Source organism: Papaver somniferum, chromosome 11, assembly GCF_003573695.1.
Source record: "Papaver somniferum cultivar HN1 chromosome 11, ASM357369v1, whole genome shotgun sequence".
In the NCBI taxonomy this organism is placed as follows: domain Eukaryota; kingdom Viridiplantae; phylum Streptophyta; class Magnoliopsida; order Ranunculales; family Papaveraceae; genus Papaver; species Papaver somniferum.
The window spans coordinates 21,055,867-21,127,955 of record NC_039368.1 but is presented as its reverse complement, the minus strand read 5'-3'; the positions used below and the strand labels follow the sequence as shown (position 1 = coordinate 21,127,955).

The 72,089-nt window shown below is 37.9% G+C and overlaps 1 protein-coding gene across 1 annotated transcript; it reads right to left on the bottom strand.

Annotated features, from left to right (window-relative positions):
* Positions 1-47,187: 47,187 nt before the first annotated feature.
* LOC113324211 lies at positions 47,188-48,921 on the bottom strand. The gene is made up of 3 exons (XM_026572531.1): positions 47,733-48,921; positions 47,520-47,629; positions 47,188-47,266 (listed from the first exon to the last, which is right to left on the bottom strand). Exons 1-3 carry the CDS (start codon positions 48,213-48,215, stop codon positions 47,188-47,190), a joined length of 672 nt encoding a protein of 223 aa, XP_026428316.1. The 5' UTR covers positions 48,216-48,921.
* Between the last annotated feature and the right edge of the window lie 23,168 nt (positions 48,922-72,089).

Sequence of the window (72,089 nt, the reverse complement as noted above, 5' to 3'; positions counted from 1 at the left end):
TCAATCATCTTGGAGTGGTTCCTGCTAAAATCTGTGACTTCTTGAAATTTGTGAATGCAGAATCAAAATTGATACGTGATGAAATATCTCAGAGAAAAAAAGCTAAAAATGAAAAGCTCGCAATTTATTGGCAGAAACGGCGTCGAGTTCGGCACACAAGGTTAGCAGCAGAAGATGAATTTCGATCCCATGCTGATGGTGTAGCTCCTGATTCAGATGCAGACGAGGTTGAATCTGTCTGGAAACTTCTTGAGCGCAAGATCAAACCATATGAACCTGGTATGAAAGCTGAACGGTTGGCCTAGGATGATCTCGGGGTCGAGTATGAAGAAGATGAATACTTAGATGCGAAGTATGATGATCCTAAAGAACAATTGGAAGAAGTTCCCAGTAAAGATTCTGACAATGACTCTAAGGAAGAACTTGAAAAAGATTCCATGGAGGATGATGATCGTGAAGTCGATGATGAAGCCGATGAATCTGATGACTAGTCTTGCTTGCAATCTTCCTGAGTAGTTGATCATTTTATTTCTTGTAGAAGTAGATTTTATCTTGATCGTTTGAGAAATTTTGTAGATATTGAATTAGGATTTTTGAATGACAATCCTTTCATTATACATATTGCTCATTTCTTTTATGCTTCCGTTTTGAATGGAGTGGACGAACGTCCATATTCATAAAAGATTGATCATAACTCCTTCTTCTATCCGTTTGTTCATATGTTGAAGATGCTAGACCGGGTAGACATTGTTTGAGTTGAAGAAATGTATGATATGCACGAACGGTCGACTTGAATTAGGATGCCGACCCTTGACCTTGTCCAGTCATGGTCATAGGCTATTAGTCCCCGGTATGATTACTTTTCTTTGCGCCATGACCTTTTCTTTTCCGTGTAATTAGTATCACAAAACAAATATTTTTTACCTTGTTTCAGAGTTTTGTTCCATCGACATTCTTCCGACTTGCTCCTGCTGGGCGAGCAAAGCATCAATCGATCACTATGGATGAAGACGAACCTGATGTAAGTATCTCCTTGCATAATCAATTGTGGTACTTATTTGATTTTTTTTTATGGATAAACAAGATGTTAATGATGCCCATTCATCCTTGGAAAATGGTGAGACAAAGAATTTCCAAGACTCGAGACCGAATGAAAGTAATAATGCTCATAATGGTGACTCCAGCAACATTGCTCCTTCGAACGGTTTAAAGACCACTCAAGTAAGTATTCATCCTGTATTTTCTTCATAGAAGTATAAGACTTCTGATTTGTGGATGAATGAATGACAACCACATGAATGAATGCAAAGTCTTGCCGAAATACGTCACCAGAAAATTCAGAATTTCAATGAAAACGCTGTAGAATCTTCATCCAACGTAAGATTTTTGTGGTCCGCCCCTGTTTTCTATGCCCAGGAAATTTCCTATATTTATGATATAAGCTTTTAGTATTTTGAGCACTTTTAGGATTCGAAATCGACGAAACAGTGAACTTCTAGGAGACTTTCGGAAAATTTTCAGCTGTCATGTAGTCCAATGTTTTGGTCACATCTCTTTGCTCATTTATTCAATTGATATGAATTTCGGATATGTTGTAGAGAACATCCATACAAGGAGAATTCCAAATGACTCAACCTTAGATTCCTTACCAATTTCTCCCAGCTCGTCGTATTGTACATGGAAGTATAAAATCACCTCAGACATGCTTGTTGTAAAACGTCCCTTTTTGTGATTATTGCTATTTGCTTGTGTCTTGGATGTATAATGAAGGATATTGATGATTTTGATTCACTTATATCCTGGATTTCACCAATTTCATTTGAATTCCATACATGAATCATCATATTATTTACGAAACGAAGGAGTTGAAGACTATGAAGCTAATTTTGATAAGACGAGCAATGCGAACCAAGATGGTGAAACGATCACCCTTACACCTCAGGGTCGCGAGAATGCTTCTGCTAAAACCATTGAAGCAACGGAAACTCAGGTTGCCATCACTTCAGTGATAGAAGAAACTGTTTCAGGAATAGAAGAAATTGCTCCCGAGACTCGCATGGTAGTGCGTGAATACGCTAATGCAAGGATTTCTTTCGATCCTACATTCAGTGATCCACTCCCATATCATGAGAAAAATTCTGAGTGTGCTTATTTCTTGATAATGCGAGTAGAAGCTATCTTGCGCGTTATAGATGATATAGAATCCAGAGCTAGAAATGTTGTTACTCAAGATGTACTCTTTGATTGGGAGTACAACTTGGAAAATTCCGAGAGACTTGGATTCAATGTGAAGTGGTTCCATCAGAGAGTAAATATTATCAAGGATTCTTGTGAGCAGAATATACCCTTTCCCAACGATAATGTGATGAAGAAAGAGACTGAAGTTGCTAGATTGACCAAAGAGCTGGAGTTGGCGAAAGCGTCTTTGGAAGTATTGAAAATTGAAGAGGAGCATAAATCTTGTTTTGATGATTTCCCTTAGTTTACCTTACATGATTTCTTGAAAGCTGACTTCTGAGAAATGTGAGATTTTATTTGGTTTTGATTTTTTGATTGACTCTGAATGATTGAGGATTATCTTTGGATTTGATAGATATTTTCTTTAAGTAAATGAACTTTGATAATATTGTTGAATTCGAATACTGAATGCAATATGTTTTGGAAGAATTGATCAAAACACAAATAAATTAAGAAATCCTAAATGCTTCAAACTTCAAATGCGTGAGCATCAAAGCATCAAATTCCCTAAGCGGACGTCTTAGGTATGATCGTCTTGGCCCTAGATATCTTTTGTTTGGCTTTTACTTCCTACAACGTGTGAGACATCATGCTCATACAGGCGTCAACGCTTTTCCATAATTCTGCGGTATATGTGGACATTCCTGAATGCGGAACAGGAACACATCCAAGATGTTCCTCGTCATGATTGCATATATTTTATAGAATGAACATTCCAGTGAGATGCTCGATTCATAGAGGTTCCATATTAGACCACTTGGTAAAATATTTTCGAGGTGAGGTTGCCCACTCAGAGCGTCTTGCAATAAATAAGTTGTTAATGGAGTAGAGTCCCCAGACTAGGAGGGCATGTTTGAAAGTAGATAACATGGACGTATGAGGTGGAATGAGACTTGCCTGAGCGTGGAACCTCTTGACGTATGCCAGTGCGTCTTCCCCTGGTTCTTGTTTCAAATCCATCAGAGTTTTGAATTCCGCTAGGTGATATGATGGAGTGTCCGTCATGTCTTCTGAGTCAGACCCTTCCACATCAGAGATGTGCCACCGAAGGCACTTCGTCAGTAATCATCTTTTCATCATGGATCCACGTTCTTCCAAAGACCATGCCATATCCTAGGTCCTCCTTAATTATGTGAAACTTGGTTTCTGCTCAGGTTTAACCAATTTTCATTTTGATAATGATGTAGCCATATGTATCTTTGGGTATTCCTTCGTGATCTCTGACCGAGATAGGAGCATGAGTGGTTTCCTGTCGAGTGATGCATGCCGCTCTGATAGTCTTCAAAGGAATAATATTGACGGTCGTGCCAACATCGGTCAACGCTCTCTTGAATTCGTTTCCATTGATATGGACTGTGGTAAGAAGTCCCAAGTCATACATCTCTTTATTTGTGGATGAGGCTCAGGAAGTACTTCCTAAATGGACAAACATCTTCCTGACATGATGTGATTCAGTGATGTGAATATGTCTTTATTTTGAGCCTTTGACAGATAAATCAATTCGCATATATGCTCGATCAAGGATTGAACTGCTTCTTTGACATGTTGCTCAGAGAAGGTGAAGGTCCTGACTGGGAGGGGATTCTTGTGTACTCCTTCAGTTTCCAGTTCTCCTGAATCAACCTTTCCCTTACAGATGCGCTTCAGGACTCTGCAATCGCTTGTTGGGTGATTGAAAAATCTATGGAAATGGCAGTACCGAGGATTCTCCATTTCTTTCTCAGTTGTCTCTTTCCTAACATATGGAAATTTGATCGCACTGTCTTGAATCCAGACTTCTAATAATTCGATCACCTCTTCAATGGGAAAAAGAAGATCTGGGTCCTCCTCCTCGTCTTGCTGACGCTGAGTCGGTGCTTGTGCATTTTGAGTTTGATTATCCTTCCTTTGTGGAGAAGCCTGGGATACTGGGGAAGCATGCTTGTGTTGTTGTGCCTCGGTTATCTTTTTACTTCCTTTAGCAACAACATTCATGGAAGGATGGAGGTTGAGTTTCGTATCAGAAGAATACCCATTTTTCCTCATATCCTTGCAAAATTATTTATTCTGGAATGGCTCGGATTGGATGAGTAGAGCAGCAGTCCATCATTCAGTTGTTTCTGCTACGATCCGAGAATGTAAATCCTCCGAGAGGGATCTATAAAATGGCATTATCCTTTCATCGTAAGAGTCTTGATTGAAGCATGCAAAAATAGACGAGTCTTCTTTATGAGTTTGTGGGAACTGTTCTGAGCTTTCACGAGCGTCCAAGCTAAATTGGTGAAGCCTTTTACGCTTAGCATGAGTGTAGACTTTGTCTTCGTCGTCACTGGTGGAGGCATGGATCTTAGAAAACAAATCAACAATAGTGGTAACATAGGAAGGATTGCCAGCAACATTCTTTTTAGAGAGATCATATGTTGGTTCCCTTGATAACTGATCTGTAAAAACTTTCAAAAAGGCGAACACCTCATTCTGTATCTTCACAATTTCCTCTTGATTTTTTACCACATCATTTAGGATTTTCATCAAATCAGCAATAGTGGTTGAGCTTGTTAGAGATCTGCTCGGTCGAACTCGCAGGCGTTGCTATATCAAGCATGTTTGTCAACGTTAGTGATCAAAACTATAAGTCTTGACTTCTAGTCTACTTATAGCTAAGTCTCGGACTAGGACAGATAGTGTAGTTTAGCTCAAGACTCCATGGCGATCATCATACAAAGACGAAGAACTACTCAAGGAACTGGTAGAACTTCATCGACTAAAAGGTACGTGGAGACTTGAACTTATCTATCACTCAAAAGTATATCTACTCTATCTCCTATCTTGAGACAAAAGTCGTTTTGCTATATATAATTTGATTATACACATTTGCTATTTCGAGCCGAGTTTATCTCGCTTATCTATTTCTCGAAATCAGTGTTTGTAAGATTTCTCTTTGGACAAGTTCATTTTACTAGTGTGAGATTGATTGGGGTTCAACTACAGTCCAGACCGAATTTAGTTTGTAGTAGGCTAGTGTCTGTAGCGGCTTAATACAGTGTGTGTTCAATCTGGACTAGGTCCCGGAGTTTTTCTGCATTTGCGGTCTCCTCGTTAACAAAACTTCTGGTGTCTGTGTTATTTCTTTTCCGCATTATATTTTTAATATAATAGAAATATCACAGGTTGTGTGTTGAATCAATCAATTGGGAAATCCAACCTTTGGTTGTTGATTGATACTTGAATATTGGTCTTTGGTACCGTTTAAGTGATTTGTCTTGTATTCAATTAGACTCGCAAATTTCTATTTTCTTGAGTAAGTATTGAATCGAGAAAGAGAGATATAACTCTTTGATATACTTTTATTACGATTGAGTACGACTGTCTAGTTGATTCTCTTAAAAGTATATTGGAGTTAGTCGATACAGATTGATAATCAAAATATTGGGTGTGGTTGTTAGACCCCCGCTTTTTCAATTGGTATCAGAGCAGGCAAACACGTGTAAAGACCTTACAAGTCTGTGTTTGTAGCGATCTGACTCTATGGACAGGAATTCTATCTCCATAAACGTATCAACAGTCTTCGATGGCTCAAACTACCTATGGTGGAAAATTGTTATGCGTGCTTTTCTTGAAGATCGTGATTTTCAAACATGGGTACGTGTTGTTAATGGATATGATCTTCCGGTTAATACATAAGGCGGTGTATCTATACCTAAGGATATTGGTAGATATAGTGCGGAATAAATCTTTGCTGCAAAGCAAAATTCTGACGGCTTAAATGTTATCATACATGCCATTACCCCAGATCTTCAGCACCATGTGACTACGTGCACTAAGTCTAAAGAAGCCTGAGATATCTTAGAAACCGTATTTGAAGGAAATACTAGTGAGAAAGAAGCTAGGCTTCAAAACCTAAATTCTGATTGGGAAAACCTTCTTGTGGCAGATGAAGAAACATTTGATGAGTTTAATCACAAAGTGTCTGAAATTGTTAATGCATCTTTTGCATTGGGTAAGACCATTCCTGAAAAGCACATTGTGATGAAAATTCTCAGATCGCTACCATCTAAATACTATTCTAAGAAGCATGCCATCGTTGAAGGAAATAATCTCGCAACACTGTCCAGAAATACTCTGGTTGGGAAGCTAAAGATCTTTGATCATGAGCACACGTCCAAGTCCAGCAAGGATGTTGCTTTCAAAGCACTAAAGAACACTAAATTACTTGACAAAATTAAAAGTGTTTGCATCTCTGAAGATGATATTTCTGAGGCTGATTCATCAGATGAAGATCTTGACAAGACAGTCTCGTTGATCACAAGACAGTTTAGGGATCTTCTTTTGAAGAGAAGTAAACGGTTCTCCAGAGATAAATCCAAGTCATCAGATAAACCACACAATCGTGTTCCTCCTAAAAATAGGGATAATTATGAAACTGATGACGAGGATATGGCTCAGTGCTTTAAGTGTAAAGGCTTTGGTCATTTTTCTAATGAGTGTCCAAATCGAAAGATACACACTTGGAACAAAGGTCTTGCTGCAACTCTTGATGAAATGTCTGACAACTATGATTCTAATGAAGAAGAAAAATCAAGTGTTGCACTTCTTTGTAAAAATATTGATTTTGATAATTGTATCAATACATACATAAATCTTGATATTCTTTCAGAAGAAAACTCAACCAATCTGGAAGATGAAACTGACCTTTCTATTGGAAACTCTGTGAATAATATTTCAGGTTCAACTATGTGTCTAGCAGCTTGCACATCTCAGATGCCTGAGTTATATTCAAGGTTGACGTGCTCTATTGTTCACTCAAAGGCCATGAACTATCAAAGTGTTACAAGTACAAACACAAATTGAGACATGTCAACAAACTTCAACGAAGAGAAAATCGATTAGCAAGCAAGCTTAAACTTGCTCAAAATACCGCTGAGGTATGTAAGATTTTATATTCGTCTAACAAGTTAGTTTCCAAGGATAAAACAAGACCATTAGAGAATAAAGTATGGTCCAATCGTTTTGATAGACAGAGGTGTATGGATTCCTCTCAAGAGGAACTTGGTGGACAAATTGTTGTTTACCGCAGCATAACTTGATTGTGTTATTTTGTAGATCTTGTCGCATGTGCCTGATCAAAAGAGACAAGGTTGTGCACCTCTCAGGCTTTAGGAAAAGTTTAGTTTAATCTTTTCTCAGTTTTGTTTTTGGAATTCCCTGTATATCAATAAAAGAGGGTTATTCTCGACAATTTTACTCTCTCTAGGGTTCAAAATTATGCGTGCACGAACTTATTAAAGGTTGCGTAACCCTACATTCCTTTTTCCTTCTCTGAAACTTCTTTTTTATCTTAAGACTATTTGTTGATTTGAATTGTGATTTCCTCTCACAAACCCATACACTTATGGATACTCCAAGCATTATGTCTTCTGGTGGAAAAGATGTGAATATGATTGTCAAGCCATCAATCATGAAGGAAAAACAGAAATCTCCGTTGCCTCCAACTTTGAAAAGAAAAAGAAGGAATGTGAGGAAGCCAAGCGTTGTTCCTTCAAATTCTCAGAAGTTTTCTGATGATCTTGAAGTATTGAAGGAGACACGAAAGGAGATTCAACAGATAAAGGCTGTTGTGATCAAGACTCTTGAGATTCAGAAGGCCCTGGTTCGACATCAGTCAAGAAGATTATTTATATTAACTCCTATATTCATGAACCTTATGTCCCAATGACTGTTGACGACAAGGAGTTCGGGGACGATAAAAAATTCTTCAAAGGTCTTAATATCTAGTAAATCTTCTTATGAGAATTTTATTCTTGTGTTTTTAGGAAGAATAACTAGAGTTTGGAATATCCATTATTGTAATTACACATAGCTATGTCCAACGTTTTCATCTTCATGTTTTTTATATTTATTTACTTAAATTCTAAAAGGTTGTTTGGAAGATGATTTTTGCAGTACTAATCTTTATGGTTTTATATACTGCAAATTTGTTATAGGATATGTGTGTTTGCGTCCGTGAACTATGATTGTCCCATACCTTGTCAAAAGTTAAGTCTTTCATATGTCGATATGCATGTATTGATAAGAAAATGAATGGAATTTTGACACTAAAAGTTTTAAGCCTATTATATGTCATTATGCAAATATTGATGTAAGATAGGATGAAATTTTGTTTACGAGGATTATGTCTATTGTATGTCAATGTGCAAATAGTGATGGAAAATAGAATGAATCCTTGTATATTCCGCAGTATTGATCTTCCATGATCCATATTTTATGTATATATTGTTCGGCTCCGTAAGTTCTCTTATGTTGAGCATTTCCGATTAAATTAATCATGGGTTTTCTTGTGGTTAACTTAATTGAGTATTCTTGGATTCAAATTCATATTCTTATGTGATTCGTTATGTCCAAAGAAATCCTTCTTTTCTTGTGAAAGTAAGGTCGCTCTTGTTGTTCTTTCAGGAATGACGTTTTATGGGGGAGAGTTCTTAATTGAACTTGTGCTTAATTGCCAAATCTTTGTGGGGAGTGGAGATGTGGAATATTGTAGGGGTTATGTTGTATCTTTATAAACTCCTTGATGAATGCATTTAGTTTCGGCTATATGATGGCATCTAAAAATTTGATATGTGCTTTCTTTTAGTCATGAAATGTCTCTATGGAAATTTCATTAGGATCCCACTAGTTTTCGTACCTTTGCCAATTTTATTGACAAAAAGGTGGAGAATTAATGTGTAGTTCACACTACAAATACATATGTTTTTCAGATCATATGTAAGGGGGAGTGGTTTCCATGTGAGATAGAGTATTGACTAAGGGGGGGTGATACATATTACCATAGTATTGTTTCCCAGGTTGTGATACAATTGAACTTTGATGTTGTGTAATAATACTACGACACTGTATAACAATGATTGAGAATTCTTGTTTTCTCGTTGTTATAGCTACGGATTTTCAACAACGGTGATACTAAACTTACAAAATTTGGGATCATTGGAGTGCTTGGAAGTGACGAATATTTCGAGTAATGTTGAAGAACCAAGAAGATCAGGTATGTGGAAGAGAAGCTACAAAAGTTTATTTATCTATTTTTGTATTCCATATGTATTGATAGTTTTGTCACTAAAATTGACAAAGGGGGAGATTGTTAGAGCACTGCTCGGTAGAACTCGCATGCGTTTCTATAGAATGTTTGTCAATGTTAGTGATCAAAACTATAAGTCTTGGTTTCTAGTCTATTTATAGATAAGTCTCGGACTAGGACAGAAAGTGCAGTTGACCTCAATACTCTATGGCGATCATCATACAAAGAGGAAGAACTACTCAAGGAACTGGTGGAACTTCATCGACTAAAAGGTATGTGGAGACTTGAACTTATATATCACCCAAAAGTCTATCTACTCTATCTCATATCTTGAGATAAAAGTCGTTTTACTATATAGACTTTGATTATACACATTTGTTATTTCGAACCGAGTTTATATCGCTTATCTATTTCTCAAAATATGTGTTGGTAAGCTTTCGCTTTGTCCAAGTTCATCTTTACTAGTGACGAAAGTCATGTTAAGTTTCAATCACTTGAAATTTGCTTTGACGAAAAATAGTGTGTGAACAACAACTATATAACGTCCTCTAAGAATGTTTCAATGATTGAAATAAGAGTTTAGATTATATAACCATGGTTGGATATAAACATTGTGTGGTAACACATACATGTATAAGTCCTTATTCCTTGAACCAAAGTATGTGTACTTTTGCTGCTCAGGAAAACCGGAACTAGAGTCCGTGTACTGTCGGAGGTTCTCTTCCTGAGAATTTCTGCTGGAGTTTGAGAATTGAAAACAAACTTATTCCGGATACTTAAGTCCGCGTACTTAAGTTGGTTATTTTCTAAAAACGATTATTCATGAAATTAAATTTATATAAACTAAGGAATGCAAGTTTGCAAACCGTGGTTATAAAGTTCATGAATAGATTCGAGTGAATCAAATAGTTTTTGCTTCGATCGTGTCTTGTATACTTCTATAAGATCTAAGCAATTGAACAACTCTCTAACTAGTTGATTTGAGACATTTGAACTAGTTATGGTAAAGAAGAATATGGTTGATATGAAAGTGCTCATATGGCTAACCATTTGGTTAACTACTGTTGAACCAACTAGATGTACATGTTTGGGTACGGTTACACAAACCTAAATAAACGTGCATTTCATTTGTGTGTAACAAGCTAAGTTTCGATCTAACGATTGAAGGATATTATCTTGAATCTAATAAGGTTTTCATCTAACGGTGAATATTAAATGCTTTGTTACTAAGCTAACATTGATTCAAACCCTGATTTGAGAGACTATATAAGGAAGAACTCTAGCAACTGGGAAACCTAATACCCACACCTCATGTGTGATACTAGTTGTGTAAGCTAAAGTCGATTCTCCTTTAACCTTATGTTTCTACCGAGACCCTGTAGATTAACGACTTAAAGACTTCATTGGGATTGTGAAGGCCGATACTACTTTTCTTGTAGTTGTGTGATCTGATCTTGCTGTTTCTATCGTACTAAGTACAATCATAAGGATTGGATTGAGATTAATTTCTCCAATAGGAAAGATATAAAAGTAGTCACAAACATCTTCGTCTCATCGTTTGTGATTCCATAATATCTAGTTTCGCCATCATACGATTTAGATTATTGTGAGGTGATTGATAATATTGAGCTGTTCTTCGGGAATATAAGTCTGGTTTATCAATTGGTTCATGTTCACCTTGATTTATCAAAAGACGGAACAAAAACTCGTAGGTATTTATGTGGGAGAAAGATTTATCTGTTACCGTAGACTTTTCAGTGTGATACAAATTTGTTTATTAAAGTCTTCGACTTTGGTTCGTAGCAACTCTTAGTTGTGAGTGAGATCAGCTAAGGGAATCAAGTGCGTAGTATCCTGCTGGGATCAGAGACGTAAGTGAAAAAGCGGGGGTACAACAACCACACCCAATATTTCTCTTAGAAATCTGTATGGACTAACTCCAATATACTTTCTAGAGAATCAACTAGACAGTCAGACTCAATCTAGATAAAAGTATATCAAAGAGTTATATCTCTCTTTCTCGATTCAATTCTTACTCAAGCAAATATAAATCTGCGAGTCTAATTGAATACAAGAGAAAACACTTGAACAGTACCAAAGACCAATGTTCAAGTATCAATCAACAACCAAAGGTCAGATTTCCAATTGATTGATTCAATCGCACAACCTGTGATATTTCAACTATATAACAAAATATAATGCAGAATAGAAATAACACAGACACCAGAATTTTGTTAACGAGGAAAACACAAATGCAGAAAAACCCCGGGACCTAGTCCAGATTGAACACACACTGTATTAAGCCACTACAGACACTATCCTACTACAAACTAACTTCGGTCTGGACTGTAGTTGAACCCCAATCAATCTCACACTGATCCAAGGTATAGTTGCGATACTTACGTCTGTGATCCCAGCAGGATGCTGCGCACTTGATTCCCTTAGCTGATCTCACCTACAACTAAGAGTTGCTACGACCCAAAGTCGAAGACTTTAATAAACAAATCTATATCACACAGAAAGTATACGATAATAGATAAATCCATCTCCCACAGAAATACCTACGAGTTTTTGTTACGTCTTTTCATAAATCAAGGAGAACATGAACCAATTGATAACCTGGACTTATATTGCCGAAGAACAGCCTAGTATTATCAATCACCTCATAATAATCTTAATCGACGCGGCGAAAGAAGATATTATGGAATCACAAACGTTGAGACGAAGATGTTAGTGACTACTTTTATATCTTGCCTATCAGAGATATTAATCTCAAGCCAATCTTTGAGATTGTACTCGTACGATAGAAACAGCAAGATCAGATCACACAACTACGAGAAAGTAGTATCGATCTGGCTTCACAATCCCAATGAAGTCCTTAAGTCGTTAACCTGGTTTTAGAGAAGAAACCAAAGGTTAAAGGAGAATCAACTCTAGATAATACAACTAGTATCACACAGGAGGTGTGGGGATTAGGTTTCCCAGTTGCTAGATTTCTCCCTTATATAGTCTTTCAAATCAGGGGTTGCAATCAATGTTAGCTTGGTAACAAAGCATTCAATATTCATCGTTAGATGAAAAACCTGATTAGATTCAAGCTAATATATTTCAACCGTGTGTAACCGTACCCAAACATGTACATTTGTTGGTTCAACAACAGTTAACCAAATGGTTAGCCATATGAGCACTTTCATATCAACCATATTCTTTTTCACCATAACTAGTTCGAATGACTCAAATGAACTAGTTAGAGAGTTGTTCAATTGCAAGGAAATCTTATGTAACTACACAAGACACAATGAAAGTAAAAACGATTTGATTCACTCGAATCGGTTCATGAACTTTATAGCCACGGTTTGCAATTAGCAGTCCTTAGTTTATATAAACATGAGTTCACAAACAATTGTCTTTAGATATAACCTAACACAAGTTCGCAGACTAAAGTTCCCGGAAGGAGTTCTCAAACTCCAGTATATTTTCTCGGATCGAGAACTTCCTCCAGTTCGCGGACTGAGTTCACGGCTCTTGTTCCGGTTCTCTTGATCAACAAAGTTCGCAAACTTCGGTTCAAGGTATAAAGACTTATACATATATGTATTTCCACAAAAATGCTTATATCCAACATGGTTATATAATCTAAACTCTCATTTCAATCATTGAAACATTCTTAGAGGATGTTATATAGTTGTTATTCACAAACCATTTTTCGTCAACGCCATTTTCAAAGTGATTGAAACATAACATGACTTTCGTCACTAGGTAAAGATGAACTTGGACAAAGCGAAAGCTTACCAACATATATTTCAAGAAATAGATAGGCGAGATAAACTCGGCTCGAAATACCAAATGTGTATAATCAAAGTCTATACAGCAAAATGACTTTTGTCTCAAGATAGGAGATAGAGTAGATATACTTTTGAGTGATAGATAAGTTCAAGTCTCCGCATACCTTTTTTTCGATGAAGTTCCACCAGTTCCTTGAGTAGTTCTTCGTCTTGTATGATGATCCGCCATGGAGTTCTTGATCTCAACTACACTTTCTATCCTAGTCCGAGACTTAGCTATAGTAGACTAGAAATCAAGACTTATAGTTTTGATCACTAACATTGACAAACATGCTTGAGATAGCAACGTATACGAGTTCGACCGAGAAATTCTCTAACAGTAAGGAGCGCAACTGTACCTTGGATTAGTGTGAGATTGATTGGGGTTCAATTACAGTCCAGACCGAAGTTAGTTTGTAGTAGGCTAGTGTCTGTAGCAGCTTAATACAGTGTGTGTTCAATCTGGACTAGGTCCCGGGGTTTTTCTGCATTTGCGGTTTCCTCGTTAACAAAACTTCTGGTGTCTGTGTTATTTCTTTTCCGCATTATATTTTTTTATATAATAGAAATATCACAGGTTGTGCGTTGAATAAATCAATTGGGAAATCCAACCTTTGGTTGTTGATTGAAATTGATTGATACTTGAACATTGGTCTGTGGTACCGTTCAAGTTATTTTTCTTGTATTCAATTAGACTGGCAGATTTCTATTTGCTTGAGTAAGTATTGAATCGAGAAAGAGGGATATAACTCTTTGATATACTTTTATTAAGATTGAGTCTGATTGTTTAGTTGATTCTCTTAAAATTATATCGGAGTTAGTCCATACAGATTTCTAATCAAAATATTGGGTGTGGTTGTTAGACCCCCGCTTTTTCAGAGCTTTAAACGTTCATAGCCTCTAAGGGAGCTTGACCAGGCCAGCCAAGTTTAGTAGTAATTGGAAGGAATTCGTCAGTACTGGGAGATAATAAATTGAGATTGAATGTTTCTGAGACATCCCCATAATCGACCATCTTTGATGAAATTGTGAGTTGCAACCGAGAGATTAATCTCACATTGTGGCCGCCAATTGTAGATGGGGAAAACAATTTACTGGTTTTTTAGGAAAGTGAAGAGATGACCGTACGGATGAGACTCCTCAACCGAGAAAACTGCTTAACCTCAAGCAGATGCACTGCACGGGAGTGCTTTGAGTTCGAGAGATAAATCTGTACGACTCTGGCCTAAACTAAGAAATGGCCGTTCCAGAGTCGATTCGGTTACAAAGAGGGAAGAGGGTCGATTTGTAGAATGAAAGCTGAGAAGTGTGTGAGATCAATGGTGATCAGGGATTAGGAATGTGTTGTAGGTTTCTGAAAATGAACTGCAGGTTTCGAATAAGTTTGAATTCTGCTATGTTGAGAGTGATTCTTCAGAAGAGAATTGTTGTGATAATTCCCGTATCTCTTCTTGTTTTAATCATGAATTTAGAGAAATTATTTATATTGCTAGAACGTGGAAAAATTGATCTCCAGTAAGTGTGCCGGTTGCTCAAGTGAAAGAGTGGGAAAGTGGAAATCGTGGTTAAACCAGTTCCAGGTCGTGCAGAGACTTAGTTAACTGTCCACCCACTACTTTTCTAAGTTCCTCAATTGGATGCACGACTTACTCACATTTCTCACAGCGGATGAACACACGTGTTGTAAGCCGCCACACCAAAACCCTAAATAATATCCCCCATGTGACATGATGATGTCTCATGATATGTGGAGTCTACAAGGCAGATGTGTATTTAATTAGTCAGTTGTTGACTTGATTAGACGATGAGTCTAAGTATTGTTGAGTCGAGCATGATGGACGAATGCTCTTATGACTCATGAATAAACCATGCCTATTGGGATATATATGTAGTTCTCGAATGAACATTGATAATTGAATCAACGTGATGAATATTGAAAATATGATCAAATAGTGCTCGCCTGAGCAAATATTGCTTGTATGATGAATTATTGAATATTGATAGTTGAATCTGAAAAAGCGGGGGGTCTAACAACACCACCCAATATTTCGCTTAGCAATCTGTATGGACTAACTCCGAAAAACTTTCTAGAGAATCAACTGGATAGTGAGACTCAATCTAGGTAAAAGTATCTCAAGGAGATAATATCTCAATCTCTCGATTTAATCTTACTCAAGCAAACTGCGAGTCTCAATTAAAGAGAGATAACTTGGATGGTACCGAAGACCAATATCCAAGGATCAATCAATCAATCAACAATCATTAGGTGAGACTCTCCTATTGATTGATCTAACGCACAACCTGTATTATTTCAAATATATAACAAATATAATGCGGAAAAGAAATAACACAGACACCAGAAATTTTGTTAACGAGGAACCCGCAAATGCAGAAAAATCCCGGGACCTAGTCCAGATTGAACACATACTGTACTAAGCCGCTACAGACACTAGCGTACTCCAATCTAACTTAAGACTGGACTATAGTTGAACCCCAATCAGTCTCCCATCTGATCCAAGGTACAGTTATGCTCCTACGCCTCTGATCCCAGCATGATACTGCGCACTTGATTCCCTTAGCTGATCTCACCCACAACTAAGAGTTGCTACGACCCAAAATCGCAGGTTTTAACAATAAACAAATATGTCTCACACATACAAGTCTATCAAAGGATCAATCTGTCTCCCACAGAAAAACCCTAAAGGTTTTATTCCATCTTTTGATAATAATCAAGGTGAACATGAACCAATTGATAATCCGGTCTTATATTCCCGAAGAACAGCCTAGACTAATCAATCACCTCACAAAAATCTTAATCGTATGGTAGCGAAACAAGATTTTGCGGAATCACAAACGATGAGACGAAGTGTTTGTGATTACTTTTTATATCTTGCCTATCGGAGATATAAAATCTCAAGCCAAGCAATATGATTGTATTCGTACGATAGAAGATGCAAGATCAGATCACACAACTACGATAAAAGTAGTATCGGTCTGGCTTCACAATCCCAATGAAGTTTTTAAGTCGTTTAACCCGGTTTGAGAAAAGAAAACCAGGGGGTTAAAGGAGAATCGACTATAGTATGCAAACTAGTATCACACGTAAGGTGTGGGGATTAGTTTTGCGCAATACTAGATGTCTCCTATATATAGTCTTTCAAATAAGGGTTTTGCCTTGGTAGAAAATCAACCAATATCCACCGTTAGATGAAAACCTGATTTAGATTCAAGCTAATATTTCTCAACCGTTAGATCGAAAACTTAGCTTGTTATACACACTTGAACTGCACGCTTCTAGGTTTGTTAATCGTACCCAAACGTGTGCATTGTTGGTTCAATGATAGCCAACCAAAAGGTTATCCATATGAGCATTTCATATCAACCATGTTCTTTCATCACCATAACTAGTTCAAAGGACTCAGATGAACTAGTTAAGAGAGTTGTTCAATTGCAAGGAAATCTCATGTACTACACAAGACACAATTGAAGCAAAGATGATTTGATTTAATCGAATCGGTTCATAAACTTTATATCCACGGTCTGCAAACTACATTCCTTAGTCTTTATAAGTTTAAGTTCAGAAATCATTTTCAGATACATAACCTTCTCAAGTTCGCAGACTAGGTTCGCGGACTTAAGCAATCAGATAGAGTTCACACACTCCAGCAGAAATTCTCGGGATGAGAACTACGCCTGTTCAGGGACTGGGTTCGCGAACTTGGCTCACGCAAGTAGTTTGTCAACTCCATCAGAAATTCTCGGGTTTGAGAACTTCGGTAGTTCGCGGACTTGGCAATATCCGTACTTCTGATTTCTCTTGATCAACAAAGTTAGCAAACTTTGGTTCAAGGAATATGACTTATACATAAATGTGTTTCCACAACAATGTTTATGTCCACCATTGGTTATGTAATCTAAACTCTCTTTTCAATCATTGAAACATTCTTAGAGGACGTTATATAGTTGTTACACCATTTCTCGTCAAAGCAATTTTCAAGATGATTGAAACACATCATGACTTCCGTCACTAGGTAAAGATAAACTTGATCGAAGCGAAAAGCTTACCAACACATATTTCGAGATATAGATAGGCGAGGTATACTCGGCTCGAAATACCATATGTGTATAATCCAAGTATATATATAGCATACGACTTCTTGTCTCAAGAGTAGGAGATAGAGTAGATAGACTTTTGAGTGACAGATAAGTTCAAGTCTTCACATACCTTTTTGTCGAGAAGCTCCACCGGCTCCTTGAGTAGTTCTTCTTCTTGTATGATGAATCGCCATGAAGTCCTTGAGCTCAACTGCACTTTCTATCCTAGTCCGAGACTTAGCTATAATAGACTAGAAATCAAGACTTATAGTTTTGATCACTAGCATTGAAAAACATGCTTGAGATAGCAACGTATGCGAGGTCGACCGAGCAATGCTCTAACAATCTCCCCCTTTGTCAATTTTAGTGACAAAACTATCAATACATATGGAATACAAAAATAGATAAATAAACTTTTGTAGCTTCTCTTCTACATGCCTGATCTTCTTGGTTCTTCAACATTACTCGAAATCTTCGTCACTTCCAAGAACTCCAATGATCCCAAAGGTTATAAGTTTAGTATCACCGTTTTTGAAAATCCGTAGCTATAACAATGAGAAAACAAGAATTCTCAATCATTGTTATACAGTGTCGTAGTATTATTACACAACATAAAAGTTCAATTGTATTACAACTTAGGCAACAATACTATGGTAATATGTATCACCCTCCCTTAGTCAATACACCATCTCACATGGAAACCACTCCCCCTTACATAATGATCCGAAAACCATATGTATTTGTAGTATGAACTACATATTAATTCTCCCCCTTTTTGTCAATAAAATTGGCAAAGGTACAAGAACGGGATCATAATGAAATTTCCGAAAGAGACATTTCATGACAAAAGAAAAGAATACATACCAACTAATTTAGATCCAATCATAAAGCCGAAGCTAAATGCATTCATCAAGGAGTTTAAAGATACAAGATAACCCCTCTAATATTCCACAACCGCACTCCCCTCAAGATATTACCATTAAGCACAAGTTCAAAAGAACTCTCGCCCATTTGATGTAGTTCCCGAAAGAACAACAATGAGCGACCTTAATTTCAAAAGAAAAGAAGGATTTTATTGGACACCAAAAACCATGAGAATGATTTTCTATATACAAAAAACTCAATCAAATTAATCGCAAGCAAACCCATGATTAATTTAATCAGAAAATGCAATCAAATTAAACACACAAAGTGGTCAACTTAATTGATTATGCTCAACATAAGAAAATTTACGGAACATATGACTAACATAACCATTAGAAAATGATTAGGATAGCAGTTCATATACTCAACACAAAAAACTTATGGAATATATGAATACTCAACTAGACTAATTACAAGAGAACCCATAATTAATCTAATTGGAATACACAATCAAACTAATCACAAAAGTAATCAATTTAATTTTCAATTGTTTTGCTCGACATGAGAGAACTTATGGAGCAATAACTAAATAACCAAACGAGATGATTAACTTAGTTCAAAATGCTCAACATAAAATACCTTACGGAACAACCAACAAAGCTAATCATAATAATCAACTTAGTTGTATCTTGCTCAACATAAGACACATTACGAAGCCTCACAGTAATACATAAAGATATGGATCAGGGATGATCAATACTTCGGAATACACAAGGATTCATTCTATCTTCCATCATTATATTCATAACAACATTAATAGACATAATCTTTGAAAACAAAAGATTTTAACCTATCTTCCATCAAGATTTTGACATAATAGGCTTAACTTTTGTAATTGTCAAAAGTCCATTCATCCTTAAATCAATATGTGAATACCAATTCGTGAACGACTTTACTTTTGACAAGATATGGGACCTTCAAGTTCACGGACGCAAACATACATATCCCATAAAACATTGCAATATATCAAATCAAAAATATTAATACTGCAAAAACATCATCCTCCAAATATTTTTAGAATTTAAACCGATAAACCTAAAAAAGAAACAAGAAGATGAAAAATAATAGCTATGTGTAGTTACAATCATTGCTATTCAAGCACTAGTTATTCTTCCAACTAAACCAATAAAGAAGACATACTAGGCAACAATGTCTTTGAGAAATTCCTTATCATTCCCTAACTCCTTGTCGTCAACATCCATTGGAATATAAGGTTCGTGGAGGAAGGAGTCAACACCAACGAACCGTCTTGGCTGATGATGTCGAACCAGGGCCTTCTGAATTTCCAAAGATCTTAAAACGCAAGCCTTTATTTCTCTAATATCCTTTCTTACATCCTTCAACTCATCAAGAACATCGGAAAATTTCTGAGAGTTAGAAGGGACAACCCTTGGCTTTCTTGTATTCCTCCTCTTTTTCTTCAAGGAAGGAGTTACTGGAGATTTCTCTTAGCTGATCTCACGCACAACTAAGAGTTGCTACGACCCAAAATCACAGGCTTTAACAATAAACAAATCTGTCTCACACAGACAAGTCTATCAAAGGATCAATCTGTCTCCCATAGATAAAACCTAAAGGTTTTACTCTGTCTTTTGATAATAATCGAGGTGAACAAGAACCAATTGATAATCCGGTCTTATATTCCCGAAGAACAGCCTAGATTAATTAATCACCTCACAACAATCTTAATCGTATGGTAGCGAAACAAGATGTTGCGGAATCACAAACGATGAGACGAAGTGTTTGTGATTACTTTTTATATCTTGCCTATCGGAGATATTAAATCTCAAGCCAATCAATATGATTGTACTCGTACGATAGAAGATGCAAGATCAGATCACACAACTAAGATAAAAGTAGTATCGGTCTGGCTTCATAATCCCAATGAAGTCTTTAAGTCATTTAACCCTGTTTGAGAAAAGAAAACCAGAGGGTTAAAGGAGAATCGACTCTAGTATGTAAACTAGTATCACACGTAAGGTGTGGGGATTAGTTTTGCATAATACTATATGTCTCCTATATATAGTCTTTCAAATCATGGTTTTGCCTTGGTAGCAAAGCAAAAAATATCCACCATTAGATGAAAACCTGATTTAGATTCAAGCTAATATTTCTCAACCGTTAGATCGAAAACTTAGCTTGTTATACACACTTGAACTGCACGCTTCTAGGTTTGTTAACCGTACCCAAAACGTGTGCATTGTTGGTTCAATGATAGTCAACCAAAAGGTTAGCCATATTAGAATTTCATATCAACCATGTTCTTCTTCTTCACCATAACTAGTTCAAATGACTCAGATGAACTAGTTAAGAGAGTTGTTCAATTGCAAGGAAATCTCATGTACTACACAAGACACAATTGAAGCAAAGATGATTTGATTCACTCGAATCGATTCATGAACTTTATATCCACGGTTTGCAAACTGCATTCCTTAGTCTTTATAAGTTTAAGTTCAGAAATCCTTTTCAGATATATAACCTTCTCAAGTTCGCAGACTAGGTTCGCGGACTTAAGCAATTGGATAGAGTTCACAAACTCCAGTAGAAATTCTCGGGATGAGAACTATGCCGGTTCGCGGACTGGGTTCGAGAACTTGGCTCACGCAAGTAGTTTGTCAACTCCAGCAGAAATTCTCGGGTTTGAGAACTTCGGCAGTTCGCGGACTGAGTTCGCGTACTTGGCACTTGCCATACTTCTGATTTCTCTTGATCAACAAAGTTCGCAAACTTTGTTTCAAGGAATAGGACTTATACATAAATGTGTTTCCACAATAATGTTTATGTTCACCATTGATTATGTAATCTAAACTACCATTTCAATCATTGAAACATTTGTAGAGGACGTTATACAGTTGTCACACCATTTCTCGTCAAAGAAATTTTCAAGATGATTGAAACACATCATGAATTTCGTCACTAGGTAAAGATAAACTTGATCGAAGCGAAAAGCTTACCAACACATATTTCGAGATATAGATAGGCGAGGTATACTCGGCTCGAAATACCAAATGTGTATAATCCAAGTCTATATATATAGCATATGACTTCTTGTCTCAAGAGTAGGAGATAAAGTAGATAGACTTTTGAGTGACAGATAAGTTCAAGTCTTCACATACCTTTTTGTATAGAAGCTCCACCGGTTCCTAGAGTAGTTCTTATTCTTGTATGATGAATCGCCATGAATTCCTTGAGCTCAACTACACTTTCTATCCTAGTCCGAGACTTAGCTATAATAGACTAGAAATCAAGACTTATAGTTTTGATCACTATCATTGACAAACATGCTTGAGATAGCAACCCATGCGAGGTCGACCGAGCAATGCTCTAACAAAATTACTATTACTAATCTCGTCTGAGCAAATATTGCTCGTTCGACGGATTTCCGAATATTGATAGTTGAATCAATATTGATAGTGTGAAAAAATATTGCTCGTTTAATGAATTTTTGAATATTGATAGTTGAATCAATATTCCTGAGAAAATATTGCTCGATTCGTGAATCATTGGTAGCATGACAAAAATTAAATATTAATTTAAAATATTGCTAGCTTGACCGAATATTATATAATTGATCAAGATGTTGATTTGTGGATCAGGATAACATTATTAGTGTTTAAACTTGCTCAGAATTATGATTTGCAAAGCATTCAGTTCAAAACCCTAATTTTGATCAATTGTTGATTTACTGAAAAATCGATCATTTAGTGAGAGAGGGACCGACTACAAGGGATGATGAGCCGACCATGTAGCGCCGAGATGCTCAAGTGAGCATGCACCAAAGTACTTTGTTGACCAGTTCGTGAAAAGATGATTAAATGCCGGTTTAATCATTTATTAGAATAGTGCTCGTCTGAATAAAACCTAATTATGGAGAGATGAGGGACCAACCAAGGGGTGTGAAACCGACCCTTGGTGGTCGTGGGAGCAGATGGTGGTCGATTGAGCAAATTCCAAGTTGATTGTAAAGAGTTTGAACCCTATATATGCAAATTAGGTCAAATTATGAAGATGTGTGGGACCGTATCCTTACAAGCCTAAGAGCCGGCCATGGTCGGTTAAGGTGGCATTCCCGTGTCACCGTAGTTTCCGTGTCTCAGTTCTCGGAATTTTGATATTTTCTGACACGCGTTTGAGCAATATTTTGGATTTTCAGAAGAGTTTGATGTTGACTGAAACTCTCAATTTTGCTCGAATGAGCAAGTAGAACTTTGCTCGTGCGGTCAATATTTTGAAAATATTAAAATAATAATATTTTAATATTTTCCCCGAGTAGCCTAGTCGGTCATGTGACCATTTGACTTTTTGGCTTTTTCATCGTTTGAGCAATATTTGAGAAAATATAAAAAAACCAGGGTTTTTGCTCAAATGGAGGAGTTTCATGAGATGAAGGAAATAATAATAATAATAATAAAATAAGGGATTATAGAGTGTGGGATCGGCCACGACTAGGGCATGGCCTGCCGGTTAGTAGGCCTGGTCCCGTGACACCTTTCCCTATTTTTTAATTATTTTTCATCATGTGAAGGAAAATGAAGAAACTTAGAGTTTTGCTCGAACGAGGGAGTTTTCTCAAATGAAGGAGTTTTCATGAGATTAGGAAAAATAATAAAATAATGGGAGAGGCGTGGTGCCAGCCACGATGGCATGACCGGACGGCCGGTGGGTCCTGTCCCCAAGGCGCATCTTTTATTATTTTATTAATATTATTTTTCTTCCATATTTTGCATAGGTTTCCTCGTTCGTCCATATTTTTGAATGCTCGTTCGTGCATTTGGGTGCTCGTTCGTGCATTATTGTTAAGTACACTTACACCATTTTCCCGGGGCTTACTCAGCGGTGACCCAGATGCCCTATCAGTGAATATTTATTACTAATTCATGGCATTCAGCTAAGAATCATCCACGAAACGGAGTAATAAAATAAAATGATTATCTATTACTAATCCATGGAATTCAACTGAGGATCATCCATGGAACAAAGTAATGAGATAAATAGGTCATCTTCTAGGAATTCAATTGATGAATGACACGCTAAAATTAACCTATGAGTTGCAGAATCAAGATATGAGATAATGGAAGCATCATACTCGTTCTGAGGGGGTATACCGTCAGGGAAACACGAATATCGTGACGTCATGAGGGCGTTAGGCTCTATACTAGTATACAATATGTCTAGGAGCCGCCCAATCGTTAGAAGATTTTGCACACGTTCTCCCTACATAATCAGGGAACAACGAATAACGTGACGTCCTGAAGGCGTTAGACTCTATACTAGCATGCGATATGTCTAGGAGCCGCCCAATCATTTTGATTTTATGTAGAGGTGATGGATGAAACGTGTAAAGCATCGAAAGCTCAGCTGAGAGGCCTTTTCGAGAAACATATTCATCATAACTCTGAGAGGATGTTCGCTCAGTTAGAGACCGTGAGATAGTTCACAGATCATAAAATATGAATCGTCACATACATTCCTGAAGTCATGTCAGAAACACGCAGTATCATGATTTTACCGATTATGTTAAGAATAAAATGGATGACGAAATTTCTTTTAGATCGATCGATGTTGTTAGAATCGATCGATGAATTTGAGTTTGAATTCTAATTTGTGAGAGAAATGATTTGACTAGGTTTCGGTTCTGAAATAGTTTTAAATTTAAAAGGATTTAGTTTGAATTAGTAGATTATGATTGAATTCTAAATTTGTAACAATGAGGGTACCTTAGTATTTTTACCTAATTTTGTCAGAGAATGATAGGCTCCAAATGATCCTATAGGCCTCAAACTGGCCAGGTTTAAAACCTCATTATCATTTTCCGGCACGGGACTATTACGTGTATTTATTTATTTTTTATTTTTCTTTGACCGCCTTAATGAAATTCAGTGGTAAAAAATTCCAATCTCATTTCATTCCAGTATAAATATAGGATAAGGTGAATTCTGATCCCGCGTCCTCTTCAGTTTTGAATTTTCAATTTTCAATTTTCAAATCCTCGACTTAAATTTCTAAAAAGTTAAACATGGTGATGGTTTTGAAGTTGAAGAATCAAATCACGTTGAAGTTGAAGGAGCGTACCACCGCGTCTTGTGTTTCCCTCGAACCGGTATGTTTTTTTATTTCTGAAGAAAATCACTCTTTGATTTCTGAAAAAATATCATCAAAATATTGTTGAGAGTTTTAGATCTAGATGAAGAAAATCACTCTTTGATTTCTGAAAAAATTATCAACAAAATTGTCGAGAGTTTCAGATCTAGATGAAGTAAATCACTCTTTAATTTCAGAAAAAATTATCATCAAAATTGTCGAGAGTTTCAGATCCGGATGAAGTAAATCACTCTTTGATTTCTGGAAAAATTATCGTCAAAATTGTGAGAGTTTCAGATCTAGATAGTTCGCTTGAATAATTTTGAAAGCAATTATGTTTTTGAAGTCATATTTTGGATGTTGATTAAATTGCTAGGAACAGATGTATTGATCGTCTTCTTTGACCTAATTTCCAGTTGAGTGTTGTTTATATAAATAGATCAAGTGGAGTTGCATCACGCGGAGTTGTTGGTTTACCTACAGATTCTATCGAATATCTCGCCCTAGACCTGCAAGATAGGTTTGGAATTCCACCGGTAAATTTTCTCTATCTTGATTCTCTGTGAGTGGTTGGTGCCACCAAATGATAGAAGCAGAATCTGTCCTTTAACTATCGTATCTATCCTTCTTTTGCAGGGAAAGAGTGTTGAACTGCAAGCTTTGTTGCAGTCGAAAGTACTTATACAGGAGAGACGCGTAGAAAAAAATAACGAGAAAATTACCAATTTTAAGCTGTTAAAAAATTGGGTAGAAGGACAGAGGTTACAACTTGCTGAAACAATCAGGCATAATTCTTTAGAACTCGCTGATCACGTTAGATCCACAAAAGCGACAGAGGATGGAATTATTGGTATGAATGATTTTTATAATTTTTTTGTTGATTGTTTTACGAATAATTTTTTTGCTAATATATGCTTGATTTTATTTATGTTGTTATTCAGAAATGGAAGATGACCTTCAAAGGTGTTAAATCAGAAAATTTTACACCAAAAGCTGATCATCTAGTCGACAAACCTCTTCATCTAGAAATTCAGACATTGATCGCTGAGATGGACTATCTTGAGTACCTAGCAGCACAAAAAATGGCTGAATTGACAGCACTCAAGGAAGAGATGAATGGCTTAGCTCTTGAACTTCATTCCATCAGAGAACAGCTTGACTGTGCATATGCTAAACGTACCATGCTGATCACTGGTGTTAGTAGAGAAGCTGCTATGGATGCTATCAATGAAGCAAGAGCCACAAGACTTACTCGTAAACCTTGGCCTGAAACGTCATATAGTCGCCTAGGGGAAAAAGGAAAAGAAGTTGGTGTTGTTGGCGATGCAAAGAGAAAAGAACCAGATAAGGGTTGGGATCAGGATCGAAAACCTTATGCAAAGAAGGTTGCTGCAAAGAGATTCTCAGATAATGAAAAGGCTAGGTGTGCAGGAATAGGCAGTTGCAGCAGCAATCCTATGCAAGATCTTTTGGAAAAGCTGGAAGTTTGGAGATTGGTTGTTGAAGAGAGAAAATGGCTTGAGAACTATGAAGCGGTATGAAACTGAACTCTTGTTTGATCCTTTCTTGCATAAGTGTAATATTTAGTTTTAGTTTGAATGATCACCAACCTGGTGATGATTTGACACCTTTTGTGAACACATAAATCACGAAGGCATCTATATGTTCACAACCAATATTCGCAATCTATACACATGCTCGCACTGATGAGACAATTGCATTGATTCTTCGGCTCAAAACCTTCGGGTTTATCATTTCCTCGTCTAATATCATCACCAGGGGTGTTTACATAGAGGAAGATAAAGAAAACGAAGTGTAATCGTAAAACTCGTGGAGTATGCAACGGAGTTAGCGTTCATAGGCGAAGTGATTTCCGAAATATCCTGCCTCTGACTAGTCATTTTGGCTTTGTCTCCCTTATGCTTGCTTCGGGTGATGACCGGGGTTGTCCTTGGTGCTTCCTTTGACGAGGCTTTGGATTTTACTGCTTCCTGTGCCTTTTCCATCGTGGGTCCTTTTGTTGCTTTCTTTCTGCACAAGGGAATTTCAAACAACGAGAAACAGAAATGTCCGTGCGGATCGGGTTAGTTTGCGAAATACCTTACTCCAAGATGGGGAAAAACTGCCCGAGGGACACATAGAAAACTTTTAGGGAGGCTCATTTGATTAAAACATATGAGTTAAAATACATGGGTTAAGGTCTTATAAAAAGTGCTGATTTATTGAAAATACGTGAAAACGCGTGGAGATCCCTTGGAAGATGCATGTAGATCCTTTGAAAATGTACGAAAACCCACCGAAAAGACAGGTCCGTACGAGATCTAAAAAATGTAAATCCATGGATCTAAGCAATAAATCTTTTAACCAGTTTAAACTTCTTCGATAGATACTGTCGGAGCTATCGAAGAAAATGGGTGTGTTTTTGAATATAGTAAAAAAAAGATAAATACTGCTAGAGCTAATGAAGCAGAGCAATAATATGCTAGTTTAAGATGAAATCACAGGATAAGATAAATCTTTTACCGGGACGAAGTCCCTGTTTCTAGCGCCAAATTGTGAACACATAAATCACGAAGGCATCTATATGTTCACAAGCAATATTCGCAATCTATACACATACTCGCACTGATGAGACAATTGCATTGATTCCTCGGCTCAAAACCTTCGGGTTTATCATTGCCTCGTCTAATATCATCACCAGGGGTGTTTACATAGAGGAAGATAAAGAAAACGAAGTGTAATCGTAAAACTCGTGGAGTATGAAATGAATGTAACGTGCTAAGTGTAAATAAGACTGGGATTTACGTGGTTCACCACTAAGGCCTACATCCACGGGGTTGTCGTTTTCACCATGCATTTGATGATTACAGAGGTAGTCGAATGACTTTGGAGTTTACATAGGTCTGCGAATTGTAAAAGGTAAACTTACACTAACAATTCTTCTCTCTTCACTTCTCCCTCAACCTCTCTTTTTTTTCCGATCCCCCCTCTCTTGGTGGAGAGGGGGTATTTATAGGGTTAGAGTGTGGGACCCGTTTCTGAGGGCCGTTGAAACCTTATCTTCTTGTGCTTTGTATCCATCACGCAGAGGTCTTCGTTCATTGCTTGATCACGCAGAGTCATCCTCGTTCGTTCCACGGGTTGATCGACACGTACACTGCTCAGAGTGTTTAATGCGGGTAGTTGAGACGCATGCTCGTGTCAGACAAGTGTCTTCTGCCCCTGTCACGTCCATGTCAGTCAACCTTCTCTTCACCGTTGATCTTGGCTTCTTTTGGGGATGAGATAAAGTAACTCTTCGGGAGTTATTTGGTGCTCCCCAGTACACCGTGCTTTTGGTACATCTTTTAACTTCTGCCCTTGGATTTGTTCGGGCAAAGATCCGACGTCGACGGGATGGGCTTCTTGGATGTGGGCGTGTGTCATCATATTTTGATGACTTGGTCCGCATGCTCTCCACGTGTCTTCCTAATACACGTGTTTGATGATGAAATATGTACACACAATCTGCCCCTTTTCTTCGGTCTTGAGTGTTTAGTGGGAGCATTGAAGAAAACAGACGTTACATATTCCTCCTCTCTCCTAATAACTTCTCCTAGATACTTGGGCACGTTTCTTACTCGTGCATTAACTGCTCATTTAATGGGAACGTTTCCCATTCCTCCATTAACTTCCTTCTCTTTATTTCGAGTATATTAAGGAGAGGAGAAAAAATTAATTTCATTCTCCTTGAAAATTAATTTCATTCTCCCTGTCAGACTTCATCCTTTGTTCTTCAACCATTAAATTCTCTCTGCCCTAACATTAATCACGCTCGTTTCTTCTTTGTTCCTGGTTTGTCCTCTCATTTGTCTTCTTTTGGGATTTTTGTTTGTGGTGGTAAGGTTTCTTTTCTTCGTTTCTGTTGTTTTAAGTTTTGTGTTGATTGTGTTGATTGTAAATTTCCTGCTGCTGTCGTACCTTGTTTGTGATGAAGAACATATTTTGATGCATGTATGCTAGTTTGCCCCTGTTCTTCTTCTCAAGTCGAGGAGGCCATTGTTTCAATTGTATTGATTGAACTGTTAAGTTTAGGGTTTTAGGGTTTTAGGGTATACATGCATGTATGCATGTATGCTAGTTTTAGGGTTTCTGGGCTATGTTGAGATGAACTGTTAATTTTGTGGTTTTTTGATCTTTGGTGATGCTCTCGTGTTTGCTTCTAACTTGTTTTTTGTACCTCCTCGCAGCCATGTCTGACCGTCTGCGGCTTCCTTATCAAACTCCGGCTTCCAGTCTGCCGAGATCCCCTCCGCGTAGAGAGTCTAATACATCTCCACATGGGGGAGATCTCTCTAAATTGTCGCAAATGGATCCCCGCGGTAGTAAAGTTTCGTCTTCTTCTGGGACGAAGGCTTCTCCTCCTAGGAAGGGGGATCCATCAAAGGGTCCTTCCGGGTCTCGATACGCTGCCAGCCGTGCTCCTTCTCGTTCTCGTGATGACTCCAGGTGTACGCAGACACCTCCTCGTGGTGGCACCTTCGATATTCCCCCTCTTCGTTCTAAAGTGCCCGTGCAGAACCCTCTGTCGCCGCCTCCAGTAATTTCTTTCAAAGGGAAGAACTCCAAAGGTGGTGTGCCGAGAGCTGAATCATCTAAAAATCCTTATTTCAAAAGAAAAGCTTCTGAAGCTTTTGTTGGTTCGTCCGATCCCGCGGAAGAAGAGGAGGCTGCCCCGGTGATACGCAGTGTTTCGGTTAGAAAGAAGAAAGTCACGTTTAAGCACATTGACCTTGAAGTTTTCAAGGAAAAGCATGAGATTCAAGCCTTCGAGGTTCGTTTCTATGACCCTGAGGATGATATTACTTACGAGCTCATCTCGAAGTATCAGTTTGATGAGTTTCACCTGTTGACTACGGTTGGAGCCTTCGAAGCGGGTCTTATGTTGCCGTTGTATAAGTCTGGTGATTCCTTTTACTATGACGTGCTAGATGGTCGCGAGGGCTCTTCCACCAATACTCATAGTCGTTCCGTGTCGCAATTTTCGGGGAACTATCTCCGTGCACTGAGGGAATGTTATCTGCGGAGTAAGGGGGAGACGACGATGACATGTTACGTTCCAGATCCCGCTGAGAGAGAGTGGTATACTCCTGAAAACTTCAACAGCTCCTTTGGGGATCATGTCAATAGTAGGAACCGTAAACCGTGGAGCGTTAGTCTTCGTAACCTCGCTGCTCCTCGGGGCGAAATTCGTCTCTTAAGTGAGGTGAGCGATGCCAAACTGAAATACGTTCCAGGCACCGAGGGGTCGGCTCAACGGAAACTTTTTCCTGCTCCTGAAAGGATCAAGCGTGACCATGATTATGAGTGGCATGCCACTGTCATTGAAATTGTTGGTCCTTGGACGTATGGTTGGATTCCCAGTCCGCGCGGTTGGTGTCCTTCTGAGAGTAGCAGGCCTCGTGATTCTCCTCCTGCTCGTTATGGAGATTTCTGTCCCTGGCGTTTAAATTTCGAGGGCATGAACTTTCCTTATGTTCTCGACGTTGTTGATGGAGACGAGGAAGAGGGTTCTGGTGCTATACTTCCACCGAAGAGTGCCGCTACTACCAAGGTATGGTTATTGCTGATTCTGGCCGCTCCCCTCCTTTTTTGAAATCAAACTGTGTATGAGGAAATAACTCTTTTTGTGGGACGTGTATTGGTTTGCAGGTGTCAAAAAAGAAAAATATTGGTACCGAGCAGTCTTCTACCATTGTGACGGGTGAGGCTGAGGTTTATGAAGAAGTTACCAGTCCGGTGAACGAAGAGTTTGCCGAGGATGAGGAAATGTCTGATGGGGAAGAACGCACTGATACTTCCCCTCCTGTTGTCGAGAAAGAGGTTGGTGCGGGTTGTGATGGTGTTGATGGTGGAAATAATGCTGCGGTGGCCGAGGGAGGTGTTACCGCTGAAATGTATGCTCCTGCTGGTGATCCGGAATTTATCGGAGGAGGTGAGGCTGCGGAAACTCTCCCCACCATTTTTCAAGGGTTCTCCTTTGACAGGATATATTCCGCAAGGGAACTCTTTGATGATGCCCTCGGTTTTCCCGAAGTTTTTTCTTTACTTTCCCCCAATGATAATTGGGATGTTCTCGGGGATTGTGGTAAGGAAAATGCTGCTGTTCAGAGTGAGGGCGCGGATGATCCTATTGCGCGTGGTGGTACCGAGACTTGTGCTGATGGGGAGATGACAGCAAAGGGGAAGTCTGTGGTTGATTCACCTTCCGAGGATTTACCTCACTCGCTGATGTTTGAGGGTGAGGATGCCATAATGGATTGGCTCAAGAAAAAGAGTTTGTTGTTTGTTCCCCATCCTGCCCCGGTGGTTGCTGGCGAGAAAGATTCCGATGCTTATACTCGTCGGATGATGGAGCTATCTTCCGAGGCGCGTGTTGCCGAGATGTGGGGGAAAAGCTTGAGTGTTCCAGAGGCTACCCTCGTATCGGACCCTCCATCTTTTGTTGCTGAAATGATGGCCATATACGATGGGTACCAATATGGTTTTCGCCAGCAGCGTGTCTTGGAGGTAAGTCCTCGTATATATCTCTTCGTGACACTCGAATCCTTCGGTGTAATAATGTTTGTCGTTTGATGTGTAGATGATGAGGAGTGAGCATTGTAACCATGTGCTGTATCAATTCTTTAAAGAGAAATTTTTGAAGCTGGAGGCTAAGCTTCGTCACAGGGAAAAGGCATTATCTGCGGCTGAGGTGGAGATAGAAGAACTGAAGAATAGCCTTAAATAGAAAGAAAGGTTGGGTGAAGCGGAGACTGGTCTTCGTTCAGAGCTTGCCACCGTTCGCGCTGAGTTAGAGCAAACTCGCGTCCAAGTTTCAGCTTTCACAGGTTTAGTTCTTCTCCATCTTTTATCCCTCGTAATGCCTTTATACTACTTTGTTGTTCTTTCTGAGTCTCCCCACCCTATCTTCAGTGGTTGGAGTCCCCGAGCTGATATGGCTTCGGAATGAAAGGGCACGACAAAAATCTCGTATCAAAGAGTTGGTCGAAAAAATTAAGAGCGAAGCCAAAAAGTGGGACGCTCGGGCTGAGGGATGGCGCGCAAGGCATGTCCAAATGGTTGATATGCAGAATCTGTATAACCATGACCGTATTTTGTTCAATGGTACGCTGCTGTGGACACGTGAGAATCTGCGGGAATCCCGTGAGAGTACTTCGTTGTTAGAGGCTAGAATACATCTTCTGGAAGAGGAATTACGAAAGGCTCTCTCCCTTCCTTTTCCTGGAATTAAGGATAGTATGTTGTGTCTTACCAGAGAAAGGGACGATGCCAGAGCCGAGGTTGGGGTTCTCAGCAAAGCCCTTGCTGCGTCTCGCGCTGAAATAGCCCGCCAGGCTGAGTCTGAGAGAAATCTCGAAGTATGTATGTACAGACTTAGCAAAGGGGTAACAGAGATAAACAACGAAGTCAACCACCTTCGTCACATGGATTCGATAAAGCAGGTAGAATTAGATGCAAGTCAATTTACTCTCACCAACCTTCAACTAGATCATAAGAAATTATCCGAGGAATATGACTATCTTGATGAAGCGCGAGACGTGGTTGTTAATGAGTATGAAGAGGCTTCGGCTTGTGTCAAAGGTATAACCTCATTTCGTCGAGTGTGATTGTGTCTTTTCTGTGCTAACTCCCTTGTGTTGTCTTTTTCAGAGCTCGAGGGACAACTCCGCGCTGCAAATGAAAAATTTGAAAAGGCTCAATCTTCCTTAGCACAGCAGGAAGGACAGACTAATTATTTTAAGAGTCTGGCGGTATCCCGCGAGGAGGCCGTTGGTGCTGCTTCTAAAGAAGTGAATCGTCTATCCTCGTTGTTATCTCAAGCCCACCAGCGAATGACAGTTATTATGCATAAGGCTCGGTGTCAATTGTCGGAGGAGACAAACAAGATGCTGGAAAATATTGAGCTTGGCCTTAAGACCGATCATGGCCTCGTCAAGAGCTATCCGCGTCGTCCTGTACCTGCCTCCTTGCCTGGCTCCTCGGGACCCTCTTCTGGTGGGAGCGTCCCTTCAACTCTTCGGAACAACCCTGCTGATGGGGCGGCATCTTCCAAGTAGAAACCACGGCATTAGCCTTCAGTTAGATTTTGCTAGTATTTTGTAAAAAGAATGTTTTTGATGTGTATTTTTCCTTGAATTGGCCTTGCCGCTTTTTGTAACCAACCTTTATGAAATGGATCCTTCTTTTGGTATACCTGCAGTATCAGTTTGTTTTTTATTTTAAGCATTGTGAGGAAGGACATTAAAAACAAAATAAGAATGTTTTAAGTGTTTGGGTGCGATACCGAAGGGAGGTACCTTCGTGATCGTCTTGAGACCTGTCACCCCGCTGGCGAACCCTGGGCCAGAGGATTTCCAGACGGTGGGGGCCAAGGCAATGTTATAGGATATGGGGTTAAAATATTTACATACACCTATTCCGTCGACCCGTTGCCTTAAGATTGGTTGGGTATCTCTTTCTGCTGGGTGCCTTCCCCCTGGTCTTACACTCATGGACACTGATGGGGGAGCCCTGAGAGATTGTAGATTAACTACTTTCCCCAATATTGTTGATAACTTTTGTTTACTTGAAGGTTTCAGAAAGCTTGTTTGATTGATAGGTTGAGGCCTGCTACTCCTCGTCCAGAGATAGAAACATGTAAAGCGGTTACGCTGCCTTCTTCTTCTGGTATTCTTCACGCAGATGCAAAGCTGCGTTGCTCCTATGGGTAGTACGGTTTGATCCACTTAGCATTCCAAGGATGCCGGAGGACCTCGCCTTTCATATTGCGAAGATAGTAGGAACCGTTTCCCGCAATGTCGTGTATTATAAAAGGTCATCCCCATGTAGGTGCTAACTTTCCCCATTTCTTTTCTCGTTGATACTGTGGGATTGTTCTTAGCACATACTGCCCCTCTACAAAATTTCTAAGCTTTACCTTTTTCTTGTACTCCCTTGCTAGTCTTCGTTGATAATTTTCCATCTTCTGTAATGCTGCTTCCCTTCTTCCTTCCAGGTCGTCCAATCTCTCTAATATCATGTATGTTGTGAGACTTTTCTCCCATGCCTCGGTCTTTGTGGTTGGCATGAGGATATCTGTTGGGATGACTACTTCAGCTCCATAAGTGAGGAGAAACGGGGATTCCCCAGTGGCAGATCTTCATGTTGTCCTGTATGCCCATTACACATTGTGCAGCTGTTCACACCATCGCCCCTTATGTTCGTCTAATTGTTTTTTGAGGATAAGGGCGAGGGTCTTGTTAGTGGCTTCCGCTTGTACGTTGCTTTGAGGGTATATGGGGGTGGATTTGTTCTTCCTTATTTTGAAAGTATCGAAGAGCATGTCTATATTTTTCCCCTGTAATTGTTACCATTATCGGACACGATTTCCGCTGGTATGCCGAACCTGCAAATGATGTTCTGGAATATGAAAGTAAACACATCCACGTCTCTGATCCTGGCTAAGGATTTAGCTTCCATCCATTTACTGAAGTAGTCCGTGGCTACTATCAAAAATCGTCTTTTCCCTGATCCTTCGATGAAAGGCCCGACGATATATATGCCCCATTTTGCAAATGACCACGGGTTATCTACAGAATTTAACGTTGTTGCTGGCGCGTGTATCTTTTTGGAGAAACGCTGACATTCTTCACATCGTCGGGACATTCTTGCGGCATTCTGTATCATTGTGGGCCAGTAATATCCTTGCATTTTTTCTTTGTCGGATAGTGATCTCATGCCGCTATGATTCCATGCGTCACCATAATGGATGTTGTTTAGAATTCGATGCCCCTCTTTTCTGGACAAGCAACGTAGTAACGGTCCGAGGAAGGATTTCTTGTACAAGACCCCATCCCGAAGATCATATCTTCCTACTTTGGAGAGTATTTTCCCGGCTTGTTTATGATCCGCGGGTAAGGTTCCCTCTTCGAGAAACGCATGGATCACCATTCTCCAATCATCTTCGTTGCTGAAATCTTCGTCTTGATTTGCTCTTGACAGGATATCTTCTTCGTCAAAATCGTTATGGATGTCTTCTCCTACCTGGTCTTCGATATTTTCTTCCACTGTATCTTGATTGGTAGCGAAGGAGAATTGCGATGCAATTGAAGGCTCGTATACCCTTGTTATTTTAATAGCTTCGACGCTTTTGTCCTTCAGCATGGATGATATATATGTTAGGGCATCCGCGTGCCTGAGATCCCTTCTGCATAAGTGCCGGAACTTGATGTTCGGAATTTGTGATGCCAATGTTTGGACCAAGGCCATGTAAGCTGAGAGGGTGTCTTCGTATACATTGTACTCGAGCCCTATTTGCCGTATGACAAGCTGCGAATCACTTGTCAGTCTTACATCGGTTACCCCCATCTCTATTATTAAGCGGAGGGCGTGTACGACTGCCTCGTATTCGACGATGTTGTTAGTATGCTCTTTGAATTCTAACCTGAGTGCATGTACGATCCTTTCTCCAGTTGGGGTGGTGATGACAATGCCTATTCCTGATCCTTCCTTATTTTTGGAACCATCGACGAAGACTTCCCATTGTCTTTGACTCGCAGGTTCGAGGATATCCATTGGATCCTTGCTTTCTTCCTCGGCTTCTGGTATTCCCTTAATCTCTTCGTCGTTGTCCAGGGGAAGGTCTGCTAAGAAATCCGCCAAAACTTGGGATTTTTGGGAATGCTGAATTTCATGAATGATGTTGAATTGGTCCAGGTGGGTGTTTCACTTGGCTATTCTGCCTACTTTTCCCGCGCTTTTGAGGACTGCTTCCAGTGGTGCTTTGCATGGGACGCGGATGAAGTGAGTTAGGAAATAGGTTCTCAGCTTTTGAGTAGCCCATACCAATGCCAGGATAAGTTGTTCGATCTTCGTGTAGTTCCTTTCCGCAGAATTGAGAAGTCTTACTGACATAATAGATAGGCTGTTCTATCTTCGTATTGGTTTTGACCAACACTGCGCTAACTACGTCTTCTGTTGCTGCTATGTACAGTGCCAAAACCTCATCAGGATCAGGCTTCTGCAGGATTGGAATTGAAGCCAAGTGTTCTTTGATTTTTGGAAGGCTTCTTCGCATTCTGCGGTCCATTCAAACTTACTCCCTTTTTTGAGAATATTGAAAAAATGTTTGCATTTTTCCGAGGATCGGGCAATAAATCTGCCCAAGGCTGCTATGGACCCATTGAGCTTCTGCACTTCTTTTAAATTCTTCGGGGATGGCATTTCTACTATGGCCTGAATCTTCGCTGGGTCTACCTCGATGCCCCTTTTTGTTACCAGATATCCGAGGAATTTCCCTGAGGTGACACCGAAAGTGCATTTCTCTGGATTTACTTTCATGTGATGTTTCCTCATTGCTTCGAAGATATCTCTCAGATCCTGGTGGTGATATTTGCGCAACTTACTTTTGACGAGCATGTCATCAACGTAGACTTCTAAGGTACTACCAATCCATGGCCTGAAGATAGCATCGACCATTCTTTGGTACGTTGCCTCTGCGTTTCGAAGTCCAAAGGGCATTCTAGTGTAGCAATAAAGGCCATGTGGGGTGTAGAATGCTGTGTGTAGTTGATCTTCTTCTGCCATGGATACTTGGTTGTAGCCAGAATATCCATCCATGAATGACAGCTCTTCGTATCCTTCTACTGCTTCAACCAGCTGATCTATGCTTGGCAGGGGATAGCTGTCCTTTGGACATGCCTTGTTGAGGTTAGTAAAATCGATGCATATCCTAACCCCTCCATTTTTCTTAGGAACGACGACCATGTTGGATATCCATGTAGGGTACTTGACTTCCTTGATGAACCCTGCTTCTAGTAGTTTCCGAAGTTCTTTTTCCACTGCCTTATGATACTCCGGTGCAACTTTTCTTATTTTCTGCCTGAAAGGTGGCGTGCCTGGTTTGATGCGCAGCTCGTGTTGGATTATTTTCGGGTCAATCCCCGGCATATCTTCTAGCTTCCAGGCAAATACATCCGCGTATTCTTTAAGTAATTTGGTTAAGGAATCTTCTCTTCCTTCACCCATTATGGTCCCTACTTTGATCATCTTCGGGTTTTCTTCCGTCCCTATGTTGATTTCTTTTACGGGCTCTACTGGTGTGAACACCGGCTTCGGATCCCCGAGGACTGGGACGTTCTTTGATTGCTATTTGGTATGTTTCTTCCCTTCGTTGGCTGCTAAAGTACCTGTTTCTGTGTTTAGGACATTATCATCCTTTGTCAAACCCCTCCCTGTGGTTTCCTTGAGGAACAGGTCTATGGCCTTTTCTTTCGCGGCTTCTTTACTTTTAATTCTTCGGGTTTTTCGCTGCTCTTCTTGTTCGTTGTTGATACGATCCTGAGTGGTTTGGCACTCTCTTGCAGAGACCCGATCTCCCTTGATTTCCATCACTCCCTCAGGTGTAGGGAATCTGAGATATTGGTAGTAAGTTGTCGCCACTCCCTTGAGTTTATGTAACCACTTTCGTCCAATAATGGCGTTGTAGGGGGATGGGGCGTCAACCACGCTGAATCGTGTTTCTACTTTCATGGGTCCGGCGTTAACCTGCAACACGATGTCTCCCAATGGCTTCGTGGGTGCTCAATTGAATCCGTAGACGGTGTAATAAGAGGTCATTAGCTGTTCTTCATGGAGCTTCATTCGTTTGAATGCGTCGTAGAATAGAACGTTTACTGAGCTTCCCCCGTCTATGAGGATCTTTTTGAGGTTACATCCAGCCACTGGTAGTGTTAGGACCAAGGGATCGTTATGATCTTCCATATCTTCTTCGATATCTTCAGCATCGAAAATAATAGGTGAGTCCATCCACTCTTCGTGCTCGTCCACCACTACACCATCAATATTATATAATTCGCAATGGTCCTCGAACTGCTTCCGTAGCCTCTTTCCTATCTGTGTTGTAAGTGAGGGCCATGCGGCTTCAGAACACGAGATGGTGTTGATTGTGTGGTTCCCCTCTGAAAGTTGGACTGGCTTGGTCCGTTTGGATCTATCCTCGGCGACCTCCTTTCGTATGTAATGTTGGAGTTTGCCAGCATCAATCAGTTTTTGGATCATTATTTTGAGGTTTTTACATTTATCGGTCTAGTGTCCATTGAAGCAGTGATACTCACAGTAATCTTTAGACTTCTCGGTTCTTGGGGGATGTTTTCCCTTAGACCACGACCAGTCCAAATTTTCCCTTCCTTTGATCTCTCGCAAGATCCGAGCATAGCTAGCATTGAGCTTCGTGTAAACTTGATCTTCGAATTTTCGATCGTCTTTTCGTCGTTCATCCCTTCGTTCCTTCCTATCTTCGTGAGGCCGTTCCACTGAGCTATTCCTTTTGGCCCCATTGGTTTGTTCTGCGGAATTGGTACGGTGAGACCTCTGCGGGTATGCCCTCGGGTTTTCACGCTGGATTTCTTCAAGACGAGCGTGCTTTTCAATAATTATTCGAAGATCTCCTTCTGTCTTAGGCACGCTTCCATGAATCTCAACAAATAGTGGACTCATTCGGTCTAATCCCCACTTGTAGCAGTTGATACTTACCACTGGGTCCACACTTCCTATGGCTTGGAAGATCTTGTGCCATCTGTTAGTGTATTCCCTCGTGTTTTCCTTGTAGCCAATTGCCAGCGAAAAGAGCTTATCCATTCCGGTGTTAACAGCCTTGTTGTACATGTAAGTTCTTAAGAACTTTTCGGCGAGTTGATCGTAGGAGTGGATGGATTCAGACGACAAATTATCAAACCAAGACAATGCCGATCCCTTCAGGCTTTATGGGAAGTATCTACAGAGTACGGCGTCGTTCTGACTCCATCTGGCTAAGACACGGTTATAATACTGAATATGTGCAGCGGGATCACTGGATTCGTCATAGCATTCGAAGGTCGGGACAGCTCGGTGCTACTACGGCCATGGTGCCGCCTTCTCTACGGTTTGCACTAAAGGTGTTAGAGGTTCAGCTTCGATTGTTGGCATTTCCAAATCAGGCTGAGTGCCCATCTGCGGTGTGTAGCGCCGCCGACACGTTTGATTCTGATCGTTTGTGATGGCATTCCGAAGGTGGCGGGTGCGGGGTTGATGTGTTCTGGATTCATCCACCCTTATTTTGGTTGATGAAATGATTTGTAGCAAAAAGTTTTGCTGGTTTAGCAGCCTTCGGGGATGCCGTAGCCGTACTGTACTTGTCGCCGCTGCTCTGAGAGCCGCGATGCATCGGAGTTAGCGTTCATAGGCGAAGTGATTTCCGCAGATCCTGCCTCTGACTAGTCATTTTGCTTGTCTCCCTTCTGTTGCTTCGGGTGATGAACGGGGTTGTCTTGGTGCTTCCTTGACGAGGCTTTGGATTTTCATGCTTCCCTGTGTCTTTCCATCGTGGGTCATTTGTTGCTTCTTTCTGCACAAGGGAATTTCAAACAGCGAGAAACGAAATGTCCGTGCGGATCGGGTTAGTTTGCGAAATACCTTACTCCAAGATGGGGAAAAACTGACCGAGGGAAAGAGAAAACTTTTAGGGAGGCTCATTTGATTAAACATATGAGTTTATACATGGGTTAAGGTCTTATAAAAGTGCGGATTCATTGAAATACGTGAAAACGCGTGGGATCCCTTGGAAGATGCATGTAGATCCTTTGAAATGTACGAAAACCACCGAAAAGACAGGTCCGCTAGCGAGATCTAAAAAATGTAATCCATGGATCTAAGCAATAAATCTTTTAACCAGTTAAACTTCTTCGATAGATACTGCCGGAGCTATCGAAAGAAAATGGGGTGTTTTTGAATATAGTAAACAAAAGATAAATACTGTAGAGCTAATGAAGCAGAGCAATAATATGCTAGTTAAGATGAAATCACAGGATAGATAAATATTTACCGGGACGAAGTCCCTGTTTTCTAGCGCCAATTGTGAACACATAAATCACGAAGGCATCTATATGTTCACAAGCAAATTCGCATCTATACACATGCTCGCACTGATGACAATTGCATTGATCCTCGGCTCAAAACCTTCGGTATCATTGCTCGTCTAATATCATCACCAGGGGTGTTTACATAGAGGAAGATAAAGACAACGAAGTAATCGTAAACTCGGTGGAGTATGAAATGAATGTAACGTGCTAGTGTAAATAGACTGGGATTACGTGGTTCACCACTAAGCCTACTCCACGGGGTGTCGTTCACTATGCATTGATGATTACAGAGGTAGTCGAATGACTTTGGAGTTTACATAGGTCTGCGAATTGTAAAAGGTAAACTTACACTAACAATTTTCTCTCTTCACTTCTCCCTCAACCTCCTCTTTTTTCCGATCCCCCCTCTCTTGGTGGGGAGGGGGTATTTATAGGGTTAGAGTGTAGGACCCGTTTCTGAGGGCCGTTGGAACCTTATCTCTTGTGCTTTGTGTCCATCACGCAGAGGTCTTCGTTCATTGCTTGATCACGCAGAGTCATCCTCGTTCGTTCCACGGGTTGATCGACACGTACACTGCTCAGAGTGTTTAATGCGGGTAGTTGAGACGCATGCTCGTGTCAGACAAGTGTCTTCTGCCCCTGTCACGTCCATGTCAGTCAACCTTCTCTTCACCGTTGATCTTGGCTTCTTTTGGGGATGAGATAAAGTAACTCTTCGGGAGTTATTTGGTGCTCCCCAGTACACCGTGCTTTTGGTACATCTTTTAACTTCTGCCCTTGGATTTGTTCGGGCAAAGATCCGACGTCGACGGGATGGGCTTCTTGGCTGTGGGCGTGTGTCATCATGTTTTGATGACTTGGTCCGCATGCTCTCCACGTGTCTTCCTACATACACGTGTTTGATGATGAAATATGTACACACACCTTTCACACTGACATCATGTGTATTTTTTTTCCAGAATAAAATCGTGGCACAAGAGAAGCACATGAGAACCTAGAACGTGCCCAAAAGGCGCGGACATTGGTCCAAAAATTACCATGTAAGCCTGTTAACCTTTTTAGATGTATGCTATATGCATTTTTTAGTGTTTATGTTGTGTGACATAGATTAAGTGAGTGGCCCACCAGTTCTATCTCTAGTCCTGCTAGAACTGGAATCATTTCTCGGTTAAGAAAAACCGATTAAGATTAAGATAAGACTAAATTTCTTATTCTATAAGGATTAAGCTTTATCCTTTAGTCGGTAAATTTCATTTCCTCTTACCATTTTATGTATAGGCTATAAATAGCCAACTTTGGTCGATGTAAAGTGTGATAGATAAGAAGCGAAACTAATAAGAAGGCTCCCTCTTCTTCTTTCATATCGTTCTTTCTTCTTCCAAATTTTATCAGTGTTTATACATACTCATATGTGCTACTTTGTACCTTGGCCCATAAACAGTAGTACTAGTTTTAGCATAGGATAGTAAAGCAGTACGCGAAATTCAATACGTTATCAGCACGAATTGCTTTGCGGTAACAGCAGGGGCTGACGATATCGAAAGGATAATTCTCTTCAATCTCATATTTAATTTAATTATTATTAAGTAGTTATGTACATGGAATTTTTATTATGTCTAATTCGTGTTCTGTTTTAATTAGGACTTGTTAAAGGAAGGTTAGACATCTTACCATATCTTGTTTGTGCTATTGATAGCATAAATAATCATTATGGTAAAAGAAGGTATCCAAAACAGGTGTGTATTGGCAACGACTCATATTTGTGATGTTATTCGATTTTCGAATTTAGCCAAATATTTGAGTTTTATAGCATTTTGTTATTTTCCTCTTTAGCCAACCAGCGGAAGGTTTTTCCGCGTCCTTTTGGACATCGTAGAGAGGAAAATTACCTTTGTTGGTACACCAATGATTTTGTGGTGTTAACGGTTTTAATATCGGCAAAGCGAGGAATTGTTGCATCCTGAGGGGTAGCAAAATTTTATATTCCTTTGCTATAATAATCTCCGAAATTCAAAGTCATTCCACTGAAAGTCGGAGTGCAATGGAAATGGACACCGGATTAACACGGTTAGCCTGTCTCTATCAACGGTCGTTGAAATGACCTACAATTGATATTGAGACAATTTCTTTTAAGATATAAAGAATGTGTTCATATTTCTACTTTGATAAATTAATATTTCGTCGAGCCTAATGGACGAAATTGGAGATTTGTTGATACTATGCTAGAACCGTATATACGGCATTTTAAATGTTTTCTTTCTTGTTTCACCATTGATTTTTGTGGAAAATAGTTCGGCTTGATTTTAGAGAAGATATATGCACCGTATATAATATTGCGGGAGCAATAAGGAGAGTCGCACATTTTGCGCCCTTATGTATCTCTGCTAGCTTTGTGCATTGCATAATGTTCGACTATTATATGCATCGACGAGCTTTAAAGAGCTAGTGCTTAGTCTACACTTTGTATATTGTGACAACAAAAACGAGTGCTATATATTTTAATAGCGCCTCGTAGATATACAAAAGTCGAGCGATAATGAGTGCTGCATTTCTTTAAATGATATTTACAGTTAATATCATGCCTTCTCTTCGCCTGAGCTATTACCTAAAATCATGAATTTGGTGAATTAAATTTGCACTTGTGCATGTGCAAATATTGGTCTATTTTTTGACACCACAAATGGGGAAGATGCAATTGTGGTAGGCATATATTTGAATATGGGAACCACAATAGTTCTCGGGTTTAAGAAACAGATGAACACCGTATCACCGGAAGTGGAAAAATACGACACGGTAGCATAATGAATGCTTTGAATAAGCTGTTCTCGAGCCTGGTAAAGCTCTGCTGTCGATGTGACAGACGCGGTACGTGCATTAAAAATACTGTTCATTGTTGTTAATCTCTATCGGTCGTCTTGGCAGGACTGGTACTGATATTGACGTAGTGTCTAAGGTCACAAAATTCGTCCATAGTTTACTGTTTATTTTACATGGAAATGTAAATTCTTAAAATTATTCCAGCTGGACAGTAAACGAGAGAGAAAACCTGATCAGTTACCTCTCCTGGGTTGCGATTACTGTTGTTTTCTGCATCCAGTTGCTCCCTTGATAGGTAGATTAATGCGGAACTAGATGTTCTGTTGATGAGACATCCCGCCTAAGGATCAGGGGGAGAATTGTCGACGACATTGGTTAAATACAATTGTGTCTCATCTAAATTCTCACATCGAGAAATGCCGAGGTGTTGGAGATTACTCTGTTGCTAGATTTAGCAAGAGTACGCTTGCTTGATTCGGCATATATTAAAGTCCTTGCAAGGATTGCCATGTAATCGAAGCGATTGTTTCGTCTGGAAATATTCTTAGAAACATAGATGAAAACCTCTTGTACGAGGTATGCCAATCTAATCAAATAACGTCCACATTCCCTTTGAGTTATGAGTTGATATCTCTCCTGACGAGGAGCACATCCATAAAACTTGCGTTGATATCCCGTGGGGAGGAGTATCCGCATACTGAAATCTGGTACCAATGGATTAAAATATCCTCATGCTCTTGAGAATGATGTAAGATCGTTAACTAGATGATTATTAACTAGTTGTCGATAATATTCAGGGTAGCTACTGAAATCGTTGTGGATAGATATCCCCCTTTGCAAAGGAACTATCGACAAAGTTTATATGATTGGAAGATATGGACATCAGTTCATATTGAGGTGTTTTTCTCCCTTGTGTACGTTTTTGGGATCTTAGTCTTAGCATCGGTCGCAAATGTGATGCTTATATGAAAGCGTAGTGAGAAAACTAATTTATGTTGCTTGTCATGCATCTCCACCTCCTGAAAGTGAGTTTCCGCAGCCACTAACCAGTTTGATGGAAGTATGGTCTGGTAGTCATACGTGACTCGACATATAAACTGGGTGGTAACTGTGTATCTATACTCATATATATTTTAAATGAAACTCCTGCTTATCATCCGTTGATGTTGTATGATTCTAGTGATGCTTTGGGCATTGATGGTGAGTGTATTTGATGTTCTTGTGCATTTTGAACTTATTACTCATGTAATCATTGTCATGTTTTCTGTTTGAGATGTGTAATGTTCCACTGCATATGCTACTACAACAAGATTTGAAAAATTTGATGAGAAAGTCTTCCCAACGTTTGGGGGAGGAAAGGTTGTCTCCTGAAAAACGGCGTGAAGTATCCTGGTTTGTATAAAGATAAACCAGGACGTATCTCATCTGGATGTTTTCAGAAATGAAAGACATACCGAAGATTTGATATCTTTAGAAATTGCAAATCAATTTGCTTCCTTCAGAAGATTTGCATGTAGTAGCTAATGTGTCATTTAACACACACCTTGAGCATGGAAAACTAGTTGATTTAAAATATTCTGCACCTCCTAAAGGAAAAACCAGTCACAATCATTGAAAGATAGTGCTCTCGAAGAGACTATTAGTGGATGATATAATTTCTCTAAATATTGTTCTCCTAATAAGATAATGTCTCTGCAAAGGCTGTGGAACCTCAAAATGAGAGTATTTCCGTAAGGCATACATGCAATAGAGAAATTTGCGATCGTAATACAATGATTGTTGGTGACATACTCAAGGTATCCCTTGATACCGCCATAGATGATGTTGGTTTTAAACCACTCTTTATAGGCGAATGTCGTCAACTAAATGATTGGTATAACTAGAGAGGAGAGATCCAAGCGGAACAATGATTTCTCGCAAAATGCATATCCTTGGAACTGCATTGCAAACACTTGATAATGTGTGTCACTCTTGGCCACAGGTGAGTGTTTGTAGCTCTAGCATCTGATAATGTATCCCCTAGTGGCTACAGGTGGGTGGGTGTGCACAGTGAGAAAAGAAAAGTCAACTAATGCCACAAAGTCTTTCACAGAAACCTGAGATGGATTACAAAGAAACATATTCCCTGTTGTTGACGCAATTACCTCTTTGGTATTTGTCTGACAGTCTTTAAGGACTCGACATGCATCTAGAGAATGTGGTTATTGTGAATCTGTATGAAGTACAGATAACTGCATACAAATCCCTGAAGGTTTTCCACCTATCACTGGAATTACCATATCAAATGCATTTACTCAATAAGGACGAAAGTGGTCAATCGTCTAAGTGAATGCTTATATTATCCAGGGCTATGTGAACCATCTTATATTCCCATATACCGTGCATTGACTAGATTTTATACAACATCTATTTGATTGGAACTCCTGAAGAATTCTCCAAAGCACGAAAATGCTTAAAGCAGGAGTTCGAGATGAGACTCTCGGTAAAACAAGGTCTCAATCTGTCGGTTGAGAATTGTAGATGGAAGTCCATTAATTTCGTCAACCTTAAAGGTTTAGACATGTTTAAATGGACAAGATGGCATAATTACAGTCATTCGATCTCTTACTCACAAGGCTGATTGATTTGCATCTCAACAAAAGATATGTATCGCTCTGTGGTTTGTATTACACTAAATATGTGTAAATGGTACATTAACAGAAATATATTATGTGTAACTGATATTGGGTTTGTAATACAGATCTAGGTCTGGTTTTATCCAGCACCAATATCGAGACATTGGTCCGAAGAAAGCTCTTTCATCTTCGTGGTACCATTAAGCTTGATCTTTTGCATAAAAGATCGCTAGATGTCTTCCACAGAGAAAAGCTAATCAGAATGCTTAAGTTTTGATTTTTGGCAGGTTTGTTAAGACAGCTAAATATTTTCCTAGCTAGTAGTCTGTTAGTAGAGGATGCTTATTCTTCCTCCAATCGGCTGCGATTGTCCAGACAAAGCTAGTAGAGAATAAATGGTTGTACCATCAGAAGATCATTAAGAAATTGCACAAAGGAAGATCAGACCAAGTTTTCCCGACTAAAGGAAGCTGGAACTACTGAAGACATTAGAAGACGGTTCGTGATCTCTATGCAATACGTACTATCAATGATCAACTGAGACAAGTACTCATCAGAGGGAGTAAAGTCATTGAAGACTATGGATATGGGAACATTGGACATTACGCCGTGTACTCTTTTTCCTTGGTCAAGGTTTTGTCCCACTAGGTTTTCCTTGTCAAGGTTTTAACGAGGCATGCGAGTCCATTGATATCCGCAGTTCGACATGTTATACTCTTTTTCCTTCGTCTGGTTTTTGTCCCTTTGGGTTTTCCCAGGCAAGGTTTTAACGAGGCAACATCTGCGGGTTTATCATTGTTCTGAGAACTCATGTTTTCTTACGTTCAGATTTTGTCCCTCTGAATTTTCCTGATGAGGTTTTTAATGAGATAACAATCTTAGAACGGTGATTATCATCTAAAAGGATGTGTATCCATAGATTTTATTGAAATGTGGTTACCGGATAACCGCATGTAATATCTGGCTCAGGCGCTCAGGTTTTATCCCAAGTGGTTTTCCTAGCACAGGCGTTTAGGCTTTGTCCCAAATGGTTTTCCTGACGCAATTTTGACGGAGGAAGTATCTCATGGAGATGACCAACATCCCTTTAAGATCAGGCTTTTCCTAAATGGTTTGCCTGACGCAATTCGTGAAGACCATCATCTCTTTAAAGCTACCAGTGATATATATTATCGGCATAATAAGGCAACCTTCTAAAATGGTGGCACAAGGGGGAAGTGTTGTGTGAACATGGATTAACCCACCATTTCTGTCTCTAGAACAATCCGGCTAGAACTTGATACATTTCTCGGTTAAGAAAAACCGACTAAAATTAAGATAAGACTAAATTTCTTATTCTATAAGGATTAAGCTCTATCCTTTAGTCGGCACATATAGCCCTACGTGGCTAAATTTCATTTCCTCTTACGATTTTTTATGTGTAGGCTATAAATAGCCAACTTTGGTCGATGTAAAGTGTGATAGATAAGAAGTGAAACTAATAAGAAGGCTCCCTCTTCTTCTTTCATATCGTTCTTTCTTCTTCCAACTTTTATCAGTGTTTATACATACTCATATGTGCTACTTTATACCTTGGCCCATAAACAATAGTACTAGTTTTAGCATAAGATAGTAAAGCAGTCCGCGAAATTCAATAGTTTACAGTTTATTGCTCACTTAATCCATTATATTGGTAGACCTGTAGTCGAGTGCATCTTTATCTTAATTTTGTGTTTCTACATTACCAAATGGCTTTTCCCTTGTGAATCTTATTTTGAATTTCTGAGTAGTTTATATTGTGCTACGGTGGGCAATTAGTTTTTTTCAAATGTCATGATGAGAGAGAAGTAGCATAACCTCACAAATGACTAGATGATCGTATAGTTTGCACAGATTTTCTATTTCAGGTCACTCATCAAGCAAACTTATGTCATTACATGTGTACCTTATGATGCATTTATGCATTCTTTTCTCTGTGTTGAGCCATACTATGGTGCTTAGCAATTGGTATGCAGTAGTGGGTAATAGTTAGTTTTCTCTCTTGTACTCTTCTGCATCTAATTGATCTTGCTTTCCTTGCATTAAAAGAAAAATGTTTTATTAGAAACTACAATAAAATCAATTTGAAGTTTCGCGGGGGTTACCATAGTTCATAAATGCAGGTTTGTAATCTCTACCCGGTGGTGGCATAATGCATTTCTAGTTGCATTATTCCTAAAAGTAACCTTGTTGGCTTGTTGTGACTCTCTAGGACACCACATAGTTGGAAAAAATTATCCAATTCTCTTGCAGGCCGGTAACATTTCACCTGAGTACCTGACGAATTATGAGCAAAATGCAAAAGAATGTCTGCGACACTAGGATGTGAGTGTACAAATATCACTAGCAAGGAATTCAAGGGTAAGTATATTCCTGCAAACGAGGGGATTAGATCATGCACTTTGGGCCATGGTTACTGGAAGAATCTAATAAAAGCTTTTAATCCATTTATTTACATTTATATTAACACACACCCGAGAAGCAAAGAAAATTCATACTCAGCCAAATCAGAAGGCTTTTCCACATCAAGAAGATGCGAACTAACTTCAAATGTTCCCCTTTATGGGCCATTGAGGAATACCCAACGACAAAGAACTTCAATGACTTCAAGAATCACATCCAAAGCAGAGAAGCTGGATTACCTTAACACCATTAACATTACAGGAATTCAAGATCCCTTCAGAACTGAGAAATAAGATAAACAAACTACAAATTTGAGGGAGACGCACTAGTAATACACTAAATAAGTCAAACAACAATGAAAATTTACAAAACCCAACATCATTTAGATTATTGGAAAGTTTGAATGCAAAAACACACTCAATCTAAAGGAAAAAACAATGATAATTCTTCAATTTCAGTTCCTAAGACTAAAAAAAAACTTTGTAAACACAAATCCTATATACAGCAACCTTGCTTCAAAAAAAAAAAAAGCAACCTTGCAACTGTTCTTATCATCCTCAAGACGCTTCTATACGACATCCCAAAAAACAGAACACTGAGATTGCTCTCATTCAAACAAATAATCAATGTGAAATGATCCAAAACCTGTTGAAACATCATATGTTAGCGATTGCACTGTCTACAAACTCTGAGCAAAAGATCTAAAAGAGATTTGATACAAAGATAACGTAATAAATTGAATAATAACCTGACAAGTTACTGAGGTTGACTTATAAGTTAACTTCTCTCTTCCGGTGATCAGGGTACCTGCTTCAAGCTTCTTTTTTGTAATGAACTGGCAAATATCAGCAAAACCTTTAAATTTAAAAGATTTTTCTACAGGAATGAAGGTTTTCAGAGACTGGAAGTTCTCCACTTGAGCGTGCAGCTGATAATCCATGTATGTGCAGTACATATTATCATCATCTTGAATCCCAAGGGTTGCTGGGGCGCCCTTTACCACCTTGAGATGTTTTGTTTGCAAATTGTAGAACACAAGACAGTCCCCGTCAAACCAATACAATAGCACCTGATCGGAAAAAGTCAATAGGCGTGTAGGAAGGGTGATGGCAGTAGAAGTAGTAATAGCGTCAGTGCAACAACGGAAGGTATCCGGCAGCAAACCTTCCCGATCCTTAATTTGAATATCGAATGTCTCCCCCTTGATCCATTCTTCCTTGTCTTTTAACATATACGTATGAACTTTACAACAACAACAAGAAGAATTCCGAATCGTTGGGATAGTACAGACCAATTCGTTCACCCCTGGTCGGATTAATTACTACTACTACTACACTTACAGCTTCTTCATTCCCTAGTTTAAAACATGCTAAACCATTACAATAACCTACTAGTTCAGTTGTGCCAGTCCCACCTTGCTCTGCATAAGTTCTAAACCTGAAAACATCGTTATCCTTCTTTTCTGTTTCCAGACAGAGAATGTAAGCCAACTTCTCGTTGTCACTAGCATCTACCGGTTTAAGGAGACTAAAGAAGAGATTTAATTTATTTTGATTATGAATGTAATGAGAGGTAGCAAATCTTGTATCATTATAAATTGAATTGTACGATAACTTACTCACGCAGCTGCATAGTGCTAGAGTCCGACCTGATGATCTCATCAGAATATTTTCGACTATAAGTTCCTCAGGAAGACATGGAAGAGACTGATCAAAATTGTTCTGCACTCGGCCACCATGGGTGATTGCTTTGCTCTTCTTTCTCAAAGACATCATAACTCATGATAAATTAAGAACCCTAGAAGGCTGTAGTATCGAGAGATTGATAAATAGCCGGATCCCTGACAACCAAGCAGGGGGGAAAACTCCAATTAGAAAGGAAAGAAACTGAGAAGTTGGAAATCCCTAGGTTTCTTAAAAGAAATTGGGCAAGTAGAATACCCGTAGGCACCCTCTTCCCGCTTTTCCCTTGTGCGACTAGTGATGTCAACCGGCTGGGAGTTGGGTAGCACACCATTCGCGTACCCAGAGAGTAAGATTAAGGGGAGCTAAAACAAAATTTCATAAATATGTTGGACTTAGTGGACTAAACACTAAGCATAAGGTGGGCTAAATGTAGAATATAGTATGAATTTTAGGGGCTTCTATATGATTATTAGGATTTTAAGGGGTTAGAGTCAGCGTTTGTTAACTCTTGGCATGGTCCTTGGCGGACACGGTATGAAATTAGTAATATTTCCCAGGAAATTGTATATATATTGTGAAGGTAATTTCTCAACGATGCTAATGAGTTGCTGGTAAATAAAAAATCGTGTAAGAATAAACATATATACAAAAATTGTCCCTAATGAAATAATATTATACAAAAATTCGGGTATGTCTAATAGACATTTATCTAAAATGGTGCGTGATATATGGATGCGATGTCATCGATGTGTCTGACGCAGAGACGTGCGCGTCCAAGTGTGGGACGCAAATTTAACACAGATAACTGACAATTTTAAACGCCTGCATGCTACATCCACGACGTGTACATGGTAAAAAAATATTAAAAAGTAAATTTAACGTTGGATATGGATATAGCAAGTCCCTGCTCATAGCAGGTAAAATCCACGGAGTATATCTGACAAGGAATATGATATTAGGCTAGTTCTCAAAGCTATCATTACGATGAAACTAATTCTCAGAGTGAGCCCCATGTACGATGCAAGTTCCCAAACCTAGCCTCGTCGTTAGGCCAATTCTCATAACTAGTCTGTATCAATTACTAAATTTGGCAATTGATATGTGAGAATGCTAAATTTGGCATTTATCTATTGGATATATGTTATAACTTACCTTTATTAAGGACCACTATGAGCAAAATTATAGCATATATGTTATATTTTGGCAACATTGTAGATGATTTAAAGAGTTCATTTTTGGCGAATTTGATAGGTTATTTCAGTTTGACAATCCTAACCCTTGACAAGTTATTTCAGTTTGACCAACCCTAACCAGGCTCGTTTCTGTCGACAGGTCCACTTGCTTAACCCTAATATAAGTTACCCTTGGCGAGTTGGCGGATCAACCCTATGTTTAATAAGTGGCTGGAAATTTGCTTAAAAATAACTTACTTTTTTCGTAAAAGTCAAATTATTGTTGGTAAGACAACACCCTAACCATCACACTAAGTTATGATTGTTGGTTACTTCTACTCATTGTTAAATCAAAACTGAAAACTTTTGATGCTTTTGTTCAGAAAATTCGTAAAATAGTCTTGAATAAGTCAATCCCGTTCAGATTACCAACATTTCAGATGGTTGTTTTATTTTACCAAAAGGGTTATACTTTATGTGCAAGTCTACTAGTTTGACAACCCTTAGTTTTAAAGAAGCAAATAAGATGAATAAAAGTTTGTTTTGGGACGAACTACTCGGATAGAGTTTTATGGGTTTCTCTTTTAGAAAAAATAGAAATATTTAGATTTTGGGTCCCAACTTTCTGGTCAGTGTTGTGTTCGGGTCCAAAAAAAAAGCTTAATTAGAGTTTGGGCTCCAATACCATAGTTCACCATCTTGACAATTTGAAAACTAGTTAGATAATGAAATAACCAACTAAAACTAAGTTTTTAATTTTATTTACTCACTTTACTATGATAATATCAACTCATAATTTTTTTGTTGCATACGTGTTGGGTTGAGAACCATCCATTATTTGATGGACGAGAACTCAAGCTAACCAAACAATCTACTTCTCGCCGATCTATTTCTAAGCTCCAACTAATTTAGCATAATTTTTTCTCTATAATGGCTGCCTCTATGAAATAGTTCCACGTTATGTATTTCCTTACATAATACCTTAAGAAAATTCTTCACTTTTTAGAGTGTATACAATACCGGATCCTCATTAATAGTACATCAAAGAAAAACCTTTTACTCTGATTATGTCTGGTTAAATAAAACCTTTATATAATAAACAAAAAAACAAACAAATTGTTAAAAACTTTATATATTATTCTAATAAGTAAACAATGCAAGAAAATAATAGAAATTAAAACAATTTGTTTATTGGTCTGATTTAATAGACTTGAATTTCTCGAGAGAATATGAATGAGGGTCTATATATCGCTGGTAGGAAACAAAGATGATGCCCTAGGTTTTGATTTGTCTGATTTTGCCATGTTATGATTGATTGATTTCAAATAATTAGAAATCAAAAGAAAAAAAAAAGAAAATTGTATTACATCTGTGAAAACCAGAGATCTCGTCTAACGGCCACCTTATTGAAATATCATTTGGACCGTTATATCTCATTTATTCTTACTCGATAATTTTATTAGATGGACATGTGAATCATGTGATAACGGAATTTAAATTAATATTATTATGGTAACGGTCAACTATGACGGTATTAAAATTAATACTATTACTAGTGCTATAATCTTTTAAAATAAATTTAATACTTATTTACAAACCTCTTTAGCAATTCAGAGGAATTAATTTGGAGTTTTGGAAACCAATTAGCGTTGAGCAGAATCTTGAGAATCCATAGCAATAAGAAATAACTCTAAGGACTTCTTTTGGCAATCCCTTAAAGATAAAGAAAAAAAAACTCATCTTTGTTTCTTCATGGATTTCTATCTCAAACAATGCAGGATACACCTGTTAGAGCATTGCTCGGTCGAATTTACAAGTGTTGCTATCTCAAGCTTGTTGTCAAATTTAGTCGTCAAAACTATATCTTGATTTCTAGTCTACAATTAGTTAAGTATCGGTCAAGGATAAAGGTAGTTGAGAATGAACCAGTCATCATTTGCGCTCTACCATTTGAAGGCGAAGATCAATCGAAACTTTTGGAGAACTTCATCAACAAAAGGTAAGTGAAGACTGAACCACCTATTTCTCAAGTTATATTCACTTTTCTATCCTTGAAACGTTTGTCGCATAACTAATTAGACTAGCATGAATAAACAAGAATTTCGAGTCAAGTTAATCTTGATAATTAGTTCTCGAAATATAATGACTAAGCTTAATGAACATTTGTTCATACTTGATGAATTTAGTCAATGGACAATTTATTGTTCGGAACCAAAATCATGATTCAAATTTTATCATTCGAAAATAGCCTGTAACAGTGGTATGTGTCATTGATGTTATTCGGGAATGTTTCGAATTGATTTAGAGAAAAATATAGAACTACTATATTCAGATTACAAGACATTGTTATCAGTCTTACAAACTGAGATAATTGTTATATTCTGAAGTCGTATCACATGTATTCGAACACGTAGCTGAGTAGCTATATATCGACTTATAGATTTGAGTGATACGTATATTTATATGCACATCATTGGAAATATGGTTGATTCGTGATCTGGATCGCTGGTTTGCGAACCAATACAGTTTTTTGTTCCTGAACTCATTTAGTACCCAAACCGGTGCGCAAATTTGAAAAGTTTTGTGGACTCCGGAACCGGTGAGAGTCTTAAGGTTTCCAAACCCGTACGCAAACTGAAAAAGTTATGTCAACTCCAGAACTCAGTTTTGCTCCCGAGCTTGCAAACCGGTACACATATGATGACTCAACCAATTCACGAACGGCTTATGTATTTGTACTTTGTGCATTTAGCAACTATGTCGATCATGATTAAGTGCGATTACATTATTTATATGAGATAATTTTCATTTGATTAATTATCTAAAAAACTAGACCTATTTGATCATATGATTGTAACTCAAGATTAATGTTTGTGTTCATGAAAATGAGTGTTAAACTTTTAAGTTCACACTGGCTAGTTTCGACTAACTATGTTGAACATAGTCTTTGTACACGGTTCGGTTACGGTTTCACTTAACCAAAGTATATATCTTGTTTATGTATATTAGATTCAAAGTTTCATCCAACCGGTGAATATTGTTTGTCGTTCCAAAGCTATCTTATCTTAAACCTAAAGCGACCCAGGATTTGAATGTCTATAAAAGGGGAACTCTTAAAAACTGGGATCTTTGAATCCTGAAACTAATTTTTGGTGTGTCCTAGTTGTATCTAGAGTCGTCCTCTCCAGAAACCCTTTTAGGGTTTAGTCGTTTAGCGACTATAAAGACTTCATTGTGATTCGTGAAGTCAGGTCCAGTTATCTTTTATCTTGATAACTTGGGTATCCTGATCTTGATTGATTGTAGAGCTTTCTCTATCGATCGAGATAGATAGAAATCACAAAGTTCTTTTCGTCTCAACTTTGTGATTCCACAGGTTTTATACTCGTGACGTGAATAACAACCTAGGATGCACTTCGGGTTGCATAAGTATGGATTTTGAGGATAGATAGACTTTTGTCAAATTGTTATCGATTTCCATCACCTTGATCCTACGTTTGATTTTGATGATACGTTTCTATCGTAATCAGGAAATCAATTATATAGGCTTAATCTAAAGAGCCGACAGAGAAGGAGAATAAAATTTGAAAGGGACTGAGGAATATTTAGAATTTGAAAGGGAGTGGGAAATATTTAGGTTTGATTTAGTTTTTATTATTTTAAATGGTAGTTTTGTATTTCCATCCCAAAATTCACCCCTTAGCAGAAACTATTGGATGGGGATACTAATTTATATCCCCATTTGTGCACTCATTATAAAAGCAGAATATTGGATTTCCCTAGTCCCACTAAATAGGAAAAATTCTAATTTTAGAACACCTTTTGACATATGAGGAAGGATGATGGTTGTCGTAAGTGAAATCAAATTAAGTCACTTATTTCTACACAATTAAATGGTAATGTGATGGAATCAATTATCGTTCGCACGAAGAGCAGTGTGTTTTAGTTGTCAAAGTGTCACAAGGGGGGTTTAGATTTTGAACAAAGTAAATAAAAGCAAAAATAAGAGAGAGATATGAACAAGGAATCCTTCTTCGTTAATAAATATTCATTGAAGTAGTATATTCATCTATTCATCATTAGTCATGGATTATCACCAACCGTAGAATAACATGTACGCTTAACTATTCCCAAAATTCCTTAAATCACTGGATAACAGCTACGCTTAGTCACCAGATTCTATCCGTCTGAACCACCTAGAGGTACGCTTATAAGATGTAATTCAGTCGAATGCGTTAGGGTTTGTGAATTTAGGTTTGATCCTAGTAGTTAGATTCAGTATGCTCGGTCTACTTGTTAGGGTTGTGTTTACACGCGATTGCTTTACAGAATCCCTCTGCAAGGTTTCACATTTCTCTACTTGTGTAAGGAATTATTCAACAAAATACGGGTATCCTAACCCTTACTAGCAATAGATTAAATCAATAAATATATCAGTTAGCCACCTAAACAATCCATCAATCAATCATAAATATTTTTAAATAGTAAAAACAAACGATAATCATATGAAGAAATCAAAGTAGATTATTATATTAAATCAAATTAAGTTTACAACTTAGAATTCATCTTCAATCAAGTATGGTTTTAGCTACTCATGGTTGTAGTAGCATCCATATTAGACATATATATAAGAAAAGTTTAGAGATGTCGTTACGATTGAAGAACCGCTCTGAAACCCTAGATTCCGCTCCGTGTGTAGTTTTTCCTCTCCAAGACTTACAATTTCGTGATCCCTTGATATCCCTTTACATTACCTAATACCTCCTTTTATAGGTTTACATTGCTTGTCCTTCAAGTATCTAAGTTGGTTAAGGAACCTGACTCTAAGTTACGAAAGAAAGACCCTAAATTTTTTTTGGTGAATTTCAACCTTCATGGTTTGCGAACCATACTTTAAATAAAATCCAGAGACTTTAGTTTGCGAACCCAGTTTGAGAACGAAATTTCCAGTTACGCCCGTTTGCGAACTGGTTTGTTTTCGGTATTCGATAAACCCGTTTTGCCCATAACTTCTTCGTCCGAATTCGGAATGACCTCATTCTTTTTGCATTACTTTTTTGATTAAGTTCTTTTCAATATGGTGATGAGAAATCTGGAGTTTGAATGATTTAATCTCGGTCTTTGGCATGTCTCTTGATTTTGAGCATCTTCGCTCTGTTTCGTCGCACTTCTTCTTGGGAACTTGGATACTTGGAGTACTTCTTTTATTAGATATTTTTAGAATACTTTAGTTCCTTTTGAGATGATTAACCTAATAGAAACAAATAAAAGAAAACAAGAGTAATAATACAAAAATCTGCAAGAATAATAACTCAAACGAGTATGAAATGAAAAATAAAATCATATGAATTATGCACTTATCAAATTCCCCACACTTAGATTTTTTTTAATCCTCGATCAAACTAAATAAAACTAATCCAAGATACACAACTCCATTTTGTTGAGAATACGGTTACACTAATTGAATGCAACATGCCTTTAAACCCCTGGGTGTCCCTAGTTGATAAGTTATAGTCTCGTGAGGGTTTACAAAAGGTATAACCACAAAACCTACTCCAATTTCTCGCCTTGGAAGAACTACTAAGTATAGACACAAAGCAGAAATCTAATTAAATAATCAACCTGCGTAAGTTCTTTAGCTGCAAACATCCCACATATATTCCAATCATCACACATAATTGCTTATGTGTGACATTCAACCTAATTGCATAACTCTATTAAGATAGTCATTGTACTTGTTGCAATATTTCTCAACATTTTTACCGCAACACTCATGTACTGAAATCACATGGATAGATAAGAGAATGGAAATAGAAAGTGATGTGTGCAAATGTTGACTAAGGTGAATGATGTTACCCACAATACGCGTATGAATGTCGTCAAAGAGTTTATATTTATATAGCGCAATAGTTGAGATAAGCACCCATTTAACTCGACAACATGATTAAATACTCTAAGCGCATGTTTCTTTTCAACAAATATGTGATATTTCCCACGGATCCTGCGTTCCAAGCTTGTTTAGGCGACAGAGACAGGGAAACACACACATATTGCTATCCAAGTGTCCAGAACCTCATCAAGTCTTTTAGACTTTCTATATAATGATAATACATTTCACTCATTTCATCGACTACATGATTAATTCCCATGGGTCCTGCATTCCACGATCAGGCGACGGAGACAGGGAGAATCTTCTCTTTGTATTGTTAATAATGTTTGTATATGAAGAGATTTTTGATTTTTGCTTTTTGGCTCACTCTTATGAGTGTAGAAGACAATTATCTATGGGGCTTTTATATACTCAACTAATGATTATATCCATGCTACAACATCATGGAAGTACTAGGATCCCACCAAATCACTTAGAGAAACATATAACTGCAAAAAAAAAGTGATTCAGGAATCATAGATTACGAAAACTAATTTTTCCAATGACTACCATGCTATTGTTAGCATCTAAATTTCGCATTTAATTATGAATGTATATATAATTAAGGATTGTAGAACGATAAATTGGGAATCAAGCTATAGCCGTAACAACTGTTTCAACCTAAAAAGGTTTAATGTCATCCTAAATATCTCAAAATTAACTCCAAAAGATGAAATCTAAAGTACGCAAGAAATCAAAGAGTATTTTTATTTTATTTTATTTTATTGTGTATATGCATATGATATGATACTAAGTGCTCCCCCACACTTAAATTTTACATTGTCCTTAATGTAATTGACTCATCCACAGTAGAATTAAGATGGGAAATTCAAATATGATATGTAAAAATAACAAAAATTAAAAGATAAGAGATAGAATTACAAAACCATTGGGTTGCCTCTCATATAGCGCTTAGTTTAATGTCCTCACCCCGACTTGGAACTCCAATTATGCTACTCCTCCAGAAGGAGTGAATCCTAAAGTCTCGTCACTTCTACATTCTCTTTAGGAAAATTTTCGTAATATGGCTTCAATCTATGTCCGTTGACTTTAAAAGTTGTCCCGTAGTTCACCCCAACGAGACCTTAGTTTACCAGGAAATAATTTAAGACGAGAATTAAATAAAAGAACTTTTTGACCCATGACAAAACTCTTCTGAGAAATCATCTTGTTGTGGAAAAGTTTCGTCTTTTTCTTGTATATATGAGACCTCTCGTAAGCATCATTACGTATCTCCTCTAGCTCGTTAAGTTGTAACTTCATTTGTTTCCCCGCATTGTCATAATCCATGTTGCACATCCTTATCGCCCAACAAGCCTTGTGTTCAAGATGACAAGCTTTTTCATAATCCAACTGATATGGAGACATACCAATCGGTGTCTTGTACGCCGTTCTATATGCCCAAAGCACATCATTAAGCCTAAAACTCCAATCTTTCCGTGTAGCGTTAGCAGTTTTCTCAATAATGGATTTAATCTCTCGATTTGAGATCTCAGCTTTCCCACTAGTTTGTGGGTGGTATGGGATACAACCTTGTGACTTATGTTGTACTTCTTGAGTAAAGCATGGAAATATTTCTGAAAATGTGAGCCTCCATTACTGATAACCACTCTTGGTGTACCATATCTAGAAAAAATGTATTCCTTCACAAACTCACAAACAACTTGAGAATCATTAGTATGGGTGGCTTTAGCTTCGACCCATTTCGAAACATAATCCATAACAAGTAGTATATAATATTTTCCATTAGAAATGACAAAAGGACCCTTGGAATCAATTCCTTACACATGAAATACTTCTACGGTAAGAATTGGTGCAAGCGGCTTTTGATTTCGAACACCTAGATTGTCCGTTCTTTGACATATATCACAAGATTTGCAAAAAATGTATGCATCCTCAAATAGGGTACGCCAATAAAATCTACTTTCAAGTACTTTGAATGCGGTAGTTTAGAAACAAAGTGACCACCACATGCATAAGTGTGACAAAAAGTAAGAATGAGTTGAAATTCAGAAATAGGTGCGCACCTGCAAATGATTTGATCGTCACCGTATTTCCACAAGTATGGCTCATCCCACACATACTGCTTGGCTATTTTCTTAAGATTAAGCTTTTGAAAATTAGACATTATACTAGGTACTTGTTCCGTAACCAAGTAATTCACTGTATCCACATACCAAGGTGTTGAATCTTCAATCGAGAAAAGTTGTTCGTCTGGAAAAAGATCTTGTAAAGGAAGTTCTTCTTCGGAAACAACAAATCTACTAAGGTGATCCGCAACAATATTTTCAACACCTTTTTTTATCTCTGATTTCAATATTGAATTCTTGTAGCAAAATAATCCAGCGTATGAGTATTGGCTTAGCCTCTTTCTTTGTCAATAGGTATCATAGTGTTGCATGATCAGAATATACAATCACATTGGTACCCACCAAATAAGCTCTAAATTTTTCCAATGCAAAAAATATAGCCATTAACTCTTTCTCAGTGGTCGAATAGTTGACTTGCTCCTCATTAAGGGTCCTTGATGCATAATAAATCACATGTGACCTCTTGTCTATTTTCTGACCCAAAACAGCTCCGACTGCATAATCACTTGCATCACCCATTAACTCGAATGGCAAACTCTATTCAAGTGACTTAATAATTGGTGCATTAGTCAACAATTCTTTCAATTTTTCAAAGGTATCCTTACACTTATGATCGAAATTAAAAGCTACCTCTTTTTGCAACAATTTTCACATCGACATTGAGATTTTGGAGAAATCTTCGATAAACCTCCTATAAAAACCTGCATGATGAGAAACGATCGAATCTCCCTCACCGAATTGGGGTATTGTAAGTTCCTAATCAAGTCTATCTTTACATTGTCTACCTCGAGCCCTTGAGAGGACACGATGTGGACAAGCAAAATTCCATGGTTCACCATAAAGTGACATTTTTCCCAGTTTAAAACAAGATTAGTGTCTATGTATCTTTTAAGCACAAGTTCAAGACTATTTAAACAAATATAAAATGAATCACCATAAACACTAAAGTCATCCATAAATACCTCAATGATGTTTTCCATATAATCAGAAAATATACTAACCATACATCTCTGAAAAGTGGCAAGCGCATTCCAAAAACCAAACATCATCCTTCTATATGCAAATGTACTAAAAAGATAAATCAAAGTAGTCTTCTCTTGACCCTCTGGTGCAATAACAATTTGATTGTATCCCGAATAACCGTCCAAAAAGCAATAATGTGAATGTCCCGCTAATCTCTCTAACATTTTATCAATGAAAGGCAAAGGAAAGTGATCCTTTCGGGTTGTTGTATTAAGCTTTCTGTAGTCTATGCATACTCTCCATCATGTTTGAAATCTTATAGGAACAAGTTCGTCATCTTGATTTCTAACAACAGTGACACCAGTGACCACTTGTACCGGGCTAACCCATTTGCTGTCAGAAATTGGGTAAATCGCCCCCACACTTAGCAATTTGAGGTTCTCTTTCTTCATGACCTCCATCAATCCTACGCTGAGCATCACATATCGTATTAATATCATTTTCCATTAGGATTCTATGCACATGGATGGACTAATGTCTTTAATATCAGCAATTGTCCAACCAATATCTATTTTATACTCTTTCGGGTACTTAAGTAGACGTTCTTCTTGTATTGGGGTGAGGTTCTTTGCAATAATCACCGGAAGTTATTCTTTATCACCCAAGTAAGCATATTTTAAGTTATCGGGAATAGTCTTTAATTCTAGCTTAGGTGCCTGCACAATAGAAGGTAAAGGAGCCTCATTAGTTACGGGTAAAGAAATATAAGAGATATTACCCGTTCAAGATTTTTGTAATACCGTTTAAGCACCACATGTCTCAACAAACTCCTTGAGAATATCAAATTCCAAGTTAGGCATGCCATGGACATCCAAATCAATTTTTTAGCACAAATTCAAGTGCGGATTCGTTGTTCAAATCGAACATTTGCTGTGCTAATGAACCAATAATATCAACAGAAAATACAGAATGGATAACGCTATCGGCGGGAAAATTTCAGTTTCACCTGCGAGTTTTCTGTGTTGATTTTTGGCAGAGTTTTGCTCGGATTTGATCATTGGTTTGGATTGGGACAGGTTCTTTGCACCATAACAGGATGGTTAGGTGTATTAGATTCGAAATAAAAGGAAGATAGCACGTAATTTCATTAAACATAGCAAGAGAAAGTTACTTTATTCAACATCGATTATTGGACGAGATTTTCTTGGATTCTTTCTATGATTTGGATTGGTATGAGTCCAAATCTTTTCACACTCCTCTAACGAGTGTGTTCACATATTCTTATGATTGTTTGATTATTTAATTGATGGCTCCATTACCCTCCATGTACAGAATCACAACCCTCGTTACATAACTTCCTAAATTTAATCAAGGGTGGAGATTAAAATGTGAAATATACACTCGTTAAGGAGTGTGCACGAATTCGCACTCGATTGGTATTGAGTGATTATGATTAAAAAGGGAAGGTAGTTGATTCGGTGTCGTAAATAATGAAGAATTCCATTGATTCTCGAAAGCTAGGAAAGTGAGAATATCACGGTACCTGGTTTATTGTTGGTAACTACGTGAGACGGAGAGGAGAATAGATTCTGTTAGATTTTTTTCTATATCTTGGGAGAGTTTTGGTTGAGTCAGATAAGTTGTGTAGAAGATAAAAAATGAGAGGAAAAATACCGAGACTTACGGGAAAGGAATAAATATTCTTGTGATATGTTTACATCTTATATATATATACAAAAGGGGTTGTACGAGTCTAAAAAAAGGGGTCGGGAGTTTGGGGTAGTTTTGGAGCATTAACGATCGCTGCAAAGCGATTCTGTAGTAGCAGTAGGAAGAAGGAGAAGGAGAAGTTGCAGACGGCATAAAAGGACTATCGTTCTCAAGAACAAAGAAGTTATTTTTCAACAGCACAACATAAGTATCGTTGTTCATCATTACTTGCTAAAGGCCTTACTATCGTCCAACTCTCTGAAAAGACTTTCTGCAACTATTTTTTGTAACAGTAACGTCTGTAGCACTATAACAACGTTACAATTCCTGGTTATATAATTTCTTCAAGTGAAAAATACTATAACCCCCCTACTATATGGGTTCAATATATAGAAGCCCCACAAAATGGATCCTTCACTATCAACTCCATACTTTCATTTTTTGATATTTCTAGGCCCACAACTTTTATTTTTGGGGCCAGGTTTTGAATTCTTCCGGATTGCTGACGTCAGCAACTTTTTTAATAAATTTAAAAATACCAAAACTAACCTCCACTATTTATAGTCATTTTATACAGTATCAGAAACAAAAAATTAAATCATTTTTTTTAGCTCTCTCTTCTCTCTGCTCTCGTATATTTTTTCTTCAGAAACAGAATTGGAATTTTTTCTTGAAGAACAAGAGTTTGTTAGTTTGCTGTGTTGAAGACGAGATGAAGAACAACAATTCGTTAATTTTTTTCTCAATTGGTTGATGTTATTCACTGGTTTTCAGATCCGACGAGAGTGAGTAGCTGGATTGAAGAACAACAAATAGGTTTGTATCAATTTATCTTTTCTGTTTGTATCAAATACGTTTGATTCACTAGTTTTTCTAACCGATTTTTTGATTTCGATCTTCTACTGATTTCCATTTTTTGTTTGTTTGGATTTTTTTGAGTCTGAGAAGAGGAAGAAGACAGGTTGGAATAGAGAAATCAATATAGGTGTGTTTTCGTTCTAGTTTTGAATTCTATTGATTTCAATTTTTATGATTTGGATCTTTCTTATTTCGTTTTTTTTTTTTTTTTTTTTTGATACTGAGAAGAGGAAGAGAACAACAGTGTTTCAGAAGAAGGAAAACAACAAATCTAGGTACGATTTTTATTTTGGTTTGATTTCATAACTTTTTTCTTTATTTTTTTTTGATTATTTGTTGTTATTGCATGTCCGATCTGAGAATTTGTTGTGGATTTGTTGTTTTATTTTTTGTTGATACTGAGAGGAGTATGAAGAAACAATTTTGTTTCAGAATAACTACTTCAGATTGATTTAGACATGCTGTTTTTTTGTTACAGTATGTGTAACTTGAGGTTACACATATATATCATTTTGTATTTTAAGCATGTGTAAAGAGGATGAAGATACAATTTTGTTTCATAAGAGCAACAATTTTGTTTCAGAAGGAAAACAATTTTGTTTCAGAAGGAAAACAGTTGATGTAGAGATGCTGTTTTTTGTTACAGTATGTGTAACTTGAGGTTACACATATATATCCTGTTGTATTTTTAGCATGTGTAAAGAGGATGAATATACAATTTTGTTTCATAAGAACAACAATTTTGTTTCAGAAGAAAAACAATTTTGTTTCAGAAGGAAAACAATTGATGTAGAGATGTTGTTTTTTGTTACAGTATGTGTAACTTGAGGTTACACGTATATATCCTGTTGTATTTTTAGCATGTGTAACTTGAATTTACATATATATATATCCTACTTCATGTGTATTTGTAAACAGTTCTAGCATTTGTATCTTTTAATACATATATGTTACTCATATTTCTCTTGTTTTCCTTTTGTTGAGTATGTTGATTGCTCATTTTATGTTTAGCTTGCCGCATAGGAATTGCGTTCGTTTTTTTTTTTGATATTTTTATTGTATGTTTGTATTTTTCAGGTTGTCATGGCTTCTGTGAGTTGCATTGAACATGGAACATGGAAACTTCCAATAGTGGTTTGTTTGGGTTTGGAACATGGAAACTTCCAATAAATCTGTCAGGATTTAAATATGCAGCTGATCTTCATTTTTGTTATACAGACATCACAAGTCTTTTTGGCTCATTTTTTTTGTATTAATTTGTTATTGCTTTAATATCAAGAAGGAGTAATTAGATTTGTGACCCAAATTCAAATTTTTATTCATACAATTTGTACTTGAGAATATTTTGATTGTTGTTGTTCTGAAAGAGATAAAAATGAGAGTTGGAATGAATAAGAAAAAAACAGACTCAAAATGGAACAAGCTATATTGTGACTTACACATGGTAAGTGGATATGTAGACGAAAGTTACACATGCTAATTGGATGTTAGACGAAAGTTATACATGCTAATTGGAAAAAAAAATATAGTAAATGCAAGTTACACATGCTAATTTGATGTGTGAACGAAAGTCTCACATGCTAATTGAAAGAAAAAACAAACTCAGAACTAGAATATACTATATTTATGTGTAACTGCGAGTTACACATGCTAATAAGATGTGTAGATTCAAGTTACACATGCTTACTGGGTGTGTAGATACAAGTTGCACATGCTAATTGGATGTGTATAAGAAAGTTACACATGTGTACATCAACACATAAAACAGTAAAAAAATTGTAGTTACAGACAAAGACAACCAATATCTAGAAAAAAAATTCATTTGATTGAACAAGATCATTAATAATTAATACAAATTTAAGCATAATATTCGATGTAGACAAGATAATCACTCAATGTAGACGAAAAAGAAAAAAAGAAAAACACAAAACATTACTCTTAAATCAAATTTTATAGGCGGATCACTCAATGTTGATCTTCATTCTTCGCTTTCAACAATTGATTTCACTCAAATCTCACTTTCACTAGATCTTCTACCACCACTACCACCGGCACCATCAATACTCCTGTAACCACCATCACCACTGTAAGAAGAGTTCCATAACCAGAAATACAAGATAATTAATATAAAACTTATCATATAACAATCACCAGCATAACCACTACATCAATATCATGTCAGCTACATACTTTTAGTGCCATCCAAGATCATATATACCTACTCTCAATATCATGCATATGTAATCTGAATAATTTAAGTACAAACACAGTTTTATGAGTATAACCTACATATCAAGGCATTTCAATACAACTTTGTAAGAGAAACTCATATTCATCTGATTGTATGAATATGTAACTTCGAGTTACACATGCTAATTGAATGTGTAAACGGAAGTTACACATGCTAATTGGATGTGTAGAGGAAAGTTACACAAGCTAATTGGATGTGTAGACGTCAGTTACACATGTTACAAGCATAGCATGGATCAAATTTATTTCATGACATCATCACAAGCAAAACTCAGAAGCAAAAATCACAAAAGAACACTAACATTATATCATCACAAACTATTGAAAGATTAATACCTGTTAATGTAGGATCTTCTTCAAGTTTTCTCTTTCTTCCTTTCATCATCGTAGATAAATAATGGTTCGAAACTGAATCCGCAATTGCTCTTCTTCTCCGATCTAGTTTGAAACTGAATCTGCGGTTTCTCTTTCTTCTCCGATCTATAAAAATAATATTATCAGTAAGAAATTTGATCAACATGAATTAAATAGTAACAATAGGAATCAAAATCGAATTACTCATCAACAACAGGATTCAGGAATCAAAATCGAATTAATCAGTAAGAACAGGTTTCAGAATCGAATTAATCAGTAACAACAACAATCAAGCAAGACAAAAAATTTTGAATCAACACGAATTAATCAGTAACAACAGGAATCAAAATCGAGGAAGGAGAAGTTAAGATTAAATAGGAAGAAGAAGTAAAGATTAAACAGGAAGAAGAAGAAGATTGATCGAAAACCTACTATTATTTTCTTCTTCTGATGTTTGTTTTGAGTATGATAGATCGATTCTTTGATGATTCTGAGTGTGAATTTTGTTTTCGGTTCGATCTGGAAAAAAAAATTCTCTACAATTCTCGATCGGAAGGTTTTTCGGGTGAGTTCTGGTTTCTCTCTCTTCAAATGACAATAAACGTGTCTGTTTGAGAGATACTTATATAGTGAAGGCCAATCTAGTCATTTCAATCTCTATTAAAATTTATTTTTAATTAGGGGCCTGGTTTTAAAACTCTTTTAACTAGGGGCCTCATATTATGGGTTATCCATGGGTGGGGCCTAGGCCTAATTTTCCCTTTCTTCAATAAAAACACCTTTTGAGCTATGAATTATTATTTTGAGCGTGTTTTCATCATGAAGAACTAAACTCCAACACTAGGATGACGGAGGAAGCCCTTTTTCATCAATGTGGTAATTCTATTAATTCTTTATATGACTTTTTGCATTAGAATTGAATTGATTTATGATTTCTAATGAATGGTTGAGGTTTCAATTGATGGGTCATGCTTAGTTTAAGTGTTTTGATGTCTCATGCTTTAGATTTACAATCATTACTTTCAGAATCTATCTTGGCAAAGAATTGGAGTCAATGAATCTTTATCATATGAGATATAATTGTGTAGAATTTATTTTTGAACCACATGTTTATGGAAATTGGTGGAATCCTGAGTCTCAATACCTCTCGATATCGTGACAATCTTGTATATATTTTTTCCTTTTTTTTAGTATTTTCGTCTAAATTATAATCTTCACAAGTCCGAGTGAACGACAACTTTATTTACCACTTCTACAATCACATCACATAGCTTCAAAGACATTGAAGCGTATAACCTCCTTTTCAAACTCCATAGTGAGCGTCTCAGTATCACAATCAATTTTCGTCTTAGCAGTTTTCATAAATGGTCTCCCAACAAGTAATGAAGTAGACGAATAATTGTCTCCATTCTGCATATCCACAACAAAGAAATCAAACGGAAAGATCAATTCATTCACCAACACGTCTTCCACGGGTCCCTTAGGATATATGTTACACTTATTAGCTAATTGAATGGTAATCCATGTCTCCTCTAAAGGTCCTAGATTCAAAAAAAATCATAAACATCGGATGACATCACACTTATGGAAGCTCCCAAATCAAGCAAAGAACGCTCAAACCGTCTGTTACCAATAGTAATTGATATTGTAAAACCACCAGGATCTTTGTACTTTGTACGCATCTTCTTTAGCAACATCTTCCATCTAGTGATCTCGTTATCTATCAATCTCTCATTCCTTGTACACAAATCCTTCAGAACCTTGGAATACGTGGGTACTGTTCTGATGGACTCAATAAATGGAATATTGATATGCACCTTACTGAAAATATCCATAATATCCTTATCTAGATCTTGCTTCTTTGACTTGGAAAAAAGACTAGGAAAAGGAGGTGGTGTGGTAAAAGTAGGAACCGTGTCCTTAGGTTGGCCGATTGAAGTTGGATTTTCCTTTGGAACGATTTTCACATCTACTTCCTTTTCTGAGTCGCGACTAACCTTTTCTTGTTGTTTTGGATCTTCTGTTTGCTTTACACTCCTCAAAAGCACTGCATTAACATTCTCTCTTGGATTCACAAAATTTTGTGATAGCAACTTTGTCGAAGTTTGTGCTTTCAGTCAATTCATATATGTAGCCAATGGTCCCATCTGAAGTTGCAAGTCCTTTATAGCCATATCTTGTTTCTACAGAATTGCGTATTGTCGTTGAGCATTTGCATCTTGCTTTTGCATCAAAGATTTCATAATCTCCTCTAGATTGGAACTTTGAGTCTGTTGTTGAGGCTAAGGGGGAGGTTGTGGTCAAAACTGTGATTGTTGAAAACCAGTCTGTCTCCCACAAGGACTAGTAGCAGCAGCTTGCTGATTCGCATAACTGAAATTTGGATGATCTTTCCAACCTAGATTATAAGTATTAGACTAGGTAGGGATTATGGCCTCTGATTAGGGAACACAATACTCAGCTGTTCAGACTCTTTTTCATAAGTAGGAATAATCACCACTGCCATTCGTTGTACTACCTTCTCTATGTTGTTCATTTGTTGCTCTGATTGTGCAGACTCTCCCATCTCGCTAACTCTTATAACACTAGAGTTGGTTCTAGTGTAGAATTGTTGAGCATTGGCAGCCATGTTCTCAATCAAACTGATTGCCTGCGAGATGGTTTTCTCAGTAAGGGTACCTCTTGCGACTGCATCAATCAAGTTCCTCTGTTCTGGAAGTAATCCTTCATAGAAGTATTGAATGATGAGTGTTGAGGATATATAATGGTGTGGGCAAATTTCCACCAAACTCTTATATCTCTCCTAGTATTTATATAGAAACTCCCCAGACATCTGTAGAATGCCACTAATCTCCTTACGAACAGATGCCGCCTTGGAAACAGGAAAACACTTCTCCAGAAATAGCTTCTTTATCTCAGTCCATGTTGTAATACTCCCTGGGGGAAGATAATACAACCATTCTTTATGTTAAGTCTGTCAATGAGAACGAAAAGGCTTGTATCATATCCATATCTTTGTCTATGGTGGCATGCCTCAGACTTGTCATCGTGTTATGGAACTACTGAAGGTGTCGGTTTGTATTTTCACCTGGATGTCCCTTGAACTTTGGCAAGTGGTGAATTAGATTCTACTTCAGCTTCAATGTCTTGGTAATTGTGATGCATAGTGGTTGTGAATCTAAACATGGGGATGTCAACTCTCCTAACTTCTTCTCCTAAGGTGGAGGTGGTGGATTTTCTCCGTCTAACATATCTTCTGAAGATTCTTGTTGTGTTTGCTGACGTGCTTGTAGTACCATTCCCTTACAAGTTTGAATACTGCACCTCGGATTATCCTAATCTTTCGGTGCAAGAGATTAAGTACCTGAAACCAAAATCTAGAAAACGAAAATTAAGAACTAAAAACAAAATATCAAAAAAAAAAAAAAAACGAAGTTGTTATGGGTTCAATGCGAAAGTTGTTATGGGTTAAATTATAAGAAATTTTTTAAGCTAAAACTCAATCTTTGTGAACAATGCGGATATCATTTGAAAATGAGCAGTTTGGATAGAATCGAGCTTTCGGTTGATCCGGGCACTTGGGATCCTATGAGTTAATACATGGTTTCTATGGACCCTGGTGAATTTTATTTAGAAGAGGAACCTTATCAAGATCGTATCGATTCTTATCAAAGAAAAACATGGTTAACTGAGGCTACTCAAACAGGCATAGGTCAACTAAATGGTATTCCCATAGATATTGGGGTTATGGATTTTCAGTTCATGGGGGGCAGTATGGGATCCGTAGTAGGCGAGAAAATTACATGTTTGATCGAGCATGCGACTCGTAAAGCTCTACGTCTTATTATGGTTTGTGCTTCGGGAGGAGCGCGCATGCAAGAAGGAAGTTTGAGCTTGATGCAAATGGATAAAATATCTTCCGCTTCATATAATTATCAATCAAATAAAAAGTTATTTTATGTATCAATCCTTACATCTCCTACAACCAGTGGGGTGACTGCAAGTTTTGGTATGTTGGGAGATATCATTATTGCTGAGCCTAATGCCTACATTGCATTTGCGGGTAATAGCGTAATTGAACAAATAATGAATAAGACGGTACTTGATGGTTCCCAGGCGGCTAAGTATTTATTCCACAAGGGATTATTGGCCTCAGTCGTACCACGTAATCCTTTAAAAAGTGATCTGGGTGAGTTATTTCAGATTCACGGTTTCTTTCCCTTAAATCAAAATTCAATCAAGTAGAGCATGCAATTTAGTTATTTTATTTGCGGCAAAGAGGTTTTTTAGTTATTGGTAAAGAAAAAAGCAGAGTTCATTTTCATTACGGGCATAAGGTCTATTTATATTGTAAGAAGAATCAGAAGTTTCGGATATTTACTTTTTATTTTTTCCTCCGGATATGTATTTTAGACCTATAATTGGTGATATACTCCTGATTACTAATCAGGAAGTTTCGATCAACATGATAAAAGAATACATTATTTGAAAAAACGGGGGTCTAACAACACCACCCAATATTTCTCTTAGCAATATGTATGGACAAACTCAAATATACTTTTAAGAGAATCATCAAGACTCAATCAACTAAAAGTACATCAACGAGTTTATATCTCTCTCTCTTGATTTGATTTCCTCAAACAGAAACTGCAAGTACTAATCAAATACAAGGAATAACTTGGATGGTATCAAAGACCAATATCCAAGGATCAATCAATGACAATCAACAACCAAAGGTTGGATTACTATAATTGATAATCTAGCGCACAACCTGTATTATTTCAATTATAAAGATAAAACAATATAATGTGGAAACTCAAATAACACATACACCAGAAATTTTGTTAACGAGGAAACCACAAATGCAGAAAAACTCCGGGACCTAGTCCAGATTGAGCACACACTATATTAAGCCGCTACATACACTAGCCTACTCCAAGCTAACTTCGGATTGGACTGTAGTTGAACCCCAATCAGTCTCCCACTGATGCAAGGTACAGTTGTACTCCCTATGCCTCTGATCCCATCATGATACTGCACACTTGATTCCCATAGCATATCTCACCCACAACTAAGAGTTGCTACGACCCAAAATCGTAGGCTTTGACAATAAACAAATCTGTCTCACACAGACAAGTCTATCAAAGGTTCAATTTGTCTCCCACAGAAAAACCCTAAAGTTTTTGTTCCGTATTTTGATAATAATAAAGGTGAACAGGAACCAATTGGTAATTCGTTCTTACATTCCCGAAGAACAGCCTAGATAAATAAATCACCCCACAACAATCTTAATCGTATGGTAGCAAAACAAGATGTTGCGGAATCACAAATAATGAGACTAAGATGTTTGTGACTACTTTTTATATCTTGCCTATCGGGGATATTAATCTCAATCCGATTGTACTCGTACGATAGAAGCGAAACCCATCATTTCCCCCATCTTTCTAGCCTCCTACTTCATCAATCTCGCACCTTTCCTATCTCTGAAACCCTAGGTTAGAGATTGATGAATTAGGTGAAGCTAAAGAAGAAATTGAGGCGTGGGAATGAAGCAGTGAAGTCAGAGGAAGAGGAGCAGCTGCAGTCAGCATGGGAAAGATTTGACCCATCAAATTAGGTAATTGTGTAACCCTAATTCAACTGCCCTGTTTTGAATTTGGGGGAAATGTCTGTAACCCTAATTCTGTATATTATAACTATAAATATGGGTTGTGGGTGTTGTGTTGAAGATATGCCTGGGCTAGCTAGTGCTTCACCCAAGAGGACTGGAATAGCCAGTGCCTCAAGGGTTAGTTCTTAGTTTAAATTATTTTGTAAATTTCAATTGTATTTGTTCACCATGTCTAGTATGTTCTAATTTACTTGTTAGGGCTTAGATGAAACTCTTGATTGCATGCTAGGATAGTTAGTATACATGTTATTGTTCTTGTGATGTTTAAACTGAAGTAGGACTGATAATTAGCCATTTGAGCTAATTCACCTGTGATCAGCTGTGCTGTAAGAAGACAGCTGATGCTAGGGGTGAAGTTGTGACTGTGTTTAAGAAATCAGTCCATTTGAAGGACTGTAATGTATTGTCTTGGAATGATTTAACTGCCTTAGGATTGATGAATTGCTACTTGGGTTAACTCACTTGTGATCAGTTGTGCTGTAAGAAGACAGTTGATGCTAGGAGTGTAGCTAGTCAATAGTTAAGAATTCAATCCACTATAGAGATTTCCTTAGAATTGATAGTTAACTGGTTGATCGAACAAGCCTGTGATCAGCTGTGCTGTAAGAAGACAGTTGATGCTAGGGGTAAGTTAGCAAGGTTAGTTAGTAAATCACTCATTGTAGTCTTCCCTGAAAGAACAAGACATAGCTTGCATAAGAACTTCCTTAGTTTAGGATCAAGATGTGGAATCAAGTGCCTTAGTATCCTCCTAGTCTACCATCTGTAGCTGTAATCATCTTCACTGCCTTTGGCTCACTGCCTTTGTTTCTTTATCACTGCCCTTGGCTAACAGCCTTGGTTTGTTTGTCTTTGTTTCACTGTTCTTATTCACTGCCACTGATTTTTCTTGTTAACTGTCACTTGCTTCATTACTTCAATTCACACCCAAGTCTCTGTGGTTCGACCCTGCCTTGCACACTCACTACAACAGACCTTGTGCACTTGCAGGTATCATTTCTGTGACTCTTTTAGAGAGCCACCAAGTTTTTGGCGCCGTTGCCGGGGACTTGGCGCTGTGTAGTTAAACAAAAAAAAATATTTTTCTCTTGCTTTTCTGTTTTCAACCTGTTGTAACTTAGTGTAACTTACCTGCTGTGTAGTTCTGATAAGCATCTTAGTGTAAGCATCTGCATCTGCATCATTCGCATTGCATCATTAGCATATTGCATCATCTTCAGCATATTAGCTTATTCCTGCATCCTAGATTTGTAGTGTTAGCTGTAGTAGCATCTTGCATCTGTAGCTTTTCTTCGTTGCATTCTTGCATACTCTGTAGCATACCCAACTGCATCTGCATCATTAACCTTGCATCTGCATATCTACATCTTTGCATCAGCATATAGCATATTAGTCTGCCATTTGCATCTTAATTTGCATCAGCATCTGCATATTGCATCTATGCATCTTCATTGTTGTTGTATCTACATTCCTAAAGCATATCTTGTTGTTGCATTTATCATATCCTGTTGTTGCTGCTTATTGCTGTTGCTGTTGTAAAACTGCATTGCTGCATCTTGACTTGCTAGAATAGCTTCATAGCCCCTCACTTGCTAGCATAGCTTCATAAGAACTGAAATTTGTCTATACTCTTCATTGTTCTCACTTCTTCTCACTACATTGCATGTGAGTTGCTGTTGCTGCTGAGTCTGTGCTGCTGCTGCTGAACTTCTCCTGGTCCTGCTGCTGAGTCTGTGTTGCTGCTGCTGCCTGAACTGAGCTGTGCTGCTACTGCTGCTGCAACACTGCTGCTTCCAAAGCTAAGAGAAAGAAGAACTTTGGGCTAAAACCCAGTTCACTGGGTTTGTGTTTCTTTCACACTAAAACTCTGGGCTTGTAAGAATTTGTTTTGAAGCTGTTTAAACCCAACTGCAAATTTTGTTTCTGAACTGTGGGCTTGACCCAAACAAAAAATTGAAAAACATTTTCAAAGCCCAAGTGGGCCTCGTTCATTACTGGGCTTGGTTCACTGAACTGCTGAAACTTCTGGGCCGTAAATTTGTGTGGGCCGTGTACTCAAAAACTTTTTCCCTAAAAACCAAAAAATTTCTCTTTCCCATCAAAAACCAAATGTTTTTCATTCCCCACAAAACCAAATGTCTCCCGACAAAACCAAACTTTTCCCTAAAAGTCCAATCCCATTAAAAACCAAATTTTCTTGTATAGAATCTAGTAGATAGTCTCTTAGTTAAATTTTTTGTTTCTTTTGTACATATTTTGCTAATCCAATGTGACTCTTAACTGAAATATGTTGGATTTTTGCCTTGAATAACGGAGTTCTAATTTTGCTTTCGCCGTCAAATCGGGTATTCTCTTTCCTTTTTCTCTACTCAGCATAATCCTCTTCGTATGTTATAATTCTTTTTATATTTTGAAACATTGAG

Bases quoted from the DNA above. Each gene is read 5' to 3' on its own strand.
- LOC113324211 (XM_026572531.1), bottom strand. From the start codon at position 48,215: ATGTTAAAAGACAAGGAAGAATGGATCAAGGGGGAGACATTCGATATT. The intron at 47,630-47,732 runs GTTATTATTCAA...ATGTTTCAACAG, and splicing joins CAACCTCAGTAACTTGTCAG to GTTTTGGATCATTTCACATT. The intron at 47,267-47,519 runs GTTGCTTTTTTT...CTTATTTCTCAG, and splicing joins ATGATAAGAACAGTTGCAAG to TTCTGAAGGGATCTTGAATT.